The 72089-nt window shown below is 38.3% G+C and overlaps 3 protein-coding genes across 4 annotated transcripts; 1 reads left to right on the top strand and 2 right to left on the bottom strand.

Moving 5' to 3' along the window:
* Nucleotides 1-968: 968 nt before the first annotated feature.
* Alkbh1 (alkB homolog 1, histone H2A dioxygenase) lies at nt 969-24487 on the bottom strand. Of its 2 annotated transcripts, none has more exons than XM_004837116.4 (6): nt 24291-24487; nt 21602-21710; nt 16372-16534; nt 6010-6100; nt 2985-3178; nt 969-2091 (listed from the first exon to the last, which is right to left on the bottom strand). In XM_004837116.4, the coding sequence occupies exons 1-6, from the start codon at nt 24471-24473 to the stop codon at nt 1662-1664; spliced, it is 1170 nt and encodes a 389-aa protein (XP_004837173.2). In that variant the 5' UTR covers nt 24474-24487; the 3' UTR covers nt 969-1661. The 2 variants fall into 2 exon arrangements, with proteins under 2 accessions (XP_004837173.2, XP_004837174.2); XM_004837117.4 differs by having other exon boundaries at nt 1461-2091; nt 2985-3175.
* Nucleotides 24468-29497, top strand: Slirp (SRA stem-loop interacting RNA binding protein). Its single transcript, XM_004837118.4, has 4 exons — nt 24468-24675; nt 26998-27056; nt 28576-28683; nt 29386-29497. The coding sequence occupies exons 1-4, from the start codon at nt 24579-24581 to the stop codon at nt 29455-29457; spliced, it is 336 nt and encodes a 111-aa protein (XP_004837175.1). The 5' UTR covers nt 24468-24578; the 3' UTR covers nt 29458-29497.
* Snw1 (SNW domain containing 1) lies at nt 29493-59422 on the bottom strand. Its single transcript, XM_013067039.3, has 14 exons — nt 59316-59422; nt 54309-54462; nt 47228-47389; nt 41755-41850; nt 41559-41665; nt 40655-40759; nt 39773-39842; nt 39056-39121; nt 38352-38468; nt 37248-37389; nt 34585-34681; nt 32738-32855; nt 30235-30398; nt 29493-30156 (listed from the first exon to the last, which is right to left on the bottom strand). Exons 1-14 carry the CDS (start codon nt 59327-59329, stop codon nt 29961-29963), a joined length of 1608 nt encoding a protein of 535 aa, XP_012922493.1. The 5' UTR covers nt 59330-59422; the 3' UTR covers nt 29493-29960.
* Between the last annotated feature and the right edge of the window lie 12667 nt (nt 59423-72089).

Raw genomic sequence — 72089 nt, forward strand, 5'->3', positions numbered from 1 at the left:
TGAACTCTCTGCAAGTCATTTGTTACATTTGCTTCTCCCAATGTATTGAATAAATGGTGTGGTAAGCTCCAGGGCTCTCCTCTTTGCCGCCCAGAGCAGCACTGATCAGGCCCAAAGCTCAGCTTCTTCTCAAAGTCTAATTTTTTCTACCTTTTGTGTATAATAAGTCAATCCGCCTTGTGCTGTCATGGTTCGCAGGAGACTAGGTCTTACTGCAGAGGTTCTAGTATGTCCCCTTTCCCTGTTCCCTACAGTGGAACATGGCTGTAATCCCAGCATTTGGGAGGGTGAGGCAAGAGGATTGCTCTGAGTTCGAGGCCAGGCTAGGCTACATAGTGAGTTCAAGACCAGCCTGGAATACACAATAAGGCCCTGTCTCAAAACAAACAAAAACCTTCACCATGTGAACTCAGCACTGAATTCTGGCAATTAAACAAACAAGAGGTGGGACAGATGAGACATGCAATATCAGCCAGACCTAGCTTCTAGCCAGTGTTCCACATAGACAAGTTAAGTAGGACACCTCTAGAGAGCCCTTAAGACTAATAAAACAATTGGCATATCATGTTTCTAAAAAGGAGCACCAAATTCCCTTTTAAATACCAAAATTCCTCTAGGAAGATGGCAGTACACATTCATTTTTTTATTTTTCACTTTATGAATGAGCAATCTATAGTCCAGAGAAATGTAAAGTAGCTTGGTGCGGGGTGTAGTGGCTCACATTGGTGGAGGTCCAAAGAGTAAAAGCTCTTCATAAATTTTCCAGGCTATCATCAGACAAGACAGTAGTGACTGGACTATCAAGGCATGTTCTCTCCTGTGAGATAGCCACAAAGAATATTTAGGGCAGAGCAGGGTGGTGTTGGGCAGAAACAGCTAGAGGGCTTCAACAGCATGAACAATACAGCAAATACAAAAAGGAAAAAACTAATCCCAGATACACTAACCCTCAAAGACAGATATAGATCTTTAATTTAAAACCAAGTAAGTTTATTCATGGAGAAAACAGTAACAGAACACCCTTGGGACATTTTTAGTCCAAAAATGAAAACTGCTTTGAAAAACCAACTGGGAGAGTTTGGAGACTTAAATAGTTGAGAAAGTACTACTGTTCACTTTCTTCATATATTTATCTTTAGGGCAAAAATAATGTCTTTGATTAGGCAACAAGATTTCCAGTCCCGTTGTCTTCATGTGCATAAAATTCATCTGCACAACCAGAGAAGATGCAAGAAAAGATGAAAGAATTTGATGATGACAGAGAGTTGATTCTAATGGCTGCTTCATGGAATCACAATTTTTCCACAAATTGCCAGCTGTAGTGGGGTGGCCAGAGTGGATAACATATTGCCATTAATAAAACCTGAGGTATTTAGACTCCACAGACATGTAAAATGCCTGGCTACCTTCCTCAGCTATGATGGCAGAGGCTGAGAGGAATGTGTCCTTCCTCTTTGATATGATTACATACTATTGCCAGTAATCTAAATAGCATGTGACCATGTCAAATGCTTTGCTGATCAGTCTGGTCTCTAGGATGGGTTTCAAGGCAACAGTGTGACCATCATGAGCTCTTCCCTGTCTGGTTTGGGCTCATGTTGGTATGAGAGTCCATGGTGCTTAAAAGACCTGACTGAGCAACAGAAAGGGACCTTCAAGTCTCAGCTGTCAAGGTTTAACCTGGCCCGTTTTACTTGGCTATTCTGGTCATCAGGATGGCAAAAATCTTCTGTGGTGACGTCTCTTTTTTGCTCCTCCATGGGTTCCAAAGGAAAGTCCTGGTCTGTGGCCAGTACCTGCCGGACAGTCATGTTAACACGAGCAGTCCTCAAGTAGCTGGCACACACCTGCCAATCCTCCACAGAACAGGGCTGTACCACTGCATCTTTGGGGAGGACAGCTGGGAGGGGCGTCTCCAGGCAGTGAGGCAGACCTTCTCCCTCAGGATTTGGAAGGATTCGAGGAACAGCATGGTTCAATAGGCGGCTGAAACCCGACATTACCATAATGTCACCACTGTGCATAAACATGGCTGTGGGGGCCTCATCTCTTTTGATGCCACCCAAGAGGAAGATGGCAGACTGTCCGAAGCTACAAAAAAAAAAAAAAAAAAAAAAAAAAGTAAAAATAGGAGTTTTTCATTACAAACCCGTTAGAAAAGTTGCCATCTGGATTATTTTGTAACTTCAGCTTGACATTTACTGCTTCCAAATCCTCATTTTTAAACTGGGCTAAGCTCTTTCTCTTCTATGTCTCTGAGTGACCAATCTATGACCTGCTAGCTACAAGTATGACAACCCACAGACTGGCTGCAGAGTGAAACTTGATGCAGTAAATAGGCAAATGAAGAACCGAGTTTTAACACTGCCTACAAAAGTTTTATTGATCTTTTTCTTTTTTTGGTACCAGGGATTGAACTCGGGTCCTTGCGCTTGCGCAGCAGGTGGCAAAACCACTGAGCTAAATCCCTGGCCCCTTATTGATGTATCTTTTAAAATTTCAGTCTTCCAATAAAATTGTCTGAATTCTTCACTATGTATATTATTCCTTTAAAGATAAAGGCAATTAATAAGGGGCCCGCACTTTCTTGAGATACTGGTGTAGTACCTTGCACACACTGAAACTGATGTTTAGAGACAAGGAAAGTAATGTTTTCAGGCTTTTGTGTTTTGTTCTGTATTTTGTTCCACTATTCCAAAAGGTTGCTCACTTTATTTCATGGCCTTCCATTTGTCTATTACACAGAGCACTAACAATACCTTTCATTACAAACCACACACTCCATGTGTCTTAAACAGAAACAATAAATGTAATTTGGGCATTACTCTTAAAAGAGCTAACGGGGTTAAAAGGCTAATTTTACTTTATGATATACTGTTAAAGTTCCCAGAATTGAAAGATTACAGAGCCATTAAAAAAATTAATGCATTGGAAAAAAGAATTAAATAATAAAAAGCAATCCAGAATCCCTGGAACTAACTTACCTGAATGATAACAGGGGTCTGGAGTGATCTAGTTCAGATCTGTCTACATGGATGCCCAGTGTGGAGTCTAAGTAGTAGTAATTCAGGATGCCTGCTTCGGCTCGGAAGCCCTGAAACCCACAGGCAGCAGCAACTTGCTCTGAGAGGAAAGCCAGGTCAGAAGGGAAAGGTGTATAATGATCTGCTGAGTACTTCTTTGATAAAAGTAGGAAAAATAAAGAAAAATAAACAATGATCTCAGGAACATAGGAAACTGTGGCGTATGAATAATTACCACGTTAAAATCCCCCAACTTACAAAATAATATGAACATACAGGGTATCTACCCACCATCAATTTTTTTTCTCAATGTTGATAATCAAACACAGGGCCTCATGTATACCAAGCAAGCATTCTACCCTTGGTCTACACCTGGAGCCCCATCCATCCATTCTTAAGGCATTCAGTAATCTAATAATAAACCATTCAAAATACTGAGCACCTACTAAAGGACAGGCACCATGCTATGCACAAATTCATAAAGTAATTGCATGAAGCAATTACTACACCATTTTCTAGTATACTCAAATCCTAAGCAGGACAGTTCTTTTAGGGTAAAAAGGCAACTGAAAGCTGTTGCTGTCGCGATACCTAAGTAAATATGATGACTAAATGTAATGTAGTATCCTGGATGAGATTCTGGAACAGAAGTATATGAGGTAAAAACTAAGGAGATCTGATGAGGTATGGACTTTACTGTTATAATGTTGTATTACTATTGGTTCATTATTGAGACAAAGGTACCATAGTAATCAAAGATGTTATTAAGTAGGGGGAACTGGGTATGGTATCTTGCTGTACTATCTTCTCAACTTTTCTATAAATTTAAAACTATCCTAAAATAAAAAGCTTGTTAAAATAGCAACTCAAATACTATAACCAGCCTGCATCATGGCTTACTGCCAATTTCACAGGTCAAACTGATAAAATGACGTGCTCAACTCATCTGAATTAAGTCTGACTTATATCATGGCCAAGGCAGGACTCTAAAAGGGAAATATTTTCAGCACTTATTTCCCCAAAATGCTTCTGTTTTTAGCATCTAAGGATTGTAAGTGCCCCCCCACCAAATAAACAAAGGTTAAAATACTCTCTAAAAGATTTTGCGGTACACAACTTTTAAGAACAAGGCTGCAGTTATGTTTCTGATGTTCATTTACAGCTTCCTATACAGATGACTCTGAGGGATGTTTGGCTGTGTGGCTGTAGTAGCCCTACACACTCTCCCTTGTCTTGATGCTCCTCTGCTCTCATCTCTTTCTTTGCTATATCAACCTTTAATGTGGTGTCAGAAAATGTACTTTTTCTGACATTTTTACTAGTATCCTGATGTATTCTAGCTGGAACAACAAAGCCACAGCTCTGGAAAGAAGGGCCTTACTCTGGCAGAAGTGAGCTTTAATTTCAGGTGCAAGGAACAGTTTTGTAAAGTTCTCCTTTTACTGAACTGTAAACAAGAAGAGATCCTATGTAATTCTCAAAACTAAAGATATAGCTAGAGATTACAAAGGTTTCCTCTATCATTTTAAGCTTTAGTCCCTTAGAAGACTGACCTGTCTGGGTAGCCATTCTAGAGCTACACAGCTTCTGCTATGATGGAATAATTAAAGCTTTTTGGCCTTTCAACCCTATCTATCTATGTATTATTTTTTATAGTATACTATGTTTTGTCGAACTCCTCCCTCAATTTTTAGTTTTCTCTGATTATTCAGAAGTTTTGTTTGTTTGGTTTTTTTTGGTACCGGGGATCAAACTCGGGACCTTGCGGTTGCGAGGCAGGCGCCAGAACCACTGAGCTAAATCCTGGCTATTCAGAAGTTTTGATAATTTTCACTTTCCATTTTCCTAGCAAACAAGGCTAACTCTGAGGTTCTTAAAAATAACAGTATCAGGGCCGGGGATGTAACTCACTGAAACCACGCCTGCCTAGCAAGCGCAAGGTCCTGAGTTCAATCCCCGGTACCAAAAAAACCCCCAAAACACAAAAAACAAAAAATCCCCCAAAACCCAGTATCAAATAAAATATTAAAAACAATAGCTAACTTTTTTATCTACTAATGCAGCTAACTGCTTAGAACAGCCAGGCACTGGTATAATCACTTAATTCTTACACACAATTTATGAGGCATATATTATCACTGGAGGCAGGAATCAAACCTAGACTGTAACTCAAATAAAATCACCTGGCCACTTCCCTAAATACAAACACCTTGTTTAATTTGTATGAGCGAAATTAAGAATTATATTGGAATTCTTTTTTCTTTTTTTTGCAGTACCAGAGATCGAACTCATGACCTTGAGCTTTCAAGGTAGGTGTGGTGCCACTGAGCTAAATCCCCAGCCTATATTGTAAATATTTTTTAAGCAACATTTGTCATTACTTGGAACAGTTAATATATTTGTTATTAAGTTGGTTGCTAAAAAACCGAACCTTTCGGCAGAGAAAACGGTCTCCACCAGTATGTTTTACTCAGATTATTCTTAGAATTAGTCCTCCCACTTGGTGGCAAACAACTCACTGAGATGAGAACACTATGCTGCTAGTGACAAAGGACGCATTTTTTTGAAGCACAGAAGACATAAGGAAAACATTGTAGCTCAAGAAAACTTAGAACTTTCTTAATTGTAGGAAATTAATTCCCACCCTTCCCCTGGCTAGACATTTATCTGGCATCTCCTGGCAGGTAAAGTTATCTGGATCTTGAAAATTCGTTTTTTTTTGTTTTTGATTTTTTTTTGGTACTGAGGATTGAACTTGGGTCCTTACACTTGCAAGGCAGGCGGCAGAACCACTGAGCTAAATCCCCGGCCCAAGAGAGCTTTTTAAAGCAGAATAGGTGAAAGAGATCCTTTCACTTAAGATAGTCTTTGCTATGGTTATGATACTTTAAGCTTGAACACACACACACACACACACACACACATGCACACACACAGGCACACGATGTGGGCCCTGGAAAACAAATGAATTAAGAAAATGAAATACCTTACTGTCCCAGTCATAATGGTAGCCTAAGGTCACCCAGCGCAGTTTCTCTAGTAAACTTCGGGGTCTCCGTTTATTCACTTCTTTACACCTGCAAAGATTGGCAACAAAAGAGGATTTATTAATCTTAAATGGCAGCTACAGCCCTTTGGATGTCCCTGGAGTCTAAATTTAGTATTCCACAGTATAAGCTCTTAGCCAAGGCTTGGTAGGCAAACAAGAACAGAAAATTGAGTTGATCAAGAATATAGTAACAGTAAAAAAAAATCTTAGTGTTTCTAATTTTCAGTCTTTAGTTCCCAATTTCTGCTGAATGGGGTCAACCTTAGTGCTAAGTCTCTAGCATCTCAATAATGATAAAACAAGAATAACAGGGAAAAATGTGACAACAGGAATGTCTTTACCTGTCAATGGGAGATGAGACCAAGAGCACTATGGTCAATGAAAAATATGGCTAATAATACTTTCATGTGCTGAAAGGGGAGCATGATCTATCACAGTTATTACTACATCTATAATGATGGTAGTTTCCCAGAACTGCAGGTTGGGGAAAAACATTTGGCAAAATATACTATATAATAGACAATAACTGGTTTAATATGACTTCCTCAACTGTGTATAACGTAACTCAGATAATTGAGGCTCAGCTGACAATTAAGGCACCACTCAAACGATTTGGTTTCTGCCATTCCATTGTTCAAATCACAGGAGGTTTCTGCAAAAAGAGAGATGGCCTTTCTGCAATTTTATTATTACTGATTTAATCTATGGGATTAACTAGTATTCTTCTATAGAGGAAGACTCTTTGGTTCATCTCTAAAATCTTCGAGTATTAATTTCATTTAGTTAATTTTTCTTTATATAATTTACACCATTAATCAAATTTATGTATATATGTATGTATTTGTTTGAGACAGGGTCTCTCTCTATAGTCCAAGCTGGCTGGTCTTGAACTCACTATGTAGCCCAGACCCAGGTAAAAATTATTTTGTGGTACTGGGGATTGAACCCAGGACCTTGTGCACATTGGGTAAGCACTCCAGGGTAGTACTATATCCTTAACCCTGTTCATTTGATTTTGAGATGGGGTCTAGCTAAATTGCTCAGACTGGTTTTAAACTTGTGATCCTCCTGCCTCAGCCTCCCAAGTGCTAAGAGGGTGTGTGCTACCATGCCTGGCCTCAAAGCAGTATTTTAGTACTGGAGTAAAGCTTAGTACTAAAGTGAAGAGCACAGACTTTCAGTGTTACTAGAATTAAGAAAAAGGAGAGCTCCAAGTCAGCTGTCTAATCAGTTAAGGCTTCATGGTAAAGCTGGGTGTTGCACATGACATGAGAATGGCCAGCATTTAAATAAGCAGTGATGCAGTAGGCAACACGGGCACACTCAAGAGCAAAAGTGAAGGATTTATTGGAGGCCCAGACTGTATGCACTCACCTTGATGCCTGACAAAGAATTTACAGAGTAGATGCTATCTGTTCTCACTGAGTTACACTCTAAGTACATCATGACAGAAATACATCAAGACCAGTAGATACAAGGAATGGAAAAAACAAAACACTGATTTATTTAGGACAGGTGTGCAAACAAGAGATAAAGCAGATCTGACTGCTAGCCTTACAAGGATGATCCTTGAACAGCATCTGGAACCTGGATTCGGGTAGGTTCTGCTAAGAGTGGCTCCCTGTGCCTCAACTGCCTGTACAAATACTATGGCTTGTGTTGAGTTCTTGCCTTCCTTCTAGTGTCTGGATTTATGTGTCAGAAAATGTTGCCTCCATGAACAGACCCTGGGCACTGAAATTCTCTGGCAGACACTTCACAGATTTGGTTACAACTCACTTCTGGGAGGATTAAGCACATCCTGTGTGACTTCTCAGAAGTCTGCACCTGATTTTCCCTGTACTTTTGCTTCATGTGCCTTTTCCCTTTACTGATTTTGCTGTATATGCTTTCAGTGTAATAAATCTTATCTGTGAGCACAACTATATGCTGAAGTCCATGAGTCTTACTGGAGAATCACTGAATTTGGGGGCAGTATTAGGGACCTGCAACATAACAGGAGACAGACAGTTGACTAACAATTTAGAGAACAAGATATGTAAGGCCTGGCCAGTGACTGCCACTACCTAATCCAAACAACTGCAACATTAACAATATGGATAACATCCATATATTATTTAATATTTCTGTGTGTAACAACCAAGAAAAGAAAAGCTATGCAATGTGGTTATCAATACAACCTAAGTTCTACCAATTGTTTTTTTGTTTGGGTTTTTATTTTGGGGGTACCGGGAACCGAACTCAGGACTTAATGCACTTGCAAGGCAGGTGCTGTGCCACTGAGCTAAATCCCCGGCCCTCTACCAATGTTTATTCAGCTAAAGGTACAAGTTCCTTGATGTTCTCTTCCACAGCACATTTTTCTTCAGCAGCCTAAGACAAAAATAACCTCTTATTTCTGACTTGTGGATTTTGTGGTTAGTGGAAAATTTCTGTACCCAATTCCTTTATTTAAAGGTAATCAACCTCAGGTGGAAATGCTGCTGCTGATTTTATGGATACTGGAGGGTTTCCAAAGGGAAGGCTGAAGTCAGTAGTGAGAACACTGGAATCCAGGACTCAGTACAGATCACATCCTGAGTTCTATATGGTCAAGAGGAGCCGTATAAAAGCGTCTACAGAACCCTCTGCACCCTAGTTTTTGCCTAGTGCAGAGGTGGCGAATGTATGACACCCTAACCACAGCTGGCTGTTTGTTATCAGTGAACCTCTATGAAGTTGGCCATCATTGGCTTAGTGGTTCTAAAACTTTAATGTGCACTGGAAGCATCTATACAGTTTATTAAAACTCTGATGGGTGGGTCCACATCTACAAATTCTGATTGAACAGGTTTGATGTGGGGCCTAACAATCTATATTGTTAACAAGTTCCAAATGATATTGATGCCACTGGTCCAGGTAACACCCTGAGGCCCACTATTCTAGCCAAAATGAAAATAGAAGAAAGAACCTTCTGTCTCTTTCTAGCTCAATAATAGATAATTTTTTTTTCCTTTGTGGTAATGGGGATTGAACCTAGGGACTTGGACTCCCAGCCCTAGAACATTTTATTCTTTTTTTTGGTACCGGGAATCGAACTTGGGTCCTTGCGCTTGCACAGCAGGCGGCAAAACCACTGAGCTAAATCCCCGGCCCAGAGCATTTTATTCTTGACAAAGAATCCATACTATTATGTCAAAACTAGACAATCTCAATCATAAAGATAATGAAGATTTGAAATAATTCAAAAGGTGCCTATATTTTAGAAATTTGACATGGCACCAAGAAACAGCTTTTCCATCAAAAAATTCAGTCTCATATTCTTCAAGAACAAGGCATATCTTATAAACACAGCTTTATGATCTTTAAAAAAAATTTTTTTAAAGAAAAGGTATCATATAGTCCATCATGGCCTGGAACTTGGTATGTATCCCAGGCTGGCCTCAAACTTATTTGTTTTTCTCGTACCAGGGATTGAACTCGGGACCTTGCGCTTGCAAGGTAGGTGGTGGAACCACTGACCTAAATCCCCGGCCCTGACCTCAAACTTGTGATCCTTTTGCCTCAGCCTCCTGAGTGTTAGGATTACAAGCATGCACAATCATATGTGGCAGTTTATGACATTATTAACAAAAAATCACCAAAACTACACAAAAACATCAGCAGAACCATTATGTAATTTTTCCAGTCTAGTTCCCTTTCCAAGAAACCAAAAGAACATTTCTCTTTTACTTTAACTATATCAAGTGTTGCTTTTTTTCCCCCTAGTACTAGGGATCAAACTCAGGACCTTGTGCTTGCCAGGCAGGGGAAGTGCTGCTGAGCTACATCCCGGCCCTTCTACCTGAACTATATCAAAGTGAGAAAGGCTTTGAGTTGTGTCTTATGTTATAGAGGTAGAATGGTGCAAGGATATAAAAGAAGTTAGTCTTACTTTCAAATGCATTAAGCTCAATCCTCATAATGAAATGTATTAAAAACTTGCTTTGTGCAAGAAAAGCTGTGATCTTTGAGTGACTGTGTCATTCTGAGGGGAAAAACAAATATTTTGTGTAAGGTGTTAAGAGTCACGTAGGTGTAGGATTCCACTATTCATTTCATATTCTCTTCTGAGAACATGATTTTAATTCTATGGGGTTCTTGGATAACAAAATGCCAGAAATGCCACCTTGAATTTGCACATTGTAAGACCAAACTTAACATGCTCCTCGATAAGGATAAAACAATGAGGAATCACTGAATGGGGTGTGCTGTTCTCTTTTTAAGAGAACTTGTCCAGAAGAAGCCAAAAAAGGACCAGTGTTAATGAAGCTCCCATATCCACCTGGTGGGAAGTATGGTGGCACCTAACCTAACTAAAATCTTCACCCAGTTATCCAAAAGAATGTTTCCAAGAATGCATGAGTCTCATTATTGGTTCTCCAAGAAAACACAAATACGCTATGCTTCCTGCCCTCGCTGCCTCTCCCAGGCATCAGCAGGATAATGGATGGATGGGCTGGCTACCTTCTCCCCTGGTGAATGTGCTTATGCAGCAGTTTGCTCACTTTCTCTCATGGCAAAGTGCTTCATGTAATATGGCATTTTTCTCAGCAATCATGTTTTATAGCACTGATTTCTAACTGGGTGGAAAAGAACTGGTCCGCTCACCCACTCTATGTACAGCGGGCAATCTGGGTGCCATAACCAAGCACTGGTATTTTTTCTTTCTTGCAAGGAACATTAGTGATTCATTGGGAGGCAAAATTACTCAGGACAGAACAGTCTGATGAGTTATGATAAAAACCTTCAAAGTCTTACTATAGGTATTTATTTTTTTCAATTATTTTTAAAGGAGGCCTGGGAATTGTCTTTTACAGCTGTTACGGTCTAGGTCTAAAATGTCCCTCAAGTCTCATGTGTTTGGAGGTAGGACCTGGTTGGAAGAGGTGAGTCAGAGGGGTGTGACCTAGCAGGATGTATTCCTGTCCCTGGCTCTTCTCTGCTCTCTACTTTCTGGCTGTCAAGAGGTAAACAGCTTTTGCCCACTATTCCTTTCCACCATGCCATTTTCTGCCTTGGAGCCAACTGACCATGGACTGAGCATCCCAAAACTGTGAGCCAATTAAACTTCTCATTTAACTTGAGTGAGTTGGGTATTTTGTTCCAGCAATGGGAGAATGACTAATACAAAAACAGCTCTGAATATTTCCCTCCAAGACCAAAGCTTTGTTTCTTCCTTCTTTTCCTATTTTCTTATTTCCACTGAATCTAAACTTCAATTTCCTGTCCCTAGAACCCTATTCTTTCAGTTGAGGATTTGAGGATTTTCAGTTTTCTTTTTCAACCTAAATCTCCCAATCATGTCAAATGGATGTCCAGTGCTACCTCTACCCTAGTTGCTGACATTCTTTTGCTACCTTAAAAACACTCAATATAATCAAGCCTTCCAGTTTTTCTGTTGTAAACTTTTGCCACGCATCTTAAGCCCTCAGTTTTGTTCTTATTCCTGTAAGTCAATGAGAAAACAAGAGGCCCAATCTAATGATCCAGCATCTTTGTTTACTGTGCCCTACAGAATCCTGCAACATCATCCACTCAAGTACATATGCTTTGGTATTATAAAGTGATTAAGTTCCTTCCTTAAAGGCAGGGACTAGGTTCTATTCCTCTTCATAGCTGTCTTAGTACCAAATGTTTTCTGAAACACAAATATATGTTATTTAGTAATTAAAAACAAGAATGAAAGCTAGTATATGGTCTTCAACTGAACCCTCTGAAATTTAGCACTATATTTTTATTGGACTACTAAGGGATATCACCTTAATTGAGGCAGTATTTAACTGAGGATGTTCTAGAAAGAACTATGCTAACATCAAGGCTACAAAATTTTCAGGATGATAAAAGCAGGGTGGGTGTGGGATGCATGAAATGGAAGAAGGAAGCGTCAAATGACTTGATTCACTAAAATACTACACTAACATTACAAATAACATTACAGGGCTGGAGAAGTGGCTCAGTGGCAGAGCACTTGCCAAGCATGTATGTAGCCTTGGGTCCAATTCTCAAGACTGCAAAACAAAAACAAAACCCAACCAGGCTTAAAGGAACAGAAAAGATTACTTCTGCTCCACATGGAGGATATCAGTGGAAAAAATGGATATAAAAAATGGATACCAAGCATATCACATGTTAATAAAGCTAAGGTGCTTTCCTTATATATTTTCCCTTGTCCTATTCTTTTAAGAATTTTTGAATAGGTAATATATACACAAACTTCAAAAGGTACATAAGTATCAATTAACTAATGAATTCTACAAATATCTATTTGACAAAGTTCTTGCACTCAAGAATAAAAAAACTAAAATCCAAAGATAAGGAGTGTGGGATGTCAGGGACTATTTTTGATTGAATATTAAGGGAAGGCCTCTCTTATTGGATGATATTAGAATAAAGGAATAAAGGAAGCAGCCACTGGCTACCTAAGGGAAGTTTCCCAGGTCTAAAGAAGAGCTTCCCAGCTACAAGAAGGAATAGCTTGTACAAAGAATCTTTACAGGCCCGATGTATTTACTAAATACCCCTTGAGGCTGGTGTGCTCAAAGAACAAATGAAAGGAAACGAGGTTAGTGAGGTGGCCAGGGGTTGGTACTACCTAAGTTTTGTAGGCTATGGAAAAGATTTTAGATTTTTAAAAAATGTGACAGTGCTGTACAACAAAGAATTTGACTGAACTTTGTCTCTGGTTCTTGGGAGGGAACTTCTAAACCCTTGGGGTTTCCTGAATGATAGGAGTGTCACTGTTCATCATGTAGATCCTTAGCACATACTCCTGAGTTTATGCTAATCAGATTCAGGATGTAGGCTGGTCATGCTGGAAAGACCAATCATGTGAGGAGAGGACTGGGGTTTTAAGATAAGTATATTAACAGTACCTCCAAAATGGGTGGGGGACTGGAGACTGAAATCAATTATGTGGCTAATAATTCAATTGATTGTGCCTAAATAATGAAACTCCAATAAAAATTCTGGATGCTAAGGCCTAGGAAAGATTACTGGTTAGTGAACACACCAACGTGCTGGAAGAGTGACATGCCATGGTTATATAGGAAAGAGGACCTTGGCCTCATGTTTCTTCATTTGGCTGCTCCTAATTTGTATCCTTTACAGTAAAACTGTATCATAAGTATATGCTTTCCTGAGTTCTGGGAGTTGTTCCAGTGAATTATTGAACATAAAGAGGTCATTAGTCTGCTCTGAACTTATAACCGCTGGTCATTATGTGTGGTTATCCTGGAGAATGGTATCTGAAATGAGGGTAGTCCTGTTAGGGACTATGCCTTGAACTTGTAAAGTCTTGATAACTCTAGGTAGTCTGCATCAGAATTGAACAGCAGATAGTAAGCAGTAAGAAAAGTGACAAAAAATTTGTATCCTCCATGTAGAGAAGTGACTGAAGAGAATAAGAGCAGACTCTAGGAGATGGGATAGGAAGCCATTACAGTGTTCTGTAGAAAAGACACTATGTTAGCTTAGACTAATTGGCTGGGATAATGTTGAGATATGACTGAATTTGTTCTAACTCTAGAGCTTACTGTATTTGCAAGAGGTCTGGATTTAAGCCTTTTTTTGAGACAAGGTCTTGCTATGTAGCTCTGGCTGGCCTTGAACTTGCAGCAACCCTCCTGCCTCTGCCTTCTGAGTGCTGGGATTACAGGAGTATACTACCATGCCTGGCTCATCTATAAGGTTTTTTAATGGCTGCACAGTGGCTACATTCTACTGCAGGGATATGCCATGGTTGAACAATCAGGTCTCCCGTGGACAAACACTTAAAATGTTTCCTATTATTCTTTCTGTTCTAGACAAGGCTGCAAGGAGGATGCTCGCAACCGAACTGTATACTCTTTGCAAGACTCTGGCTACACAACTCACTTTGAACTCTGAACAAAACACAGATCTTAAATGACCTAATTTATAAACTGTCCTATTTTTCTTTTAAGTTCAAAAATTTCATCTTTATTTTCTATTTAAAATAACCACAGAGTTCTTAAAATTAAAAGTGAGAAGATTCTGAGAGGTTCTTTTGTTCCTGGTTCTTAAATGTGGGAGGATGTTATAGTGGATATTTAGAATCTCCACAGGCACCTTTTGGTATTTTTCATTTTTCAATGTGAATAGCTTATTTTAGTACCTTCACTTCCCATTTGAGGAAACTGAAACACGTAACACAGTGACAAAACAAGAACTAGGGACGTAATAGACTTTCAATGCCTCTAGCACAATGTCTAAGCATATCAATTTCTCCCAGCCTTTGACAACATAAGGTATGACCATCACATTTTTTACTTTTGCTAATGTTAGATAAAAAATAAAGTATCTCACCATTGTCTACAGCATAATTTATTGCAGAGATTCATCTGAGCTATCTTAGAAGACAGCTGGGATTATTGCAGTCATATACCAGAAGGGGAAAAATAAATTACCTGAAAACACAGTCTGGTTTAATAACCATTTGCTCTTTTTAACTAATTTAATCATGATTTTACTTTGCTTTCAGTTCTAGAGAAGGTATTACAAAAAGCTGAAGAATATAGTTTTCCTTGTTGCTCCTGCCTATACTGTACCTATAGGCATAAGAAAGCGTTAAAGGAAAATCACTAAATCTTAGTTCTCTCTTTCAACTTAATAAAATCTACTTTTTTTGTCTGAATCAACATGACAAATTCTAAAAACTGCACAATTAGAGCCACTTAAGACTACATAGGACAAAAAGCTGGTAAAATAATTTTACCTGGCACTCTTCTAAGGACTTCTCATATGTTACCTTGTTTAATCTCCACACTGTTAATAAGGAAAGGACAGGAGGGACAGAAAGGTTAAGAAAATTGCTCACATCTAAACAGCCAGTAAGTGGCAGAGCCAGGCAACATGACTCCAGAACTGGTGTTCTATATCACTAACTGCTCTTATATGTATGGCCTCTAATCCATCTTTCCTGATTCACATTTCCCCTACCATACCCATTACTTCCAGGAGGCATTTCCCAAAATCTAAACCCAACCCAGTCACATAAGTAACAATTCCAATTATATCCTATCAACTCTAAACCTATATCTGCCAAGTTATATTTAGTTATCTGTTTATATGTCTCTGTCCTTGATTAAGCAACAAATTTCTTGAGGATAGTAACTGTTTATCTGTCTTTGAGTCTCTTTCAAGCATAGTGTCTGACACGTATCAGAAGCCCAGGAGGTATCTGCTGCATAAACATATGAATGCATACATCCTGAGCTCTCATCCCAGAGAACTTATTCTATCTTAAATATCCTATCTCTGCTTAGGCTGCTTTCTCTACAGGTATATTTTTCCCCTTTCTCCTCTCTCTTCTTTTTTGCAATGCTGGGGACTAAACCAAGGGACTGATGAGTGCTAGGCAAGTGCTCTACTACCGAACTATACCCAGGCAGCCTTTTTGCTTTTCTGATTGGTAAAACTATAGTGATTTTTGAAGATCAGCTCAAATGTACAAAGAAAAAGAGGTTAACAGACTCAAAAAAAAAACAACCCCACTTTTTCTCCTTTGACATCTCCACCCTGTCTGGAAGAATTATTTCTTTCTTTGTGCTCTCAGAGTATTTTTCTAAGCTCCATCATAACAGTGTCTGAGCTCCACGGTAATTATTCTTGTACATAATGAATGTCATAAACTATTCATTCTTGAGTCCAGGGAGAATGTCCTATTAAGCTTTTTGTTTCTAAAGTCTAGCATCATGTCTGATCTACACCTGATCGCCAATAAGTATCAGAAGAGAAAAAAATAAATAACTTGAAAATATAGTCTAGTTCAAGAACAATACGGTATACAGTATTATTGTGAAATAAATGAATGAATGCTGAAACAATATGAAGATATTGTACAAATATTTGTTGTTCTCCCATGAGGAACAACTGACCAATCATAAAACAGCTGGTAGCATCAACTCCATCTAAGAGAGAAGTAAAGAGCAATGATATTTTTTTCCTAGGATACCACAAGCGTTCAAAAAGAGCTCACTTTAAGTAGAAAAAGTGCTGAAGCTGACTAAAAATGGATCTAATGATTAATGTGAATGAACTCAATATCTTAGCTATGATAAGCAGTATCTTTAAAATGGATCTCAGTTTAATATAACTGTCAAAGCATCTGTCCAAACATTCCCAGGGAAAGAAAACAACTGTACTGTGTGGAAATGAGGGAAAACCCCCAGATAGTCACTTTCACTTCACTGCATAAAAGTTTCTTCAAAGATCAGTAATGATGTGAGCTATTAATACTTCATTCAGACTGCTAAGACTTACCGTAGGAACTCTTTGCTCTGTTCCCACAGGTCTTGAGGCTCTTCTTTAGTCATGTGCTTGTCCAGGTTACATACATTGGGTTTCTGGGAGTATAACTTAAGGCACTGCTTCACCCAGTGCCACTGATATCCTGGGAGGAAGGGGTTGGGGATAAAAATAAATCCTATACGAAAGAAGAGTGGGACAAAAAGGAGAGGAGAAAATTCTCCATCAGTTATTCATATAATTTCTTTTTGTTAACAATCTTGTATTCTCATCCTGTTATTTATTTCCCATATCCTTCTGGTTATGATTCAAGTTAATGAAAAGCTAGTAAGGTTGTCTTTTTGCCCCCCACACTGGTGACTGAACCCAGGGCCTTCTCAATGAGTTATATCCCAGCTCTTTTTCATTCTGAGATGGAGTACAGCTAAGTTGTCCAGGCTGGGCTAGAACTCTGCTTTCAGTCTCCCAGAATGCTGGGATTACAGGCATGTACCACTGTACCTGGATGAAAAGACAGTAAGTTTTGATGAACATCAGACACCTATACTTATGGAATTATCTTTGGATTTTTGAGTTATTCTAAAGGGAAACAAACATTCTCCAAGGTTAACTGTCAATTGTGTTATCCTAAAGCAAGCCTTTAGAACTTAATGTCAAAAGTCTACTCATTTTCACAAGTGTAACCATTTAGAGTCATCCAAAGAGCCAGGTGTGGCCGGGGATTTAGCTCAGTGGCACCACGCCTGCCTTGTAAGCGCAAAGTCCTGAGTTCGATCCCTGGTATAAAAAACAAAACAAAAACCAAAGAGCCATGTTTAGTGGCACACACTGGTAATCCCAGCACTCAGGAGGCCAAGACAGGAGGATTTTGGGCTACCTAGTGAGTTCAAGGTCAGCCTAAACTACAAAGCAAGAACCTGTCACAACAAAACAAAACAAGGTCACCCAAGACCTCTCTAACTTATTTCATTTACCACAGGAACAGTAAGCTGAACTCTTATATTGAATTAAAACTAAAATATACATTTAAAATTCTTCATCTAATGAATGGAGCACTGGTTATTAATCTATCTTGTCTCTCTGTATCAAATTGCTCCTTCTATATTTGGCTTCACAAGGACCTTCAAACTAATTTGTCTCTTTGCCAGCTGGCTCCCTGTTAACCTATCCCCATACAGGACACTAATGGATGACTAGAGGGTAAAAGGTGGTTCTTTTTTTTTTGGTACCAGGGATCGAACACGGGTCCTTGAGCTTGCGCAGCAGGGGGCGAACCCACTGAGCTAAATCCCCAGCCCTAAAAGGTGGTTCTTATGCAGTTTGCCATACCACTAGAACCAGTCTCACTAACGTCCCTTCCTCAGATTTCTAAGTCTTGGGAGTTGGCAATGTAGTTCATTGGCACTATGCTTTGCCTACTATGTGCGAGGCCCTGGGTTCAATCCCCAGCACTGCCAAAAAAGAAAAAAAAAAAACAACAACTAAGTTCTACATCTATGTGGCTCCTCTTCAAAGCTTCTAAATTTAATAATCTCAAACTCTTCTGTTTTTACTCTCAGTTCCTGGGATGGTGGCCTTCTCCTACAGCTGCTACCTCTGTGATACTTCAGTATTCCCTTTTTCTTTTGAGTTTCTAATACCAGACTAATAATTCTTTATATTGTTATTTGTTAAATAATTGGTGACGTCTACTTCCTGGACTGAACCCTGACTAACAAGGAAAATGATATACTCATCTTTTCAGTATGATATAATGTAAATAACTATATAGCATGTGTATTGTCAGATCTCCGTGACTTTGACAGTTAAGACACTCTCATTTTTCTCCTCTAAAAAAGATGAATAAAATATTTAAATGGAATCCTGTTCATGGTAGAGTCATTTATTCATCCAACATTCATTAAACATATACTATGTACCAGACACTTTATTAAGAATTAAACAGAAGAATAACTTTGAAGAAAGTGAAGTTCCTGGAGATAGGACAGTAGAGGGTTACACAAGTCCTCTTTATAGAAGCCTGGCTACAATGGGAAACAAAGGCCGAGGAGTCATACACGAATACGGAATTAAGAGGGGAGTTTAAGATTTTCAGGGATTTTCAAGACCTAAGCATGTTTATAGGCTGTGAAAAGAGAAAGTAATGAAGAATTGACTGAAAATAGAGGAAAGGAATAGAGCAAAGTCTTGAAAGAGATAAAACGTGATCAAGATGATGAAGGGTCTGGCTCTGAAATAAAAGAACTTCTCTCCTGCTATGATTAGAGGATGAGAAGGAGAACATTTGCTTGTTGAGGGTACCACTGAAAGCTGAAAGGGTTTTTGCCTCATAGACTCAGTTTTCCTAGTCAAGTAAAGAGCAAGGTCATCTCAGCAAAACAAAGCATGGCTGGGAAAGGATCCTGAAGAACAAACAGAAATCAATGAAATTATATAAATGGTAATCATTATCTATTAGCGAAATGTCCCCCTTGCAAAGAACTAAGAACAGATGAAAACTTTAATGCTTATGGTTATCTGAGTTAAATGCAGGCAGTAACGTATAGATCTAGATGAGGCCAGCAAACTTTTTTTTGGTACCAGGAATCGAACTTGGGACCTTGCACTTTGGAGGCAGGCAGCAGCACCACTGAGCTAAATCCCCGGCCCCCAGCAAACTTTTTCTGTCAAGAGCAAGAAAGTAAGTATTTCAGGCTTTGGGGGCTATTTAGTCTCTTTAGCACTCAACTCTTCCAGTGTAGCAGGGAAGTAGCCATAGATAATAAGTAAACAAATAGGCATGGCTGTATTCCAATAAAATCGTGTTTACCAGAATTTCAAAGAGATTTTTAAATCACATGAAGTTTGGCAGAAAGGAACTTCTGCTGACATAACAGAAAACATGTAGCAAATAACCTGAAGATTTCTCCACCATATTAAATCTTACTGCAAGCACTTAAAATTCTCGTCTAGAATTTTACAGATATGGGCAAAAACAGACAGAGCTTACAGATGTTGACTGAGGACAAGGTGGTCACTATAGTTATTAATCCTGTTCTACCATTTAATATTATCTACAGCATATACTCCAAACTAAGCCTAATGATCAAAGTTAGTTACATGTTGGTTCCAAGGAAGTCTCATAGAGAAAAAATTTTTATCAACTAAGAAAAAACTAAAAGCTATTGGTAGATTTCATTACCTAGGCAGACTGTGCACTGATGCAATAAAAGAAAGAGAAAACCATTAACAGCCTGAGCAATAAACACGTTTACTGGATCAACCAGAGAAATTCATTTCAATAGCCAGCTAGTTTAACTACTTATCTGATTCCTCGTATGTCTTTAAGAAATAGTACCTAGTAGGGGTTCCTATTTTTGCATTTCCTTTAGCAGTTAATCTTGAAATAATTTGTAAGAGTGATAAGAAAGTCAGTATTGGGAGACAAAAAGATATCAAAAAATAAAGAGATGGCACTTGCCTGTAATCCCTGGGATGCTATGGATAAAATTTTTTTTTTTTTTGGTACCAGGGATCGAACTCGGGACCTTGCACTTGCAAGGCAGGCAGTGGAACCACTGAGCTAAATCCCTGGTCCAGAATAACAATTTTAAACCTAGCCTGGGCATTTTAATGGCTTAGCAAGACCGGTCTCAAAACACTTTTAAAGGGCTGGAGATGTAGTGCAAAAGGCCTGGGTTCAATCCCTAGTATCACAAAACAAATACCTCCACAACCTACCATCTGCTAGCATCATTATCTCACAAAATAAATAATATTGTAATATCTCTCAAAGCATCAAATCAAAGGAAGAATACTTCTGATCTAGTTCAAGCTTGAACAGACACCAAATTCCTCTTTAGGAATTTTAGACAACTGCAGTGCTATTTTCCTTTCACTGGATTAAAAATCTGCCTCCCTTTGTCATGCACTGGTATTGGGTTCTGACACCTACAGCAACCCCAAATCAGTGGTTAGTTATTAAATATTTTATATAGTTAATATTTATTGAGTGCTTACTATGTGCCAGTCATTGATCTAACCACTCTACATGTACATTCAAATTGAAACTTCACAATAACCTTATGAAGTGAGCACTATTTTATACATACTTTATACACGATCCCAGATACATGGGAGGCTGAGGCAGGAGAATCTTGAGTTTAAGGTCAGACAGGGAAATAACAAATAGAAATAACAGAATAATAAAAAATAGTAAGGGATGGAGATGTAGATGTAGCTCAGTGGTAGAGAATACTCCTGGGTTCAATCCCGAGCATCACCAAAAAAGTTTTTAAAAAAAGAGAAGAAAAATTTGCTCCAGGTCAGTTACTAGTTGGTAGTACCAGTCTGAGTCCAAGCAGCCTGGCACCAGAACCTATCCCTTAACCACTACTCTTTACTCTTTCCCATTCCATTTTGTGTCAGATCACTTTTGAAGTGTTTGGTATTGTCATGTTTCCCACCAAATCCTCTTTTCTCTAGAATAAGTTTCTGGTTTTCAGACCCATTATACTTCGGCTCCTTCAGTGTAAGTGGGTCCTGGAAGTAAACACAATTCTCTGATCAACTGTAAAAGGAGACTGCTATCACACCTGCTTTGGATATTACATTTTTGTCTGTTTTGCTTTTCTGAGTCAGGGTCTCACTATGTAGTCCAGGCTGGCCTTGAACTCAGTGATCTTTCTGCCTCCTCAGCCTCTGGAGTGCTGAGATTACAGGTGTGTGCCACCATGCTTAGCTAGCAGGACATTATACTTCTACTAAAATGCAATTTATAATGGGAAGGAAGATGGGAGAATTCCTTAAAGACACAAGGAGGCACCAACCCAAATGACGTGGCTTTAAGTAAGAAATCCTACAACACCTCACAAAAAAAGGCACACCACTTTGGAAAGTACAAAACCGAAGTGGGGTTAATAACAATGTAGTTTGAATAAACTGTTAAGGGAAGAAGGCCTACATCAACAGAAAATAATAGCCTTGCTATTATTGGTGGTGCATGCCCGTAATCCCAGCTCTCAGGAGGCTGAGGCAAAAGGATTAGTTTGAGTTCAAGGCCAGCCTGGGCTACACAGTGAGCTGATTTCTTGCTGTAACATTTGGAGCTAAATAAACGGACATCTTAGATAAGGTATAATTTACGCAGTGCTTGACTGGAACATTTACATATGTTTACTCCTTTGTCTACTTGCTCACAGCTCCTTCTATTAAATCAGAGAAATGACTGAGTGGTTTCACCTTGTCTGAGGTCAAATGTACGCACCAGGATAGTCTTTGAGTCCATAGGCTTGCCACTTGCTGACTGGCTTAAGCCCTGCTCGATGTGCATCATGCTCACTGACGGAGGACACATTTAACTGAGATCTGACCACCTGAAAGGAAGGAAACAAAAATCAGAGGGATAAAGCTATTTTATAAGTCAGCCTGGGGAACCTCAATCTCAGAAGACATTTTTGGTAGGGAGTGAAGCTGTCTTATATTGGGGTTTTTAATCTTAACTCTACCACTTACTTGGCCTGGGACTTTAAGAGGACTAATTTAACTTCCTCGAAGTTTAGTTTCTTCATTTATATATTAACAAATACTAGAAAGTTATACAAAGTAAGTCATAAGAGGAAAGTTAACAAAAAGGTGGTTTGGCCTTCAATACTACTGTTTTCTATGAGACCATACCTTGGTAATAAATTCACGAAAGGTATTTGGTATACTGGAATATCCCAAGTAACACTACTACTCTGATTAGTGTACTGCTTCTGAGGCATCTGTGAGTGGTTGATGTTTATACAGAGCTATGAGGAACAGCAGGCTGGGTAGGAAGAGAGTATGGAAAAAGTGCTCTAACCAAAAAGTTTCAATACAACACTTGGAACTCCAATTGCTCAAAGTACAATAGTTTTACTTTTTTAGATGAAATGTTGATACTAGCATTTTGCTTTGCGTAGTTACTTAGAAATAAAGTATTAGAGCTGATGAGGTTTTCTTTGCACATCAAAGCATCTTATGGATGGTTTCTTTCATTGGTGTAGAGGCATTAAAGAAAAAAACCTATTTTTCCATGAATAATAAACCTAGATTTTGGCTTTTCTTAAATACATCAAGCGTCAAAGAGATGATCTTTTATCCTACAAACTTTTCTAATTATGGAGATTTCCATATAAAATACCAACCAGTGACTGGTATATAACCAATGTATATAATAGAATGACCGTTAGGGATTTAGCTCAGTGGTTCCACCACCTGCCTCGCAAGCGCAAGGACCCCCAGTTCGATCCCTGGTATCAAAAAAAAAAAGGGAATGACTACTGAAATATTCTGAGAGTCCTGATCAGGTGAGTTTTCCAGGTATCCTGGGGTTGACAAAACACTTTTTCATGATTTCTTAAACAGGCCATAATTAATACTGATTACAATTTAGCAATGCCTATGAGCTGGTGTGTTTGTGAATCTATTCTATCATACGGTAAACTGAACCAAATCACTCAACTTCTAAGAATTTTTCTGTTTTCTCCCTTGCCAGACTGGTAGCCATCATTTCCTCACTGCTTTAATCAACTGTGTTGTGATATGAATTTCTCTAATTTACTACTTTTAACCTGCTTTGAGCTGGGGAACTAAACACCAAAGTTTTCATACTCAACGCTCCGTAGTATTTTTTGAGTGCTGAGTTTTGGGTACTGTGCTGGACACAATGTCCCATTCTCAGGTGGCTTGCATTCTAAAATGTATGCATGCATAGTGGTAAAATATACATAAATGCAGCTCGGTGAGGTTCTGAAGAATTTTCAGTCAAGGGTGCAGTCTTACAAGGTGTGCTCTTTATCTTCAAATGAAGTTGCAGCTGGGTGTGGAGGCGCATGCCTGTAATTCCAGCACTATGGTGAGGTTAAGGCAGGAGGACGTCTTGAGTTTGAGGCCAGCCTGGGCTACACTGTTGAGTTCAAGGCCTGTCCGAACTACATAGCAAGATCCTGTCTCAAAAAAACCCCAAAACCCAAAACAAAAAACCCCCATGGAATGAAGTTGCAGACAAGCTGAGTTCTAGACAGAGATACTACAGCATTACAATGTTACTGAGAGATACACCTATTGCTTGGGAAGAATACCTCATCTAGACATCTGTGGACAACATGTAAGGCCTATTAAAGAACTGTATGTCCTCACTGTCGAAAGCAACTGTAAAGAAATGTAGCTGCACTCCAGTTGTGGTGTGCCCTGTGCCACCTTTCCCTCATTGTGTTCCCTTTCTTTTTTTTTTGGTACTGGGGATCGAACTCGTTTCTTCCGCTTTCAAGGCAGGCGGCGGAACCACTGAGCTAAATCCCCGGCCCTGTGTTCCCTTTCTTAATTTTCAGGGGAAAACGTAGAAATAATTTTTTGTGTTGGATTTTATATATACTCATTTGACATTTATTTTCACCTTGGGGAGATTATCTCAGACTCTTTTAATGACCTCTTGAAATAGGTACAGAGAAGTCTGGGACTAGTTTTATGCACAAATGGGACTAAGAATATCGGATCTCTTTCAGTTCTGGGATTACAGGTCTTCTTTTGGGGGGGGGGATGGGGGATCTAACTCAGGACCTTGCACTTGCCAGGCAGGCAACGGAACCACTGAGCTAAATCCCTGGCCCCACAGGTCTTCTTTTTGAAACTGCAGTGTTCTAATTTAACGTCTACAAAGACGTTGGGCAGGGTTTTGCACAAAACAAAATAGAACTGTACGTGGATAGCTAAAGAGAGGAATAAACCACCAAATTCCCAGGCTTTTTGGACTGTGGGGAATGGCAGAGTGAAGAAACCTGTAGCACAGCGCTTTATCACCGAAGTGTGATGATTCATGAGCAGTTCGACTCCGCGCCCAAGTAGGACCGGGATCTTTCGGAAGAGAGGAAGCCTCTCCAACAGAGGTAGTCTAGAAGATCGGGAGGCGCGCGCCCATCCTCTTTCCGTACCTTTTGGGACCCAGGAGCCGTGCTGCAGCCTGCGTGAGCCGCCGAGAAGTCGACGACTCCTCCTAGGTCTGCAGTCCCAAGCCGGCTCTGCCGGTAGAAACGGAAAAGTTTCCGAAAGGCGTCCTCCCCAGGCTCAGTAGCCAGCGTCGCCACAGAACTCACAGCTGCAGCCATCTTCCCCATCTCGCTGGCTGGATCTTCTGGCCCGGAAGCAGATTCCTCTGCGTGGGATCTGGCAAGTTCTTCCGGGGTCATGACTCCAGGTCGCGGAGGATTTTCAGTCTAAAGATGGCAGCCTCGGTATCGAGGGGTACCGTGGCACTGCGTACGAATTTTACTCGGCGGGTTGCTTTTGTCTGGAAAATTCCTTGGACTGCAACAGTCAGTGAGTGACGGAGATATAGAGGGGCGGAATTCTTAGGCCCAAGCCATAGGCGAAACCTCTGACTTCTGCAGAGCGTTTATCAGCGTGGTGGCAGGATTGGAAGGCCGAATTTGCTCTTTAGCAAGCCAGTGCAGAGAAATTTTGTTTGTAATGAACTGTTTAGGAATGTCCCTGAGCTTTTAGGACACGAATTCACGGTCTCCTATAATTTAGAGTGATTTGGTGGAAAGGTTTATTACTTGCGAATTTTGAGATTTACGATTTATAAGGGACTGCAGTGTGGAGCTTAGGGTCAGAGCGGAAAGATTGTAGACATGGAGACTAGATAAAAGGTAATTTCATTTAGTTCAAGGCTAAGGACCTGCTAGGGATGTAGCTTAGTGGTAGAGCGCTTGCCTATCATGTGTCAGCCCCGGGATTCGAGCTTCTCTTCCCCTGCCCTAGATGAAGATGTGAACTAGGGAAGTGGTAAAAATAGGGGAGTCCGATCTGCTGACCCGCGGCTTTTCGTGATGGCTTGAGGAGCGAATGATAAAGTATGAGAGAAAACCGAGAATGAGTTCCAGATATTTTAGAATTGGTGAATTTGTGTTTAGAATTGAGGCGGAGCTGGATGAGAGAAAGCGAGGGTTAGTCGAAATGTGTTGAATTTGAAAAGCTTGTGAGGTCCTGTCAGGCAACTGCATGGAGATGGTACGTGGTGAGAAGTGGACTCTAAAGCCAGATTTCCTGGGTTAGACTATCACCTCAGCTATTTAATAGTTGTATAACCCTAGTAACTGAAGCTAATATGGGAAAAGGGCTCACAACTGTGCTTCAGTTTACTTATCTAAAAAATGGAGTCAATAATCCTTACCTACCTTGTAAGACTAAGAAGAGTATTAGATGAGTTTATATATACATTTTTTAGATTTGTACTAGAGTGTGAGCACTCAATGAATGATAATTATTTTCATGGTCACTAAAATGGAAGCTCATGGGAGAGGCCTAGTTTGGAGATAGTGTTGGAGTAATTCTGTAATCTTTTACCAACTTTGATTTTTGTCATTTGGGGATTTGAGTTAAGGTTTTATTTACTTACTACAATTTAAAAATCCACGGTCATTTTTTGGTGATATTCAGGTAAAGATCATTTCCTATTTTAACTCAAGGTTTCAGAGGTTTCAATCCATAGTTGCTTAGCCTTGTTGCTTTGGACTTGTTGTAGTACCATCATGGTGGGGCTGCATGGGAAGTAGAGAGAGAGAGAGAGAGAGACAGACAGACAGACTAGGCCCACCTCTTAAGGGTTCTACCACCTGCCAATAACGCCAGACTTTTACTTATTCACTCATCCAATATTGAAATCTTATTGTGTAACACACACTGTAAATGTAGTAGTTTCTATATATACAGTTTATAGTATAGTGGTGGGTGGGACTAAGGAGACTTACAAACATATATAGGCAGTTTAGAATGAAGTTTAGATGAACTAGGAGACACAGGTAATATAAAATTAAACCAACAAACTACAGTTTGTAGTTCAGAATAAAAGAGATCATGTAATTTTCTTTTTATCTTTAACATTATATACTATAGTCTCTTATGGTATATAATTGTAAAGAGATCTCACAGGGATAGTACATTGTCTTGTAGTAGAAGCCCAATAAAAGGATACTCAATGGCTTGGCTTGAGTGTGGAAGGATAGTGATAATTTAGGTAGAAGGAGACAGGGGTACTGACACCTCAAAGGAAGAGAACAACATATGCAAGGATGGGATTCCACAGGATAGGATACAGAAAATTCAATTTGCTATCCTGGAGATGAACTGTGGGCTGGCAGTGAAATAAGGATGGAAGGGTAGGTGGGATTAACTCAACACATTTTAGAGCATCAACTGTTCAACTCAGTGTAAACTTAGGAAAGACTAGAAAGTTGAGGTTTTATTTGGAAATCTATTATTGGCTGACAACAAACTAGGTTGTCCTATCAAACTTCTGTATGATCTCCTTACAAAGATTTTAATGTACACACCTAGAGCACAGTACCTAGTATAATGAAAACACTCCGCAATTGCTGAGTATGGAGACTGTAGCCAGAGCAGCAGTTCCTTTGCCTGTGTCTTCATCCCTACCAAGTGTGGGGTATTACAGCAATATAGTCACTCCTGTCGCTACTTGCTGAATCTTAAGGGAATGTAAAGTAGTTTCTGTCTATAAGAAATTTGGGGACTCTAGGACCCTTTTTAGTTGCTATCTGTTATATAGGGTAGAGAAAACAAAATATATTTATATAATAATATTAATATATTACCTTTAATATGTTGTCTTCCCTCCTACAGATGAGCTGAGAAAACACTTTACTCAGTTTGGCCATATACAAAAGTGCATTCTTCCTTTTGTGAGTATTCTTTTTAAAAAACTATTGAGGACTGCTGGTGTAGCTCAGTGGTAGAGCACTTGCCTGGCATGTGTGAGGCTCTAAGTTTGATTCCCCACTACAAAAAATTGTTACCCTCTAATTCTTGATTTTTTGAAAAATCAAAGCATATCAGCATGTTACTATCTAATGAAGCTGTTCAAGTCTTTATTGATAAAATTATCAACAATACTAATTATAACATAAAAAACCTTTTTTTTTTGATAGAAGGTCTCACTTTGTAGTTACAGCTGGCCTTGAACTCAAGGTGGTCATCTTGCCTCAGCCTTCCAAGTGCTGGGATTATGGGGATACACACCACAGCCAGCGAAAACTAAATTTTTTGGAGAGTATTTTTTAAAAGTTCTTCTGAAAACAAGATTTTTCTTGGTTGCCATCTAAAAGTAAAAATGAGATAATTTAGGACCTGAAAGGATCTTAAAGAAAGCTTTGATGTTAAAACTAAAAATGTAATAGAAAAAAGCATTAATTTCAAGTTAATTTACTCAAGTTGGAAATTGTGACTCCAGTCTTAGGAATATATTATGTAAATTCTTTTTTTTTTTGAGACAGTGTCTTACTATGTAGTTCAGGCTACCCTTGAAGTCACAACAATTCTTCTGCTTGCCTCCTGACTGCTGGGATTACAGGCATGCACCATCACACGTGGCTGTATTTATTATGTAAATAATAACACACTTTTAAAAATAGCTTTATTTGCAGAACGGTTACATGGAGGTATTTATCGGGTAGGGTTGTGGATCATTGGTACAACATCAGAAACTTCCTATGTTCTAGGTTAATACTCAAAGTAACCTTTGAAGTCTGAACTGTGAGCAGTATCTAAAATATGGTGTTTTTGATAAAGTATGACTTTGTAATGAGACTTATGAGGACCAAGTGGTCATCTTCATTGAATAGGCATCTCAGAATGTTTTTTATTGGAGGGCTGTAGGGGTAGGGCAGTGTCTTCAAGCACACTGGAATCTCTTGTGTGTCATAAACTGAATGATAAACACTTTGTACAAGTTCCAAGTGTTTAAATTAACCAGATGTTTGGAATTATGTAATTTCTTCCCCACTTTTCATTGGGAACATGCAACGATAAAAAGGTAGGAGTGGTGAGGACATTGATGGGTCTCAGAAATGACAGATATAACTAGGTTTTGGGGCTTACTTTTCTAGTTCCCAGGAATTAGGTTAGAAATGAGTACATCAGTGATAATTTATTCCTTATTACTGTTAGTGTGGTTTGCATCTAGAATGATAGCCCACTACCTGTTGTCTTGTCCAATGGCAGTGGAAAGGGTATGTTAACACTGGGATTTAGCCTTGCTAAATTAGAAGGGTAAATACATACTTTAAGCAAAGGTTACTGACATTTATTAATGTCTGCAGTATGATTTTAGCAAATGAAAAAGTCAGTAGTTTGATCTGGAGCTTATGGAAACTTTCTGAAGTTCATGATTAATCTTTCCCTTATTACATTTTTTATTTTTAGGATAAAGAGACTGGCTTTCATAAAGGTATGTGTTGGATTTACTTTTCTTCTTCAGAAGCACTTCAGAATGCAGTGCAACATGAAAATCACGTAATTGATGGAGTAAAGGTAAATCTGTTTCCACATTTTATCATGAGCTTTCCATGTACCAAACAGAATTAATGGAATGACAGGAACTTTGGGAAATTTATGCCTGACAAACTTCTTTAATGCTTATTAAAGATTGGTGGTGGTAGAAACCAGGCATCACATGCCCGTAATCCCCACTCTGTAGGCTGAGGCAGGAGAATCACTGTGAGTTTGAGGCTAGGCTGGGGTACATAGTAAGTTCAAGGCCAGCCTCAACTAAAATGAGACTCTTGTCTCCAAAGAGAAAAAAAAAATTGGTGGTGGTAGAGTGCCAGGTTCTAAAAGGTCTGAGGAGAGAAGTACAGGAAGACCCTCTATTTTGGTGCTGTGGATTGAACTCTGGGTTCATGCATGCTTAAGTATGTGCTTTACCACTGACCTACACTTCCAACTGGAAGGCCCTTTTGATGGTTAGCGATGAATATGTATACAAAACAGGGGAAATAGTGTCCTTTCAAGTCAGGCAAATGGGTCGAAATCTTGGCTTTCCCACTTACATGATCTTGTTCTAAACTGACTTAGAACTTTTAAAGTTCAGAGATTCTTAACAAGGAACTACTAATAACTGCTTGAGTCACTGGTGCTGAATATCAAAAGAAAAAGAACCATTCTTATAAAGTGTTTTGTTTTAATATTTTTGCAAACATTGCCTTTCCTTATAGTGCTTTTTTTTTTTTTAAGGTCCACATTCAAGTTCAAAAACCAAAAATTTTGCAAGGGGATCAAACATCTGATGAAGAGAAAGATTTCTGAGATGATTAAACCCATTAAATAAACACAAAACAGAATTTTGTCTAAATGTTTTTATTTGAAACAAATAGCTGCAGTAAGCAAGACCTTACTTTCCCCACTCCAAAGAAAAACAGAACGGGCAAAATTCATTTGATAGCACAGTTCCAATATGTGAATATTCTCCTACTCATTGTGGTTGGTATAACTTTATAAGCAGTTGTTCTTACACAAAATATTACCCCTATTTGTGTCACACAAAAAGAAGTGGTCTCAATTCTGTGTGTGGGGCAGTATGTTCTCTAGGTGCCAAAAAGGTGGGAGAAGCACAAACACAACCCACTCTTTTAAAAAAACTAAATAATTCAAAGTAGAATATTCAACCCCCCTGTCTCCTGTAATAAAAAGTAGTGCTGGGATCTAGCACCCAGATTTGGTTTTTTCCTGACCATTTACAAAGAGTTCCCCCATGACTTGCATCATTAGGGTTATGGATAATAGTTCATTCACTTTGAAGAGAGTTGGATTTACTCTTTCCTCCTCTTCTTGCCTTCATGCTCATGTTCCTTGGGGCGACTGCTATCTGAGGGTCTTTTAGAGCCACCATGCTGTTTGGCTTCTTCCAAAAATTTGTCCAAACCAAAAGGATCTTCTTCAAACTGAACAGGTCCTTCTCGGCCTCTCTTACGGTCAGAACCAGAAAATTCCTTGTCAGGAACAAATCTAGAACAGGAGAAAAGACTATGAAATAGTTCTATTTTATTGTTGTAAACACTGAAACTGAACAGTCTGCCTTGGTACCTGTTGGTCTTTATTCTGGCTTCTAAGTCATCACCATACATGTCTTTGTCCAGATTTTTACTGGGCCTGTAAATACTCTGGGCCATATCTTTACCACCTCTCCAGGCTTGATCATAAACATTGTAAATTTCATCTTCTCCACCTGCAAATCCACTGTCCATACCCTGTGGAAAAATGACATGAAATTTAAAAAAAGATTATTAAAAGGTGAAGCTGATTTTCTCATGAAGAATATGCACTTGCTCATAATATCCTTTCAAAAATCTGAACTGCGAATTATAAGAACATTCATCAAGTATACATTAGGTTCATGTTTTGCTGCTAAGATTCAGATGAATAAGGTATTCATTAATAAGTGAGTACTTTAACAAAGTAATCATTAAAACTGAAGGCTCTCTTACAAGCAGGTACTTGACAATTTCAATTTTTTTTTTTTTTGTACCGGGGATGGAACCCAGGACCTTCTGCTTGCCAGGCAGATGCAGTGCCACTGAGCTAAATCCTCGGCTCGACAATTTCAATTTTTCAATTTTTATGGACAGAGTAGCAAGAAGATCCAAGAATGGTAAAACATTTCTGATTCCATTTACACTAAAATAAAGTTATACCCCTTAACTGTCTGAGAATATCCCTATTACAGCATAAGGCAATAAGGCTCATGATGAAAATCTTAAGAAATAAATTTTCATTTATCGTTTGGGTCTAAAATGTTCTGCAAAAGCCTCCTGTAATAGTTTATATCTAGATGTCCCCTCAAAGCCTCATGTGCTCATAGGTGAAGCTTCTGGGAGTTGACTGGATCATGGGGGTCAGATACTAAGAGGAAGTGGGTTACTGGGGGCATGGCCTGGAAGGGTGTATCTTTCTCCTTTTAATTGCTCTACTTCCTACCTGCCACACCACGAGCAATTCTCCTCTGCCATGCCCCTCTGCTATGCCATCTTGCCTTGGAGCCAGTTTACTACGGACTGAAACCTCTACAAACTTGAGTAGAAATAAACTTTTCCTCCTTATAGTTGTGGGTGTCAGGTATTGAGTCTCAGCGACAAGGAAGTAACTAAGACATCTCATATGTGAAAGATGATTGGATCATGGAGGCACTACACTCATTAGTGGATTAGTCTACTAATGAATTCTTAGCTGTCTTGCTATTATGGAGATAAGGCCTGGTTACAAGCCAGTCAGTGGGGGAGTGGACCTAGAAGGGTTTTATCTCCCTTCCTGGCTCCTCTCTTCTCTCTCTACTTCCTGGCTGCCATAGGTTGAGCACCTTTTCTTCCACCATGTCCCTCTGCCATCCTGTTTCTTCTGTCTTGGAGCCAGCTGACTGTGGACTAAAACCATGAGCCAAAATAAACCTTTCTTGTAAGTTTTGGGTGTTGGGTAGTTTGTCTCAGCAACAGGAAAGTGACGAAGACATCATAACTTTTAAATGCTTTAATCTTATTACAGTTGAAAATATTTACTTACATGGAATTTTCATCCCTAACTTGATTTCTTCAGGCTGATAAACTGCCATTGGAATCAAGATATTCAAATTTGAATCTTAATTCCATCAGTTACTAAATAACTGTGACTCAATTTCCTTATCTATACAATAGAGATAATAAATTATGACTATATAGATTTTAAGAGTTGAGATAATACAAGATTTAGAATAACACTAGGAATATGAAAAGCACTCAATAAATTTCTTAGAAGAGCATATTAAAATACTTCGAAATCTTCCCATAACCTCCAAGTTATAATTAACTTTCCCTTTCTATCCCAGTAGAATTGACACTTCTATATTCCTTACCCTGTCTTTATATATGTATGGTTTCTTAAAGGCAAAAGTGGATCCATCGTTGATCTAATGCCTTATACACAGTAATCAACACTAGGTTTATTAAAATGTGTCCTAGGTGGTTACTGACAATTAGTACTAGAAATCAGATTTTTCTGACAATCAGGCTGATATTTTACTTTTAAAGCTTCATTTTTTAAGGATTTCAAGTTGATATGTGTCTATGACATTAAAAAAATATCCAGCAAGGTATGGTGGTACATGCCTTTAATCTTAGCACCCTGGGAGGGTGAGGCAGGAGGATCTCAAGTTCCAGCCTAGCCTGGAAAATTTAGCAAGACCCTGTCTCAAAGTGAAAAAAAAAAAAAAAAGAGATGGGGATGTAACAGCACAAAGACTCTGGATTCAATCCCAGAGTAGTTATTTTTTTGGTAGGCTCTACTTTAGAAACAAAAGATAGACATACCAGAACCAAGTTTTATCACCTGCCTTCTTTCATTTTTTACTAGTACTTCTAACTGTAGCCAATTATAAGAGGTTATAATTAGAAGTGTTTCACCTTATCTTTTAAGTAACAACACAGAACTTCCATTTTTTCCCTATCATCATACTAGCATACTCTTAAATGACCCAAATCTAAGTTACATAAATTTTCTTTTATCTGAGGCTAGATATTCACATCAAGACACAAGCTAGGCTGTTTCTAGACTCCTTTACCTTAGATTGGTTGAAGAGCCTTTGGTCATATTGAACTTCATTTGAAGTCCGAGGATTGGGCACACCAAGAGCAATTACTTCACTGATATCTCGATTTTCATTTCTCTGAAGTTTTGACCTATTTAAAATATGTTATCATTAACTGAACACTCTTTGCAGACAAGCTGAATATATTTAATTTAAATACAACCAATCTTAGAAGCAAAGGAAATGGATATGTCATGTTTGTCTTGTGAACATGTATTAGATAATGCATAATCAGGTTGACAACCCTTACAGCATTTCAGATACATGTTTAGGAGAGGGAGGGGAGGCAAGGGGAAGTAAAAAGAGGTATGTCCACATACCAACTCCCCATGATGAATGTAATCATTATGTACTTCAACATGTACTAATAAAAATTTAAAACATTAAAAAAAGATACATGATTGGAAGAGATAGGGTTCCACATCGAGGACTTCACTAGCTCAAAAGAACAGCCAAAAGACTGGTCCTGGACACAAAATTCTTTAATGTAAGCAATTACCTTACAACTATGCTAAGATACAAAATTGCTATAGTCTTTATTTGCTGTTATTATGAGAGAATTCAGTAGGTTGGGGGAGGGGATGCAAACTGATGCATTATACAAATAATTTTCAATTAACTACACTTAATTTTGAAGAAAACATGTCAATGACTGGATTATTCTATGAGAATTCTGACACTCAGATTAATTTTGCTCTTTTGGTATGTATGTATTTCAGATCCCAATGAAACCATGGTAACTGTCATCACTTATTTTACTAGAAATTCAGGTTTGAAAATGATTTCTATAGACAGTCTGATTTCATCCAATCACAAGTTTAAAACTTTTCTATGTTACCAATTCTCACAGCCACTTTACTGGTTTTTAAGGACCCAATATATCTGTGCAGCCATTTTGATTTTTATAATTTAGGAAGTTCCAATCAAGAGTACCATTAACTGAAAATTTCACGCTTCATTCCTCTTTTTTCTACATTGTTGACTTACCCACAACTCTGAATTCAGATTCTCTGCTTCTCTAGTAAAATGAAATACGCCACTTAAGATATGACTTGAAAAATAGATTGTGTTAGCTCCTAACATAATCAGAGCATGGGAAAACTCTGTATTTGGAAAGAAAATATTTTACATTTGCATTTAACATTCACTGAGAATTCCAACTTGTATTTAGCATTTCCTCAACTTTTTAGCAATGGTAGACTTCAGACTTGAGTAAACCACACACGTCTCCAATTTCTACTTTATGTCACCATACATGTTTTTAGTTTATCTTACACCATTTTGTACTTATTAAGAGTGCCTTGTAAATTTTTCCAATATATTTTATATGATAGCTCTGTCTTTCTAAATTATAAGTTGCTATTGTAAAGGAACTGAAACCTGTTCTTTTCCTTCATTGTACTGAGCAAAGTACTCTGGGGATACACAAACGTGAAAGCATGTCGATAAAGGCAACATGACAGCTTATTTCCTGTCTAGTGGCATAGGCACAAATTCAATTTGTCTCACTATTTGAAGTACAGAAAGATCAAGAGTCTCATTCATTACTTCCTTTTCACAAATATGATCTGAATGACCTATTCTATAGCTCCATCTTTCTCAATTCTATCTGACCCTACACTGAGTGAAGAAAAGATTACTTCTAGGGATAGTCAATTCTGCTAAGACAAAGTAGTTAAGTGCAAGAAAATGAAGAGTAATTTAAGTTATCATACTAAAAAGGAAAGACAGAAAAAGCAAAACTGATCTTAGTGGACTAAAACTTTGCTCTAAAAGATACAAAAAGGGCACTCTTCATGATTTGTATTTATAGCATTTACCTCTTATCAGGAGCTGCCCTGGAAAGATTCCGGTCATGCTGTCTCTCTTTTCGCCTATCGTGCCGAATTTCATCTCTCTCACGTGCCTCCCCATCCTCTGTGTGGACACAGTTGAAAATTGGGAATGCATCACTATATTATCCATTAATATTTTGAACAAGAGAATATTTTTCAACTTTAGACAGAAGATTTCACATACTTCTATACAGTCATATTCAGCCTTTTAAACCTTATTTGCAATCAATTTAAATCCAATAAATAGTATTGGTTTAATTTTTTAATGTGACTTCCAGAATCATGCATGCAGCTGAGTAGTACAACTATCTTCAATTTAACTTTGAAATGCATCAAAGTATTAAGTTGGAATGACAGATGGATACAAAGTGGATAGATATGTGAGGAACAAATTTAGTGATGTTAACTGTTTCAAAAAATTAACTAAAATCTAAATGGGGAATAATGGGTATTCATTATAAAATGCTTTCCATTTTTCTGTGTGTTTGAAAATTTTCGTAACATGTCAAGAAAAAAGAATTATGCACAAGTTTCTCCTTGCATTTCAAGAGATTTCTACTGAATAAAGAATCTTTTGCTTTTGGTCTACAAGGGCTGGGTGCATCTTGATCTCAACTGTATTTATGTCTATCTTCATTTTTTGCACCCTTACCAGTCTGTGGGGATACAGTGTAGTTAATGAACTTTACAGCTGGCCTGTCTGGATTCAAATCCTGCTCTTCCATGACAAATTAACAGTGTGACTTTGTGCAGGGTACCTAACCATTCTAAAGTTTCTTCCTCTGTAAAGCAGTGACAATAATAATGCCACTGAATAGTTAATGTAGTGATAATACTGAGTTGTGCCTACCATAATAAGTATTCAGTAAACAATAGCTTTTACTAATATCAGGCAATAAATTTTTCAAAATTTTAATTTCTCAAGAACCATTCTCTTGCTTTTTTCTTATCAAGTTTAGAGAACTTAGACATAGCACTTTTTATTTTATTTTACTTTTTGGTACCAGGGATTGAACTCGGGATCTCAACTCAGGAACTCTGTACTTATCTTTCAATCTGCAATGCACTTCTGCCAGACTCTCATGTGGCTTACTTTCAAGCTTTTGGACTCAGTAAACTCAGAAGTGAGGCCTATTCTAACTACCCTCTCCTTCTGACACTTTTTATGCCTCTTTTCACCGTTTTATTTTTCTCTATAGTAATTATTACCTTCTACAATACTATGTAACACCATTTTGTCTGTCTGTACTCATTGGAAGTTGACTGCTGTATCTCAACCCACTCCTACTCCTAATCTAGCAGAAAATTTTGTCTAGAAAAGAACCTTAAGCTTGGTGCAATGGAGTGGGCCTTTAATCCCAACTACTAGGGAGGCTGAGTCAGAAGGATTGTGAGTTCAAGACCAGCCCAAAGTTTAGCAAGATCTGCTTCAAAACCATCCAACTAATCAACCAATCTGCACACAGAAGGTACTTCATATGAGCTGAATGGACAAAAGAATGGATAATTTTACCAGCCTAGGTTTTATGAAACAAAAAACATCCTCTTAAATTTTCTTGAATGAAAACTATGACTCAAGGGGCCCGGGATTTAGCTCAGTGGTGCTGCACCTGCCTGGCAAATGTAAGGTCCTGGGTTTGATTCTTGGTACTGGGAGAAAAAAAAAAAGAAAAAGAAAAAAAGGATGAAAACTACAACTCATCATTCCACTCTAAGTAAATTCACCAACATATACCACTAAGTAAAGCCAGAGGAAAAAAATATTGGCAGTTTTAATGATGAGAAAATACATTAGCCTGTAAGACTGAAAAACACTGAATTATTCTACCATAAGGGGAAGTTTACTTACTTAATTGAAGATTTCATTTCTCTTTCTAAATTTCTAGACAACTAAACAAACAAACAAACAAAAAAGAAACAGCTAGGTGTGGTGGCACAAGCCTATAATCCCAGCACTCACGAGACTGAAGCTGGAGGATCATTCCAACTTTAACGCCAGACTGGGCTATATAGTGAGTTTAAGGCCAGCAAAATCAAGCCTATCATTTTAATGATAAAATTTTAAAAGTGTAATTACCTTTTGTTATTCAGTGGGGACTGGCTCTAGGAACCTCTAAACATGGATATCTGAATCCATGCATGCTCAAGTCCTTTATATAAAATGGAGTAATATTTGCATATAACTTACAAGCATGCTGTATACGTACTTTTAATCCCTAGATTATTTATAATACCCAATACAACGTAAATGCTATTAAACAGTCGAAATACTATATTGGTTATAGAATAATGATGGGGAAAAAAATCTGTATGTTTTAGATATAGACACATTTTTTTCCAAATATTTTCAATCTGGGGTCGGTTGTTTATGGATATGGGTCCTGGGGATACACAGGACCAACTACGTATGGTATTGCTCAGAAGTTTAAAAAATTTATAGTATAGTCCCGTATTAAGAGGTCTACCTTTTATTTTCTGTTTCAGCTTAGTAGAGGTTACTTTCCATTTCTACACTATTTCTGAAATATTTAAGTTTTTTGTATATGTACTTAACTAGTTTTGTGTGCAGTTAGCAAACAAAATACAAAACAAAAGATTTTCTAAAAGGAGATACATATTGTTCAAATTCCACGATGACAATGCCATACCTTTTTCCACATGGGTTTTGATCCCAGCTCTCCTCTCCCTGGCTTTTTGGGCCATTTCTCTGAGTTTCTCTTCATGTTTTTCCTTTTCTTTTTGAGCCATCTTCCTCTCCACCTGGGCACGCATTTCCACAGCTTCACGAGCCTGTTAGTCAAGTCAGATGTTAGTGGGATACTATCACGGGATAAATATTTACACCTATCATCGAAATTCCTGACTGAAGTCTGGCTTGTAAGAGCAACTAATGAGAATCTGTATTTGTTATTATTGATTAAAACGATAAAGTACCCTGCTGAGAAGACTTCGCAAGGTTAGCTTTTTCACTCTGGAGAATTGTTTTAATAGTTGAAACTACAGGGACCCCAATCAAACTTCCAAGTCAGTATTACTAATGCTTTCTTTGAAGCAATCTAAAAATAAAAAATTAGATGAGTGCAGTACTGTGTGCCTAATAGTCCCAGCATTTGAAAAGCTAAGGCAGGAAACCTTGAGCCCAGGAATTCTGAGACCAGTAGAACATAGTAGGTCCCTGTCTAAAGGAAAAAAATAATTACACAAGACTCCAATTCAAGATAAAACCTTAGCTTGCACCTGAGAGATAATTCTTATAAGGGTACTCACTGTGATACATGAGATATACCTTTCTATGTTCTAAACATGTCATGCCATGCAAACTTGAAGGTCATATACTAATACCATAATATTTAATACAGTCAGTATCACTGATGCCATTTTATGTAGGATTTGATTAATCAGGACCTTTACTTACCCTTTCCTGCAACTGCCTTATAGGGGACATCTACACCTATAGGGGTGAGCCATTACAAAATGCAGAAAAGCACCTACCAATCTTCACAAAATTGGATCAGCTTAGGGAACTATTATTCTGTCAGGTTACGAGGGAAATGGATCACCATGGTGGGTGAGGGGGTGTGTATAAGTTATGCAAAGGTTGGGATCATATACACGGTGGCAATTAACACCTACTATCTTTGACAAATATTACAAGTTAGAGTCTAAATACTCAGTACTATAGCTAAATTAACAGTACATTAGGTAAATAAGGATGAGTTTATGGAACATTAAACAAATTATAACACACCAACCTTCCGATCAGCAATGTAGAGAGCTTCAGCCAGTTTGGCAAAATTTTCATTTATGTGTACCGTCTGAAGTCCTCTTCCATCAGCAGCCAGACGTTTGTCTAATGGAATTGTATAACCCTAAGGTGATAGCAAGGAGAAAATAGCAACAAGAAAAATTATTTGAAATTAAATCAAAATATGTACATTTTGACAAGCTCTTATAGTTAGTTCTCTTACATCTTGCTTCAAAATTATGCAAACCAGCAGCAAATAACAATGAGTATTTTGTATGGCAGATTATTTCCCACCTATGGTCTCACTTAATAGTAACAAGAACTCTATATAACTGGTAACAATATTTTCCATCTCACAGATGAAGACAATGAGGTAGAGTTTGGATAATGTCCCTAAGGTTAAATAGTTAATAAGTGCATGAATTAGGATTTAAACTCAAGACAGTATGACACATAAATTATTATTATTATTACCATTTATTATTATTATTTTCGGTAGTGGTGCTAAGGATCAAACCTAGGGTCAGGGCCTCATGCATACCAGACATGTGCTCTATGTAAACATTGAGCTACACCCTCAGCCCCTGGCACTCCATTTTGAAGAGATTCAGCTAAGGTTTCAACTAAAGTTATTCAGTCTTTTAACTCCTTCCTCAGTGTTTTCCAGTATACTATAATACGAAAAGACTACTTTTATGACAACGTAATTACCTTTGCATTTTTCCAGTTGGAAATACAAGGAGGAATCTTCCATTCTTGTTGTTCCTTTACAGTCATCTGAATTGAGAAAAGAGTAGAAGAGACATTTTTAGATTTATATAGCCTAGCTAAAAGACCAAGCACAATCTTTCCAACTCAAAGATGGCTCTGTGCACACACACTGACATGTGGACATACTTTCTCAAAGTCTAAAATTTCATTTGTTTCTGTAGCACTGTATATTATGTTCCCATACTATGGATTCTAGGAATAACAGTGTAAAAAATGGAAAAGAATCTAGAAGTTATATTTGAAATTTTTATAAATGTTAGCTAATATTTTTCTAGACTTCTTTCAGATGAAAATTTTTCTTTTGAGAATTAAAAAATACCTTAAAAAACTACTCAGAATACCAATCAGAGACCTAATAAACCCATGTTTGAATTTTCTATACCTATGGTATCCTTCATGTGAAACAGATCCTGCTCATTCTGATAAAAGCAGAGTCTAAGTTACTAATAAAACTAATAGCTAATATTTTACACACATTCCCATAAGTACTATAGAAACTATCCTTTGTAGTCTTGATGAGGTTCCTATTTGGTATTGAGAAACAATTAGAACAAGAAAACTGCAATCAGTGTGGTGATATGTACCTGTAAGCATAGAAAGGTTATTTATAAAAATAATCAAATTTTAAAAAAGATTTTGGGCTACAGCAAAGAATACCTTCCGACTAGGAGAATGCATGACAGGTGCAGGAGGAGAAGGTGGTCCCCGTGGAATTTTCTTATTAATCCTGAATGAAAAATGAAAGTATAATCAGGGAATGATATACATTCCCCCTTTGATTTATTATATCTCAAGTCTCTCCTTGTATTTTTTTTTGTTTTGTAAAGCTTCAAACAGACAAAAATAGAGATTGTGCAATGAACACCCATCATACACCTATCATTTGGGTTCAACAATAAATACACAAATCCTGTCTTCATTATCCCATTGCCATGATATCATTGCACAGAGCAATACACCTGCAGTTTATTGAGATACTCAACATACAATTAACTATACTTAATGCATACTTTTAAATTTTGACACAAATAGATATCCATTAAAGGATCATCACAAAGTAGTGAACACACCTATCACCCACAAGAGTTTTTGTATGTCCCTTGCCTATTCCTTTTGTCCCTTCCTTCTCTCTCTGTCCCCACTTTCTTTCACACAGACAACCACTGATCTACCTTTTAGTACTTTACATTAGTTTTCATTTTATAGAATTTTACATAAATGGAATTGAACCATATGTATTTGTTTTTGCCCGGCTTCTTTCATGCAGCATAATTATTCTGAGATTCATCCATGTTATTAGTAGTTAATTCCTTTCTGCTGCTTTTTTTTTTTTTGGTACCAGGGATCAAACCTTGTGCTTGCAAGGTGGGTGGCAGCACCAACCTAAATCCCCAGCCCCCTGCTGCTCACTATCATTCCAAGTACCAATGTACTAAAGTTTGTTTATCCATTCACATGGTGATGGACATCTGGGGTACTTTTCCCCTTTAATATCTTGTTTTTAAAAAGGAGTTCATTCTCATGAAGCTATCTACTTACTTGAACCTTGGAGGCTCCATTGGATCTTTCTGCATTTCTACCATTCGAATAACCCTCTGTTTGGCTCCAGAGTTGAAAGCCACTCCTTGTTGGGATGGTGTGTATCTGAAGAAAGCAGATAAAAACTAAAGCTGTAGGTAGTTCAAGCTGTCAGCAGGTATTTTCCTCTTGAAAACTACATTTTCAATTCTTTTCACAAAATATTAATAGAAAATTACAAAATATTTAGACAGAGCAATCAGCACAGAGGCAAGAAAACTAACAGAAATTATGAGATACAAGTAAAATGCAAACTAGAGTGGTTAGCCTGCAAATAATCCATCTTCATCCATTTACCAGCATGGAAGGGGGAACTGTTCAGTTTCACAGGGAAGAGGTCTAGGAAAGAGTACTTATTTTGTAAGTCTGCATTTCAGGAAAAAATATGCACAATAATAGCATCAGTCAACTTACAATTAGCAGTTTTGGATTAATCATAGGTTGTGAAACACAGAAAGAATACTGGCAGGAGCCCTACCAGCTTTTGAGTTTTCCTTTAGTATCTATATGTAAATCATGCCCACCCAAAGATTTAATTGAGTGAAACTCTTCAAAATTTCTAAGCATTATAAGGATGCCTATTAAATATAAATAGAAAACTATAAATACTAATTATGGTTTGAATCATACTGTGTTAACTTTTAAAAACAAAAGTACTTTGGAAATAGCATAAAGCTAACATCTTAAAGTGGTATCTTAAAATACTATGCTTTCAACTGTCTTCAAAGATTGTCAACAGGCTTTAAGTCATTATTCACGACAATGCATTTATAATTGTGACTATCTAGGACCATTAAAAAATACCAGAACCCTCAACCCAAGTCAAGTCTGAAATGAAACTAAGACTTTCAGGAACGATTCATACCGGATATACTGAGCAGGAGCCAGTTTATCAGCTGCTCGAACTGGCATGGCTGCAGCAACCTTCTGTGATACAGATTTTTCCAAGGCTACCCTTGTCTTTTCTGTTATCTGAAATAAGACATATTGCATCAAGTGACTTGGAAGTTAATAAGAACATAAAAAATTGTCTAAAATAATACATGTCAATTTCCGGTTACCTCTTTAATAGCTTCTTCATCAGGTCTCTGCAGATCTGGATCATCTGCATTCATAACCTCTTTTGGAACCAGGTCGGTGTATTTACTATAAATGACCTAAAATGTTCAAACACAAGCAGGCTTAAGAAAAGCAGAGAATGAAAAGAAGCAACCTCATTAAGTCATTTTAGATGTCAACATGTACTCTCAGGATACATATAAATTTAGGGCACTCAGTTTTGTCTTTTAGCTTTTAAAACCAAAGAAGCTTAAAATATATACACAAATTGCTTCCCTGGCTATAAGTTAGTAATTTTTCCTTACCCTCCCTGCATTTAAATTATTTGAGATCTTTTAATCAAGTCAGTATCCAAATAAATTCTGCCAACAAAATCTTATGCATCAGTGATCTCTATTTTGGAGGCACACTAGGACTTGAAATTAACGATGATACAAAACTGCCTTTAGCACTATTATTTTGGATTAAAATCTCATCAGAATTTAAGTCAGGTTATCAAATAATTTTCAAATTCACTGGGCCTAGAAAATTTCATTGACCTCATCCTTATTTAAAATGTTTTTCTGTTTTGGCATCAATTCTACTCAGAGACTATGAAAATGAACATGTGCCACAGTGAAAAAAAATCTTGAACATTTTCTTCATGAGAAGGCAAAAGTGAAAAGAGAAAAACCAAAACACATTCTCTCTATATTAACTTATTTTATGCCCAAATTTAGGAATGCTATATGAGTTCTATAGGCTCAACAGATTCTCGTAGGTTGACACTGAAGTGACAGGATCCTGACAAACAGAATACTACTTTCATGTCATTCTATATTTCTCAAATAGTTTCATAAAAACCTACATAGTAGATTTTACAGAAAAAAAAGATACCAGAACCTTAACAAATAATAAGCTTTCTAGATTTTAATGCTCTAATTAGGAATTCTTTGACACAAAGAAAGGACAACTTATGAATATGGAAGTAAACAAAATTTCTAGTCATTTGAGTTTCAAAAATTTTCTATAGAAGAAAACTGTTTTCTAACATAAATAAAACCCCTATATTAATAATTACGTCCTACCATATGACATTCCTTAAAACAGTTTTTAAAGAAATGACAATATGCCTAATTTCCTACTCCAATGAATGGAGCAAAAGGTATTTTATGGCCTCCTTGACCTGACTTGGACTTGCCCACACAGCTACAATGTGCTCTTTCTTTCCCTCCCCCCACACTCCCTTGGTACCAGGAATCAAACTCAAGACCTTGTGCTTGCTGAGCTACAACCCTGGCCCTGTGTCCTTTAATTCTCATTCCATGATTCATGCAGTTCCAGAAGCTCTTCTTCTGTTCCTTGGAATATATCATGCTTTCCCCTAACTCTGGACCTTTATAGAGTGTTGTTCCCAGCCCGTCAAATGAGTTTTTAAATCTTTGTGTATCAGATCTAAGGGCCGCACTGGTGAGGTCTCCTGACTACCCTGACTAAAGTAGAACCCCTCCTCATCCAATCATTGAGTCATAGCACTATTTTACACTCTTCAGAGTACTATTCACAGTACAAAATTTATTTGCTTAGTGTCTCCCTTATTAAAATAATACCTAATATTTATTGAACTCTTGTTGTACCTCCCCCACTTTTGCTTTATACATACATTAACTACATAATTTAACCTTTCAGAATGCAATTATACCCATATTACTAATGAGAATATTCACTAAAGTATCACCAGTTAATGTAACAATTCCTGGTCCACTGGAGGTATTCAGTCAATGTTTTTTGCACAAATGAATGAATAAATGAATTTTAGAGATGCTCTATTACATGCCAAAGGTTATTATATTTTAGGCTCTACAGAACTTTCTTCATCATTTTCTTTTAAAAAGATGGGACCTCACTAATGATGTTAAACTTTGCTCCAAACTCTTGAACTCAAGGGATCCATTTGGTTCAGCCCCCCCTGTAGCTGAGACTATAGGTGCATACCATCACGCCTGGTCAGAACTTTCTATATAAGCCATTGATTTTCCAGAAAATAACTACCCATAAATATAAACTGAAATCTTGAGCCTGTTTAGCTAAGGAATGAGAAGAGGGGCCAGGTAAAGTGTAACCTTAGCCCAAGATGTACTATTGATACAAGAGCTATTACTGTCACTGTCCTTAAGAGTGTTCATTTTAGAAGGGAATCTAAAGCTTAATGAGAAAAGCGAGGCTCTCAGATAACTACTAAAATAATAACTCAGATAACTACTAAATAATAATAACTCTCAGATAACTACTAAATAATCACATAACTACTAAAAGACCTCAGAGTTTTACTTCTTTTCAGGATGGAGAAATCTGTATTACCACAGACTAAAAATTATATAACAAAACTGTAGAATACCCAGACTATGAAGTTAATCACTTTTACACAGCAATCATTATAGGAAGAAGTTCTAAAGTAAATGGCTCCCTAGTAGTCATATATGTTCAACATAGTCTCAATACTAATTTAGCATACAAGAGCCATTTGCTGGTTATTTTGGGTATTCCAAACTTAATAACCCTTTAAATGAGCATCAATAAGATTCTAGCATCTCACAAGGCTGACTGAAGGACATCTGAAGAGCAAGATTACTCCATGGTAATTAACTATAAAACCCCAAATTTTTATAGCCTAAGAACCAAATGTACTGAAGAAAGTCAGTATATCCCAAGAGGCACTGGGGCTGGGGAGACTATCTGAAAATTACAATATCCCCTTGAAGGCAGAGGAATAAATAAGGTTTGTGCACAAGATAAAGCAGTACCTCAATCACAAAACAGGTAATTTTTTTTTTTGGAAACAGGGTTTTTCTGTGTAGTTCAGGGCAGCCTTAAACTCACTATGTAGCCCAGGCTGGCCTCAACCTCTCAGGTTTTTAGCACAGGTTTTAGGAAGGTATCACACCTATTCACTGAGTTAGAGGATATAACAGGTAAATTAAGTGACAAATAATACATTTATGTTTGGATTTGATTAAGCAATATTTCAGGGAAATCTAGGTAGTCCTGTCCTTACAATTTAAGGACCTAAGGTTAGCGAAAAAGCAAAAAATAACCCCCCCCCCAAACCAAACAAACCCCCCAAAATCAACAAGCAACTGGACTAAAGATGCAGTTTCAACAGTTATCTCAAGTGACAAATGAAGCCAGGGAAGTAAATTACATTAGTCAAAGAAAGTGTCCTTTGGAAAAACAAAAGGATCAAAAACCTTTGCCAGAGAGCCACCTCAGCAAGCTGGCTGAGGTGAAGCCATACTGCAATGAACTAAAGAGCGAGAGGGAGGTGAAGTAGAAACAGTGTATAGCAGCTCTTATAAGAAGTTTGAAGAGGGCTGGGGATTTAGCTCAGTGGTGCACACTGCCTGCCTCGGAAGCGCAAGGTCCTGAGTTTGACCCCCAGTACAAAAAAAAAAAGCTTGAAGAAAGTGAAGAAACTCAAGTAGAAATTAGGAGGTGGATAGAGGAAACTTTGAGGATAGGCAAGTTTTTCTTTTCAACAGAAAAACAAACACACTGTAAAGCTAACAAGAAGGGACCATTAAAAAAAAGAAAGGTGATGGGCTGGGGATTTAGCTCAGTGGCACCACACCTGCCTCGCAAGCACAAAGCCTTGCGTTTGATCCCTGGGGTACAGCAAAAAAAAACACAAACAAAAGCAAACAGAAAAAACAAAGGTGAAAGCTGAGAAGATTGAGGTTTCAAGAGAAAAAGCGAAGATTGTGAACCGTACACTTGGCAAGATGAGGCTTACAGAAGAGATGTTAAGGAAAAAAAAAGGAAAAAGTACATGATAAAAGAGAGTAGACAGGTGTCTATACAGTACTGAAAGTCACTTGTTCAGGATGAGACAGGATGGAGAAGAGCTGGAGTTATGGTAGACAAGACTATGAAGATAACAGAGGTCAAAGAGGAGATATAATTTGAATGACTGCATTTTTACAAAAGCTCAGCAGCCATGATGTAGTAGCAACAGATGGGCTGCCAGGCCTATTTTAGAGGGTAAAATGAAAAAGTCTGGGAGTTTCTGCCACCTGCCTCCAAAGTGCAAGGTCCCGAGTTCGATCCCTGGTACCAAAAAAAGAAAAAAGCCTGGGAGTGAGAGAGGCAAAGAATAGGTAATGAAAGCTCTCAAGATTTTTCCAGTATTAACCATTCTAAAGAAATCTTTTACTTTTATCCTATTTATTTATGAAAAGAGGAAGAGGAGGAAGCAGCAGCAGCAGCAGCAACAACTAGCCCTTCTTGTAAACAGTTCCTTGGGTTTGAGTATAACTATTCTGTGATGAACTATTTTAAGCAAATTTTATATTTGGTCCTTTGGTTACTTTGTAAGGAGGGCCATCGTAAATCTGAATGGAAAATGCTAGCTGTGTGCTCAATCTAGGGCAAAAAAACTTTGTATAATTTATTATATCCAAATGATCTATTAAAATAAAGGCTGGGATGGAGCTCAGTGGTAGAGCTTGAGCTCAGCATGTACAAGGTCCTGGGTTCAATCCCCAGCATCACAAAATATTTTTAAATAAATAAAGTAAATTGTGTTTGTGTAAATATTCTGTAAGTACATGGAGGGAATAGGAAGTGATTACAAAGTTGTTTTTTTTAAAGTTGACTTTGACCAAGTGTGGTGGTGCATGCTTGTAATTTCAGCACTTGAGAGGCTGAGACAAGAGGATTGCCACAATTTCAAGGTAAATTTGGGCTTTACATTGAATTCAAGGTCAGCCTGAACGTCATAAGACGACCCTGTCTCAAAAGAAAAAAAAAGTTGATTTCGTTAAGTTCTGGCAATTATAGACTTTTATAAGCAATTTATGTATTTATTTATTTATTCATTGGTACTGGGGATCAAACTCAGGACCTTGCGCTTGTGAGGCAGGCAGCAGAACCACTGAGCTAAATCTGTGGCCCTATAAGCAATTTTAGAATGCTAGTACTATGATTGTTTTTGAAATGTAAAACCTATAAGCATAAGTTATCAAATGGAGAATTTCAAAAGACAAAGTCATTATTGCTGGATACTAAAGTTAACCAAAGTGTACTTTATTGCTCCTCTCCCTTTCCTTTTGTGTCTGAGAATGAACCTCTCATGCATGTTAATCAGTTGCATTACAACTCACCAATATACCTAACTTCACTGTTACTTTTGAAGTGAGGAGAGTATTTTTTTTTGGTACCAGGGATCAAACTTGGGACCTTGTGCTTGCAAGGCAGGTGCCAGAATCACTGAGCTAAATCCCCAGCCCACTTCACTGTTACTTTTGTTTTGGTACCAGGGATTGAACTCTGGTCCTTGCGCTTACACAGCAGGCGGCAAAACCTGAGCTAAATCCCCGGCCCTTCACTGTTACTTTTGACATAAACTAAATGGCAAGAGATTTATCATTTCTACAAAACTAAAAAAAAAAAATCAAAAAAATTATTTAACAATGAAGAAAAAACTCTGAGGGGGATTACCTTGTCTTTTGACTGTCCTTGTCGAGCAATCGCATCATATTTAATTTTTCCTTCAGGATCCACCTGAATGGCCAAAGCATTCGACATTTTCTTCTTTCGTCCCATATCCAGGGGATACTGGGCCACATGGATCTCTGGAAAAGCACCCCCATCTCCAAAATCCTGTATGTTAGAAGAAAATAAAAGAAATAAAAAGCATATTTAATAGTAATTAGGGATTCAAGAAAAATCTATTCATTCACTCATGATAATTACTGAGCTGTTGATATGGTAGATGCTGGTAATACAACAGTAAACAAAACAGAGCCCCTTGATCTTAGAATCTTACATAGCCAGCAAAAATATAACAAACATACTCTGGGAGAGAGGGTGGTAAGGGAGAAGAAAGGGGATTGAAAATGATCAAAATATGATTTATACGTGGACCAATTTCCAAAAATGAACTTAAATATTATAAATCACAAACAACTAAAAAAATCTCTTTGGTTCACGTAAGTGCCATGAAGGTAAACAACAAGTTCTGCAAAGAGATGCAAAGAAAGTCCCTTGGGCTGACTTTGTGAAGAAATAATGTGTGAGCTAAAGCCTGAATGAGAAGGCAGTCATAAAAAATCCGACAGAAGCATTTTTTTCTTTTTGTGATACTAGGGATAGAACCTAGGGCCTTACACATGCTTGGCATACTGCTGGGCTATATCCTCAACTCTTTATTTGAGATAGGATCTCACAATGTTGGCCAGGCTGGACTTGAACTTGTGATCCTCCTGCTTCAGCATCTCAAGTATGTGGGATCACAGGTGTGTATAACCATCCCCAGTAAGGGAAGTGGTTTCTAGGCAGAGCAAATAGCAAATGTAAAGATCCTGCTGCAAAAGTCTAGGCAACAAAAGTTCAGTGGGGCTAATAGCCTACTGAGAAGAGAGGAGCTGACATATAGGTTACACAGGTAGACAAACACCAAATCACAAAGGAGCCTCTAGACCATGGCAAAAAAAATCCAGGTTTTATGTAGGTGGTAGAAAAAAACTAAGAAAATATTTAGGAGAAAGCAAAGATTTTAGATTTTAACATACATACATATATACACACAGTTTTAACAAATGAAGCTATACTTATGTACAAAATTTTTTTCTTGGGATCAGATTTTATTAACATGATATATTTACTCATTGTTATGTGAGAAGAAAAAAAAAAGAAAGAGGCTATCTTCTCCCCTCCCCTCACTAAAATTGAATCCAGGGCCTCATACATGCTCTACACAAGTACTCTACCACTGAACTATATTCTCAGAGCAAAATTTACATTTGTGTATAATTTTGGGGGGGGGGGCTACTGGGGATTGAACTCAGGACTTTGTGCTTGCGAGGCAGGCGTGGTACCACTGAGCTAAATCCCCGGCTGTGTGCACGTTCTTTGATGGAGTCTCACTATATTGCCCAGGCTGGGCTCAAGTGAGCCTCCTGTCTTAGCCTCCCCAGCAGCTGGGACTACAGATGCACACCACCACGCTGGGCTCACATTGCTAACAGATTGTGATAGTTAATCTTGATCTTCAACTTTATAGGCTTGGGGATTAGTAAAAAACACTTCTAGATGTGTCTGGGTGAGCTTGGCAATTGTATCTGGTCCCTAAACCATTCCTCTCTGCAGCTCTTTCCCTGTGCTCTGCTTACTGGTCACCACGAAATGAGCATCTCTGCTCTACCATGCTCTTCTACCATCATGTTCCTGCCTTAAAGCCAGATGATCACTGACTAAAACCTCTGAAACTGCGAGCCAAAATAAACTTCTTATTCTTTAAGTTGCAGGTGTCAGATATTTTGTCCCGGCAATAAGAAAGCAGACTAATACGGAAAATTCGTGCCAGGAATAGGGCTGTTGAGGTGACTATACCTGACTATGTGGTTTAGAAGTGGTTTGGGGAGTTTGGAAAGGTTTGGAGATGTGGGCTAGAGAAGCCCTAAAATGCTGTAACCAGAACTAGATGAGTGATTCTAGTGGACCTCAGATCAGAATACTGATAGAAAAGCAAACAGTAAAGGTCAGACTCAGGTTTCAGGGGACTCTGTTGAGAATTGGACTAAAGACTCTGCATACTACATCCTGGCAAAGAACTTGTCTCCATTTTGCCTTCTGTGTGAAGGCTGAATTTAAAGGTGGTAAAGTAACTCATCTGGTGGAGGATTTTCAAGACAGCCTAACATTCAGGCTGTTTCATGGGTACTTCTAGCTGCTTTTAGCCAGATTATAGTGACAATCAGGAGCAAAACGCAGAGAAGAAAGATATGAAAAACTTTCAGTGTGGCCAGAAAAGCAGCACAGGTAAAGCAGGGGCCAAAGGAGGTATGGTTGAAGAAATTAGTGCCATTACAAAGAAACCAAATGTGTTGGTATAAGATGCCTTCAGGGGTGTTTTAGTTACTTCTTATCACTGAGACACAATACACAACACCTGTAACTTAACTTAGAGGAAAGGTTTATTTTGGCTCACAGTTTGTAGAGGTTTCAGTCTATAGTAGGCATGCTCCAGGACTTCAGAATGGCATGGTCAAAGGGCCTGGGTGGAAGAAAGCTGTTCTCAGCCTGGTGAAGAGGGAGCAGAGAGTGAAGGGAGGGGGCAGGAAGGGAGACAAACCATTCCAGGCCCTGTCCTCAGTGACCTGACTCTTCCGGTCAGACTCTACCTCCTAACAGCACATTTAGCTATAAACTCATCAGTGGACTAATCTCTTGATGAGTAAGTAGCACATGATTCAATTACCTCCCAAAAGCCCCACTTATGGGCACAGGGGGCTTTGGGAAGTCATCTAGATATAAACCGTAACAACAGCATCTCAGGAGTCAAGCAAGACCCCACTTGTTGCAGGCTCAGGGGTGCAAAAATGCAAACCTTTCATTTGGGAAGACCCCCTGCTCAAGAAGGATCACCTAGGGAATTGATTCCCCAATACTCATTATAGCATGCTCATCCATCCAGGCACACAGAGGCACTGCAGCTGTGATACAAAGAGGTAAGAATACTGATTACGCAGTAGACACTGGTGTTCACATAATGCTGGTTTTTTTGAACATGCAGAATGCAAGAGTTATAGGGTCATGAAGATTTTCACCCAGATTTCAAAAGAAGCCCTGAGAGGCCATGCAATGTGTCACAAGATTTGGAGTCCCTGCTGGGAACTCCCCTGGAAGGGTAATGCTTGAAATTCTGAGGGTGAAGCCAGAGTTACAATGAAGACATCAAGAAGCTGGAAAAGCCAAGAAAGTGGAAGCTGAGGAAAAGCCAAGAAAGTGGAAGCTGAGGAAAAGCCTCCGGCATTAAGTAGAGCCAGCCTAAGACAGAGGTCTTATGGATTGCAACTGGCAAGGCAATAGGTGTGGGGAGCACACCCTTTGGAACTCATACTTCACCACTATGTGCCCTCGATGGTTTACATGGATCCACAGGTCTTAAAAGTTTACCCTGTTCCTGCCCTTAATGTTTCAATCTTGCTTTGTTCTTATTGTTTCCTATTCTCCTACATCTCCCCTTTGTAATGGTAATGTTTACCCTGTGCTGTTTTTATCTGGGGAGCATGTAACTTGCTTTCTGAATCTTATAGGGGTTCACAGCTAAGAGTTTGCCTTGAGTCTCAGAACAAACTTAGGATTTGGATTTTTGAGCAATGTTGGGACTGCTGAGACTTGGGGAGGGAATTAATGTGTCAGACATTGGATAGTGACATCATATTAGGTGAAATTATGAGCTATTGTCTTTATTGGAGTTTTTATTGATCTATCATGAGCTATTGTCTTTATTTGGAGTTAAGTTCAGTTTAAGGAGGTGTCTGGATGTCAAGTTGACAAGGGGTGGAATGTGATAGTTATCTTGACTGTCACCTTGACTGGCTTGGTAGATGGGTGTGTCCAGGTGGGGCATGGAGATATGACCTTGGGGACTATTATCTGGTCTGTGGCCTGTTCCTGTGGCACCCTTCCCCAAGTTGCTTCCTGGCCACCCTGAAGTGAACAGCTTTGCTTCATCATGCCATTTTGCCAAGATATTCCTGTCTTGGAGCAAGACAACCATAGACTGGAGCCTCTGAAACTGTGAGCCAAAATAAACTTCTTCACTAAGTTGTGGGTGTCAGGTATTTTATCCCAGCAACTAGAAAGCTGATCAATACAGTGACTACAGACAATTACAGTTGTACCTCAGTTTATGAATGCTTCTGTTTGTAAACAATCTGATTTGCAGACAGAAGTGTTCGGCAAAATTTTGTTTTTGTTTGCAAACTCTGTATCAGGTGACAAACACAACTGTGGTCATCTTTCCCACACAAACATGGTTATCTTTTCCAAAATCCTGGAACAAATTAAGTTCCTGAACTGAGATATCATTGTATTTAGGAGAGAACTAAGACTTCTAAAGTAAAACAAACTAGCCTGTCAATGATGTTTAATATTAAAAAACAGTTTATCAAATAAACATACAAAGTTCAAGTATAATTCCAAATAATTTTATAAAAAGTCCATTCAAGGCTAGGCATATATGGCCCATGCCTGTAATCTCAGCACTCAGGAAACTGAGGCAGGAGGAGTGACATGAGTTCAAGGCCAGCCTAGGCTATTATAACGCCTCAAAAAATAAACAAAAACCCACAAAAAGTCCAATTAATATGGATTTAGCATAGGCCTAATTTGAAAATCTGAAATCCAAATTTTCTTGTTCAACATTATGCTCCAAAAGTACCAGAGTTTGAATTTTTGAATTTCAGGTTAGTGATGCTTAACCAGTAAAGTCTATTCAAATATTCAAATACCTGAAAAACTCCAAAATTTGAAACACTTTTGTCCCCAAGTAGTTAGATAAGAGATACTCAATGGGGCTGGGGATTTAGCTCAGTGTTTCCCCGCCTGGCCCCCACCAAGCGCAAGGACTGGAGTTTGATCCCCGGTACCAAAAAAAAAAAAAAAAGAGAGCGATACTCAACCTGTATTATTAAGAATGACAGGAAAAATATTAAAAGTAATATTTAGAGGAGCTGGATGAAAAAAATTTCTATAAATATCCACTCTCACAAAATTTCTTCAAGCAATAGTCCATTAGATTTAGGATGAGTTCCTAAGTACAATACACTCATTTGCTAAAGAAAGACTTGAAAAATTTGAAATCCAATAGAATAAAGCAAAAAGAAATAATTTCTCATAAATTAGGCAAACAGTAAAGCATTCCTAAGAAAAAATGCTTCCTATACCCAGGCCATCAATCTGACACATCCTCAGATTTGCTGGAGTTGTTCAACTATAATAAGCACTTCAGCACTGTAGATGTAGCATTATGTGGTCATTAAGCCTGCCAGAAAATCATAGCTTTTCCTTTGAAAACTACAACAAAATGCCTTCTTCTGCAGAACATTCACTCCCCTCAAAGCATATATGGCATTTCCAGATTAGCTGGCTATTTCAGTTTGATTTTCAAGTAAACTATTCTGTTCTATCAGGATATATGAAACCTTTGATAATCATTTCGAATTTTAGGAAGGTAACAGCAATCAAATGTGATAAAGCTAAAATGCAAGGATGACATTGTTCTGTGTGTAAAATGGGGCCTGCTACCCCCTAAAAAAGGATACCTATACTTTATCAAAAGAGATACCAAACTCAATTAGATAATGACAATCACTATCTTTTTGCTTCAGATATGAGGGCATTACAGTATCCCTGAGGACCTTTTATTTTGCTCTGCTTTTCACAAATTATGCTCTTGGAAAAAACTAAAGTAACAACAAAAATCCCTTAATCATCACAGTAAAATTGGCCTTCACACATTGGAATTCAAAAGAACTGAGAAATAAATGGAGTATATTAGGGCAAGACACAATTCACTTGGATGTTTGTCTCCTAGCTCTATGTCTGGTAGGCAAGGAAACAAAAAAGCATGATAGAGACTGAGAACAAACATGGTCACTTAGAGCAACAAGTTTCAATTCAAAGAATACTATGGTCACTACTTGGACGCATATGAGAAAAAGCAAATCTCCCTTTTCATTTGTGAAGTGAAAGTTACAACCACACAAGGTCAGAATATGAGAAAGTGATACAATACAAAATGGTACAAAAATGAATGCTAATAGGCATTTCAGATTTTTAGTAGGGAACATATTCCTTGGGACATGAAGGAATATTTGTTGCAGGAATCAGAATGCATATTGGGAAAGGGAGAAGATTAAAGGCTTGAAAGAAACAAAGACTGTAAGTAAGCAAAATATTTAAGCCTCAAATGTTTGCTTTTTTCCTTAGATAAGGAAGATGGTCCAGCATGAGAAGTCATCCCTTGAATGAGAGAAAGGAATGTTTTGAACTGATGTCTATGATCTTGAGTAATTACAACAGGTGCTGTGAAGGAAGTCTGTTAAGAAACAAGCTACAGGCATTAAAAAAAAATTCCATGGAGCCGGGGATTTAGCTCAGTGGTTCCTGCGCCTGCCTCGCAAGCGCAAGGTCCCGAGTTCAATCCTCGGTACCCCCCCCCCAAAATTCCAGATTTGTCTTCTTCTAATCAATCATCAAATTTTATTTATTGTATTTCCTAAAATTATACCTTATATGTTTATCAGTCATGTATTAACATTCTCAAATTGAAGATAATAAAACACATGAAGAGAAAGAAACTAGTAAAGCAAACGCTATTGGGGTTTTCCCTGGAGAAAGGCTGTTTCTTCAGGGTTATGGAATATGGGGGAGTATGGACACTACAACATGAAAATCACTTTGATCATGCTTTCATTTTCATCTCTTACTTTTTTATTATTGTTCACATGCTGTATACCCTAAATGTATAAAGGGTATGTGAATTCCTTTGTACAGGTCTTAATAGTTTGTCGTAAGAGACAAAATAGTACAGTTCTCTAGCGATCACAAACCAGTGATAATAAGCATGAAGAAAAACAAATCTTCGAAGGAAGTATGTCTTGAGAACTCATCAGAATTTCTATCACACAAACATTAACAATCAGAGACTCTAGAGTTAAATTTATTTTATAAGTGTGCTATAATAAATTTCAGCATAATTAATAAGTCCAAACAGAACATCCATATTTACCTCTAACAACCGAGGTATCCAACCTTTCCTGTACCCGTATGGGGGCGGTTCTCTTCGGGAGGAAACCAGTGATGTCTGTCGTGATCTCTGAGATCTTGCTTTTTCCTCAGCCTCAAGTTGGTCCTGAGATAGCTGAGTAGGTGCAGGTAAAAAGCTGTAGAAAATAAAAGAAGTTTTAAAAACTCTTACAATTAATTTGATTAACCTAATTTGGCCATCAGATGATTTTTTTCCTTTTAGCACTCAAGAATGAACTTACAAGTCACGGCAGTATTCAATATCGATCATTATGTATGGAAAGAAAGAAGTTCTCAGAGACACAAAAACATCTAACTATGACAAAGACAAATGATACCCAGGATCAAATTTTTCTTTTTTGGTACCGGAGATCGAACTCGGGTCCTTGCACTTGTGCAGCAGGCGGCGAAACCACTGAGCTAAATCCCCAGCCCCCCAGAATCAATTAACAGATATTTCACATAAAAGACAAACCACTGGGCTTTTCCGCTTCCGTATTTATTTTCTTGTAACAGATATTTTCAATTATCAATTGCCCAGGGGCCAACCATCCAGTATATAGTTTTCTAAATACCCTTTTATTCTTTTATTTATTTATTTATTTATTCTTTCTTTCTTTCTTTTTTAAACAAGGTCTCGCTGTGTAGTCCAGAGGACTCCCGGTGGTCCTCCTGCCCCAGCCTCCCAAGTGCTGGGATTACAGGTGTGTGTCACCATGCCCAACTCCTTTTATTCTTATACTCTATTTAAAAAAAAACTATTTTATGCTTATGCTCCTTACTTATAACTATTTTAGTGTCAATACAAGAGAACAAGTATTAAAAATGAATGCAACAAGAAGGCAGATAAAAAGAAAACAAGCTACATATTTAAAGTACATTTTCCAAAAGGTATCTAGTTTGGAATGAAATTTAAAACTTAAGAGGCCAAAGAATGGAAGCATAAGTCTTAAAGATTCAACTTATTATTTAATTCAAGCAATTTTCTACTTAATCAGTCTTAACAACTTTTAAGTTATTATAACTGTTATTACAATGATACCCAAAGTATCAAAAAAAGATTGCACCAGATGAATAATACATTTAAGGGAAAAATATCAAGTTCCTCTGTAATTTTATGCTAGGAAGCACAAATGAATAAATAAGTACAGCTTAATCATTTATTCAAAAATATTGATCACTTGGGTGAAGGAACTATGTCGACAGGCAATGAGACTATCAACTGAGAAAGTTTACAATCTTAAAGGGAGAAACCCCTAATTACAAATACATTAAGCTGGGCATGGTGGTACACTACCACAATCCCAGCACTCTGGGAGGCTGGGGTAACATTCAGGAGGATCACAAGTTCAAATCCAGCCTGGGTATAGAGTGAGACCCTAACTCAAAAAGATCTAGAGATGCATTCAGTGCAAAGGCCTTGGGTTCAATCCCTGGAACCACAAAAAACAAAAACATTAGGTGATTAGGGAAAAGTACAGGGTGCTAAAACACCATGTTATCAGAGGATGAGAAGATCAGTTATTGTGATGGCTAAGAGTTCAGAGTTCAAACTTTATCCATGCCATTTAAAAAATCTAGATCTGGCCGGGTGTGGTGGCGCACTCCTGTATTTCCAGCACTTGGGAGGCTGAGGCGGGAAGATTGCTGTGAGTTTGAGGCCAGCTTGGGCTACATAGTGAGTTCAAGGCCAGCCTGAACTAATAGCGGGACCCTATCTCAAAACACCAAAAACAAAAAACCGAAAAAACAAAACCTCCCCAAAACCCTAGATCTACATTACTTACCACTCTGAACTTGTTTTCTCATGTGTAATAACAGAGCATAGAATAGTACCTCATAAGGTTCTCTTTTAATACTTATTAAATGAGAAAGGTCATAAACCAGTTGTCAATATGTTTTCCATGTTTAACTATTTGGAGCTGTTCCATGATTCCCCAAGTTTGGATTGGCTGCCCCCACGTATGCTCCCTCTATATCCTCTGTATACCACTAAAACATCTTTTAATGCATCACAATCATCTATTCATTTACTTGTCCTCCTCTCACTAAACTGTGAGCCACTGGAGGACAGGAATCATGCCTTCTGCTCCTTTCATTCCTAACGGTTCTGGCATTGATAACTGACAGAAGGTCCTTAAATGTTGGCCAAAAGAAATAGTGACACCTTGGTTGTAGAACTCAATTCCTTCCAAATTCATGTTCAAACACTGAAAAGTTCAAGAACTGAACGTATTTTTCCCATAAGAAATAATGGAAAACCAAATAACTGCTTCTGAGGCCCAAAAATTACTTATAAATTCATTTTTCCAGGGCTTTAACAAATTTGGGAATGATTTATTTCTTTTTTTTTCTTTTGGTACCAGGGATCGAACTCGGGTCCTTGCATTTGCGAGGCAGGTGGCGGAACCACTGAGCTAAATCCCCGGCCCAATGATTTATTTCTTTAACTCTATTGTTAAATAGAGTTAACGGTTTTCCTCTTAGCTTTACTGCTGGTATCACTAACTTTCTTTGAAGCCATGGTTATGATATTTTGTGCAAATAAAGTATTTAAAAAAGCACAGTGATGCATGCACAAGCACTACATGTCTTTTAAATGAGAGCAGTGCTTAGACTGAAGCATCACCCCTTTGTGTCTGCTGTAAGACATGACTTACTCTCAGCCAGTAGACATTTTTTCACGTTGGATTTTTAGTTAGACTATGAACACTGAGTAGATTTTTTTTTCCCCTAATTTTGCTGTTCGAGTAGTGGAAAGTTTGAGCATGGAGCCCTTTGACAACCGAGATATCAGTGTAAATTCACTCTGCTCCTTGTACTCACCTGTCCCTACAGATTTCTCGCCTTTACTTAAGCAAGCCATCTCAGGATCTTTACATTTGCTATTCCCTTTGCCATGAAATATTCTATTTATTAAGAACAATTTTTTCCTACACTTTTATAGAAAATTCCTCCCCAGTTCTTTTAGTTACTTGCACCTTAGCATTCACATCCCTGAGCAATTATAACTCCCTAGAGTTGTTTTCTGACTACTTGGTAAAAATAGCCACTCCATTCAAACTTTAGTCGCTCTAACCTTTTGTCCCTAGCATGTTAACTGAATGCATTTTAAATTTTTAAAATTTATTTTATTTTTTGGTACCAGGGATCGAACTCTGGTCCTTGCGCTTGCGCAGCAGGTGGCAAAAACACTGAGCTAAATCCCCGGCCCCTGAATGCATTTTTTAAAAACTCATATATAGGCTGCTTGTTCTACTACACTCTGTGAAGATACAGAATGTAAAGAAACAGCAAAATTTTTTTCAATCCTCAACAAGACAACACAACACTTATGACACCAGATACTTGGGGTGTTGTCCTTACACATCAAACAAGGAATTAATTCTCCTGTGCATTCTCTAGTGCACAACAGTAGAGTGTCTTCTATTCTGACACTATTTACTTGGAGATAGTGTCAGATCCCACAGGTTGAAAGCTCAGTCCCACAAGAGTGATTGCCAATTACAAGTCTGGCCAAGCAGTACTTCTGACCTACTAGCTACAAACTAGTATCCCCATCACCTCCTCCTTGGGTTGGAGTCATTTGTTAGGATAGCTCACAGAACAGAAAAATGAAAGAATCACTTATGTTTTTAAATAAAAGATATTACAACGGATACCAATGAACACCAGATGAAAGCCACAGAAAGCTATGTAGTGCCCAAGACTAGCCATTTAGAGATAACTGCCATTGCAATTTTAAGCACACACTACCAACCACATCTCTGGTATTGTTCCTGAGTGTCCATTTCACATTCCACCTTTCCCACAAAATCTTCCCTCATAACCCCATTAATTTATAGCACAGTGCCTTGGACCTGGAGGACACTCAAAGGTTTGCTGTAATATTTACCAACAAACAAACAAACAAACAAACACCTCCCTGCAAAAAAACCCTCCAAAATACTTTTTAATCCAAACAGCTCATTTCATCTAGTTCTTTTCGCACTAAGGCTAGTACTATACAAATTAAGTATTCTGTGTTGTGTACATCTAATACCCCATTCTCCTTGCAGTTTCAGACTTTCCTCTGCGTACACATAGCTGATGGTTCCCTGCGACTAAACCTTTTTTAGGGTAACTGCTATCAGCCAGGAAAAATACCTGCGAGGAGAATGTAGTGTGTTAAGGGAGATCCAACTTAGGTCTTAAAATGATGACTTTTTTTTCACATTCTCTTTCAATACCAAACTTTTCCTGCTGAGTTTGCATGGAAAGTTTTTCAACTTGGAGCAACAAGGTCGCCGGCTATAAAGACTTATGTAACTTCTTGGAATCTCCCACTTGAGTATCTTTTTCTTAAAGTCAGGAAGCGCTTTACAGACGGTAACCAAGGCAACTGGCAACAGCAAACATCTGGGGTGGTTCTATCCATGGAAGAAATTCTAAGGTCTAAAGTTAGAAGTGCAAAGCAGCGGTGCATGCATATTAGCGGACATGTCAACTACTTCGGCCAATTTAAAACCCCTGGTTAGCATCTCCCTCTTCCGAAAACCTAGCTTAGGGAAAGAGTGGCAAGAGAAAGGAGACCACCGCAGATAAACAGCCGGAAAGCAGCGCAGTCGCCTCCCGCGCGCTTCCCTCAGCCCACGGGCGCAACACGCTGCCCACGACTCCATCGCGTTCAACGAGCCAAGAGCCAGCCGGGAGCGCTCTCCAATCAGCCACTCGGCCTAAGCGAAAAACTCGTGAGACTCCTCAGCGCGAGGCCACGCTACGGCTTTCGGGCCCTCAGGAGAGGCGAACTCAAGCGGGGAAGCCGCTCGGGAAGGATGCCGGATTCAATGCGGCCTAGTTGCTGCGGTGGCTTACGGGAAGGCCTACCCACGGTCTCGGCCCATGTCACTTTGTGCCCCAGAGCAGGCCACAACCGGAGAGTGTGGGCAAAGAAAAGAAAAAGGGAGTCTCCCAGACCCTACCGTATAGAGGACCCGAATCAACAACCCACCTGACGAGCGCCATCTTCTTCCGCTTCTTCCAACGCGAGCGATAGCGCCGCGGGGCGGGCCTTTCCTGAAGAGCGGAAAGGAAAAGAGCTCTCGGTGCGCAGGCGCCTTGGCCGAATGGCCTTGTGGGATTTGTAGTTCTGTGAACTTGAGAACGCCTTGATGGTGTTCGGTCCAGAGCGAGAGGGTATCAGGAAGTAATCATTTCAGTCAAGAGCAAGTGCATACGCACACTTTGTGACTGGGCAGAGCGTTTCCTTAGCAAAATACCGAAGTTGGAGGGAGATGCCTTTTAAACTGCTTTATTTTATTCCCCACTCAAACCTATTCTTAGTAAGGTATCAAATACAAAAGCTTTCCGAGGACCAGCAGCATTGTTAAAATGTGACAATGTTTTTTAAAATGATAGGAAATGGCAAGTTTTATATATGTATGCATATAATTTTATATAGTTATATATTATTTATTTTATATATCAGAGTATGCGACTTAAATGTAATATTGGTGGATGTCTTTATTCAACTCTAAAGTTCTATATAATTATATTCCTTCTTACAATTAATATTTTGGTGATAATGTTATGCTTTAACCTCTACTCCAGGAATGTATTATTTATTTTATTTATTTAAAAAAAATTTTCGCCTGTCCTCTCTTTAACCCCTCCATCCTTCCCTATTTACAAAGACTTTGTTTCCATTTTTTTCATTTTCTCATATTAATTCCATTCCCTTCTTTCCTTTGCCCTACCCCTCCCACTTCCCCTTCCCCTTTGCTCCTTTTCTTACTGTTTCACATTATCTATTATACCTTTTAGTCCTTATTTACACTTTCAGTTTCTCACACTAGAGAAACTATTCGGTATTTACACATGTGTGTCCTGTTTATTTCACTTAAGAGTATGGCTTCAATGTGCATCCATTTAGCTATAAATGTTTCTAATTTCTCATTTTTTATGGCTGAATACTACTCCATTTTATAAAAAAACCCCACACATTTGATTTCATGATAGCAGCCATTCTTTCTGGGGTGAGGTGGAATCACAGTGTTTTTTACATTTGCATCTCTCGAATGACCAGTGATGTTGAACATTTTTTTCATATGTTTATTTGCCATTTCTACTTCTTTGTCTGAGAAATATCTGTTCATTTCAGATGCCCATTTTTGGATTGGGTCTTTAAATTTGGGAGGTCTGATTTTTTTAAAGTTCTTTATAGCTTCTAGATAGTAGACCTTTGTCTGAGGAACAGCAGGTGAACATTTTTTCCCACATTGTGGGTTGTCTCTTCACACTGTTGATGGTTTCCCTTGCTGTGCAGAAGCTTTTTAATAAGAAGAGATCCCACTTGTTGATTGCTTGTGCTAGTTCATGGGCAACTGAGGTTTTGTTCATAAAATCTTTTCCTACACCAATGTCTTTAAGAATTTTACCTAAACACTCTTCCAGCTGGTTCAGCATTTCTGTTTTAATATTTAGATCTTTAATACATTTCGAATTCAGTTTAGTGCATGGTGAGAGATATAGGTCTAGTTTTAATCCTTGGCAAGTTGAAACCCAATTTTTCCAGCACCATTTATTAATGAGGCTATTTTTTCCTCCAGTAAGGATGTTTGGCTCCTTTGTCGAAGATGAGGTGACTGAGTGTGCCTGGAATTGTTTCTTGATCTTCTGATTTGTTCCACTGGTCTGCTTCTTTGCCAGTACCATGCTGTTTTTATCAGAGTAGCTTTGTAGTATAGTTTCAAGTTGGGGGTTGTGATATGCCCTGCTATGTCTCTGTTGCCTAGAATTGCTTTTGCTATTCTGGATCTCTTCTTGTTCCAAAAGAATTTTCAAATTGTTTTCTCAAGGTCCATGAAGTATGCTTCTGGAATTTCAATTGGGATTGCATTGAATCTATATATCAGTTTTTGAAGTATGGCCATTTTTCACTATGTTGATTCTTCCTACCCAAGAGCAAAGGATGTCTTTCCATTTTCTGATATCGTCTTCAGTCTCTCTTTTCAGAGTGCTATAGTTTTCAGACAAGAGGTCTTTGATTTCTTTTGTTAGGTTGATTCCTAGGCATTTCACTTTTTTGTATGCTATTGTGAAAGGAATTGTTTGCCCTATTTCTCTCTCAGTGAGTCTGTTGTTCATGTAGAGGAAAGCTATTGAGTTTTGTGTATTGATCTTGTATCCAGCTACTTTACTGAATTTGTTTATAAAGTCTAGAAGACTTTTGGTGGAGCTCTTGGGGTCTTCTACAGAGTATCATATCATTGGCTAATAATGACAGTTTGACTTCATTTCCTATCTTTATTGCTTTCTCTTGTCTAATTCGTGTGGCTAATGTTTCCAAGACTTTATTGAACAAGAGTGGTGATAGTGGACATCCTTGTCTTGTTCCTGATTTTAATGTGAAGGATTTCAGGTTTTGACCCTTTTGCATGATATTGGCTCTTGGTTTTTCATAGATGGGTTTTGTCAGATTGAGGTAGAGACCGGCTATTCCAATTTTTTGTAGGGTTTTTATCATAAATGCGTGTTGGATTTTGTCAAATGCTTTTTCTGCATCTATTGAGCTGATCATATGGTTTTTGTCCTTGGCTCTATTGATACAGTGTATTACATTTATGCATTTGTGAATGTTGAACCATCCCTGCATCCTTGGGATGAATCCCACTTGGTTGGATTGTATGTTATTCTTGATGATCTTCTGCATTCTATTTGGCAGTTTCTTATGCAGGAGTTTTGCATCTATGTTCATTATGAGATTGGCCTATAGTTCTCTTTTTTGGTTGGGTGTTTCTCTCCTTTAGGGATCAAGGTGATGCTTGCTTCCAGGAATGAATTCAGGAGTATTGCTTCCCTTTCAATTGCATTGAAGAGTTTAAACAGTAGTGGCAGCACTTCCTCTCTAAATGTCTTGTAGAATTCAGCAGTGAAGCCATCAGGACCTGGGCTTTTCTTAGTTGGTAAGTTTTTAATTACATTTTCAATTTCATTGACTGATATTGAGTCATTTAGAATTTTTAGGTCTTCTTTGTTCAACTTTGGTAATTCATACGTGTCTAGGAATTTTTCCATTTCTTCTGTGTTTTCCATCTTATTGGCGTATAGGTTCTAGAAGTAGGTATTGATGATCCTCTGGATTTCTGCTGAGTCTGTTGTAATTTCACCCTTTTCATTCCCAATTATATGGATTTGGGCCTTTTCTTTCCATTTTCTGATAAGGTTGGCTAAGGGTTTGTCAATTTTGTTGATTCTTTCGAAGAACCAACTCTTGCCTTCATTGATTTTTTGTATCATTCTCTTAGTGTCCATTGCATTGATTTCTGGATTGATCTTTATAATTTCCTCCCTTGTATGAGCTTTGGGTTTATACTGCTCATGTTTTTTCTAGAAGCTTGAGGTTTAGCATCAGGTTGTTTAATTAGGCTCGCTCTGGTTTCCTAGTGTGGGTATTCACTGCTGTGAATTTCCCTCTTATGACTGCTTTCATTGTGTCCCATAGATTCCGATACATTGTATTGTCATTGTCATTTAATTGTAGGAACTGTCTGATTTCTTCTTTCATTTCCTCTGTGACACATTGGTTATTCAGAAGTGTGCTGTTCCATTTCCATGTGTTTATGAAATTCTTGTGGTTTCTTTTGCTATTGATCTCCAATTTCATTGCACTATGGTCTGATAATATACAGGGGATAACTTCAATTCCTTTGCACTTATTAAACATGTTCTATTAGCAGGTATGTGGTCTGTTTTGGAGAACAAACCATGTGCAGTTGAAAAGAATGTGTATTCTGATTTTCTGGGGTGGAACACTCTGTGAATATCTGTTAAGTTCATTTGTTCAAGAGTTTGATTGAGTTCTAGTATTTCATTACTTATTTTTTGTCTAGTTGATCTATTTGTGACAGTGGGGTATGGAGGTCCCCCATTACTATTATATTAGTGCTTATTTGATTTTTCATGTCGTTAGTATTTGTTTTATATAGATGGGCGCACTAGTGTTTGGTGTATATATGTTTATGATTGTCATCTCTTCCTGTTGGATTTTTCCCTTTACAAGGATGTAGTGTCCTTCTTTGTCTCTCTTAATCAGTGTTGGTTTGAAATCCACTTGATCTGCAAAGAGGATAGCTACTCCTGCTTTTTTTTGGGTTCCCTTCACATGGAGTATTGTTTTCCATCCTTTAACTTTCAGTCTATGAGTATCTTTTTGATTTAAGTGTGTTTCTTGTATGTAGCATATTGTTGGATCTTGCTTCTTGACCCATTCTGCTAGTCTATTTCTTTTGATTGGTGAATTGAGACCATTAACATTGATGGTTATTAATTATACATATTGAGTTATCCTTGTCATGGCTTTTTCTTTTTTTTTTAATTTTTTTTTGTACCAGGGATTGAACTTGGGTCCTTGTGCTTGTGAGGCAGGCGGCAGAACCACTGAGCTAAATCCCTGGCCCCCTGGCTTTTTTTGTTGGATTGTCCCCCTTTGCATTTAATTTCTTTGCTTTTTTTTTAGGTTCTTTTATGGGTACATTTTAGGTATACAATTAGTTTACATTTACGATTGGATGTTTGTATTGTACATGATGTATCTTGGTTCTTATTTTTTCCCTATTACCTGTGCGCCCTTCAACCCCTCCACCCTTCCCTATTTACATAGAAATCATTTCCAATTTTTTCTTTTCTCATGGTTTTTCCATTCCCTCCTTTCCTTGCCCCTTCCTCTCCCTTCACCCCTTCATCTTTGGACCTTTTTTCCTATTTCAAATTATCAACTATTCCTTTTAATGATTTTAACCCTTGTTTATACTATCAGTTTATCACACTAGAGAAACTATTTGGTATTTACACATGTATGTCCAATTTATTTCAGTTAAGAGTATGGCCTCAATATGCATCCATTTAGCTATAAATTACTCTAGTTTTTCATTCTTTATGGCTGAGTAGTACTCCATTTTATAAAAAAAACCACATGTTCTTTATCCAGTTTCCAGTTGATGGGCACCTGAGGTGCTTCCAAGCTTTAGCTATTACAAACTGTGCCGCTGTGAACATGGGTGCACATATATCACTGTAGTATGATTCTTTTAATTCTTTTGGGAAGATATCCAGCAGGGGAATAGCTGGGTCAAATGGGACCTCTACCCCTAGTTCTTTGAGGTATCTCCATACTGATTTCTACAGTGGTTGAACCAGTCTGCACTCCCACCAACAATGGAGAAGGGTTCCTTTCTCTCCACACCCCTGCTAGCATTTGTTATTGGTTGATTTCTTGATAGCAGCCACTCTTTCTGGGGTGAGGTGGAATCTGGGTATTGTTTTCATCTGCATCTCTTGAATGACCAGTGATGTTGAACATTTTTTCATATATTTATTTGCTGCTTTTACTTCTTTGTCTGAGAAATGTCTGTTCATTTCAGATGCTCATTTTTGAATTGGGTCTTTGAATTTGGGGGGGTCTGATTTTTTCAGTTCTTTATATATTCTAGATAGTAGTCCTTTGTCTGAGGTACAGCTGCTAAAATTTTTTTCCCACATTGTAGGTTGTCTCTTAGGTCTGTTGGTGGTTTCTCTTGCAGTGCAGAAGCTTTTTAATAAGATGAGATCCCAGTTGTTGATTCTTTCTGCTAGTTCCCGTGCTATTGAGGTTTTGTTCATAAAGTTTTTTCCTATGCCAATATCTTCAAGAGTTCTACCTAACTTATATTCCAGCAAGGTTAGTGTTTCTGTTTTAATATTTAGATTTTTAATCCACTTTGATCTTAGTTTAGTGCATGGTGATAGGTAAGGGACTAGTTTTAATCTTTGACAGGTTGTAATCCAATTTTTCCAACACCATTTATTAAATAGGCTATCTTTCCTCCAATGAGGGTGGTTGGCACCTTTGTGAAAGATGAGGTGGCTGAGAATGTCTCAAGCTGTTTCTGCATCTTCTAATCTATTCCACTGATCCTCGGGTCTGTTTCTTTGCCAGTACCATGCTGTTTATATCACAGTAGCTTTGTAGTATAGTTTCACATTAGTGATTGTGATACTCCCAGCCATATCTCTGTTGCCTAGAATTGCTTTTGCTATTCTAGGTCTCTTCTGGTTCCAAGTGAATTTTTGGATTGTTTTCACTAGTTCTGTGAAGTGTATTGTTGGAATTTCAATTGGCATTGCATTGAATCTATATAGTAATTTTGGAAGTATGGCCATTTTTACTATATTGGTTCTTCCTACCCAGGAACAAGGGATGGCTTTCTATTTTCTTTTTTTAAATTAAATTCTTTTATTGGTACATTGTAGGTATACAACACAATTACATTTCTCATTGGGAATTGTACCTTTATATAATGCATCTTGGTTCTTATTTTTTCCCCATTCCTAGCCCTCCCTTCACGCCCTCCACCCTTCCCTATTTACAAAGACTTTATTTCCATTTTTTCCATTTCTCAGCATTTTTCCTTTCCCTTCTTTCCTTTCCCCTGCCCCTACCCACTACCCCTACCCCTTTGGACCTTTTCTTCCTATTTTGCATTATCAATTATTCATTCTAATCATTGGTACATTTTAGGGATACAATATAATGACATTCATCATTGGAAATTTGCAGCTTTACATAGTCTCTCTTAGTTCTTATTTTTCACCCTTGCCCAGCCCTCCCTTCAACCCTTCCAGTCCTCCCTATTTACAAAGATTTTGTTCCTATTTTTCCATTTTCTCATATTAATCCCATTCCCTTCTATCCTTTCCCCTAGCCCTCCCACTTTCTTCCCCTTTGCCCCTTTTCTTCCTATTTCACATTACCTATTATACATTTAGTCCTTATTTACACTTTCAGTTTCTCACACCAGAGAAACTATTCAGTATTTATACATATGTGTCCTATTTATTTCACTTAAGAGTATCCCCTCAATGTGCATCCACTTAGCTATAAATGTCTCTAATTTCTCATTTTTTATGGCTGAGTAGTACTCCATTTTATAAAAAAAACCACATTTTCTTTATCCATACTCCAGTTGATGGGGATTTGGGCTGTTTCCAAGTTTTAGCTATTACAAACTGTGCTGCTATGAACATGGGTGCACATATATCACTGTGGTATGCTTCTTTTAATTCTTTGGGGAAGATCCCCAGCAGTGGAATAGCTGGGGCCCAAGGTCGCACAGAAGACTCCGAATCACCCCGCTGCAGACAGGCAGGTCTGCACACGCCCTACCATGGTCCCAAGTCACGCAGACCACACCAATTCAGCCCGCTGCAGACAGGCAGGTCTATACACACCCTACCGAGGTCCTGAGTCGTGCAGAAGACACTGAATCACCCCACTGCAGACAGGCAGCCACCTGGTTCCACACTACAAAGACACAGAGGACACCAGACCACTAGACCATGGTACTGAGTCCTGCTGCTCCCGGCCCAGATGTAGGGGCTTCTGAGCCACCATCCCACTGCTCCTGGTCCAGAGGAAGGGGCTTCCCAGTCACCATCCCTCCCACTGCTCCTAGCCCAGAGGAAAGGGCTTTTGGGCCACCTTCTGTCCTGCCACTCCTGGCCCAGAGGAAGGGGCTTCCGGGCCACTATCCCTCCCACCACTCCCGGTCCAGAGGTAGGGGCTCCTGAGTCACCATCCCACTGCTCCTGGTCCAGAGGAAGGAGCTTCCTGGACACCATCCCTCCCGCTGCTCTCAGCCCATGGGAAAGGGCTTTTGGGCCACCATCCCTACCGCTGCTCCTGGCCCCTGTCCCACCTCTCCCAGCTCAGAGGAGGTAATCCGTGCAGGTGCTAACAGCCCCCTGCCCCAGTCAAAATGAGAAAACACGTAAATCAGTCTCAAAACCAGCCTTTCCATTTTCTTATATCCTCCTCAATCTACTTTTTCAGGGTGCTGTAGTTTTCAGTGTAGAGGTCTTTTGCTTCCTTTGTTAGATTGATTCCTAGATCTTTCATTTTTTTGGATGCTATCATAAAAGGAATTGTTTCCCTAATTTCTCTCTCAGTGAGTCTGCTATTTGTGTATAAGAACGGTATTGATTTTGAGTGCTGACCTTGTATCTAGCTACTCTACTGAATCTGTCAATTAAGTCTAGAAGTCTTTTGGTAGAGTTTTTTGGGTCTTCTATGTAAAGTATCATATCATCAGCAAATAATGACAGTTTAACTTCTTCCTTTCCTATCTTTATTCCTTTTATTTCTTTCAATTATCTAATTGCTGTGGCTAATGTTTCCAGGACTATATTGAGCAGAAGTAGTGATAATGGGCATCCTAGTCTTATTCATGATTTTAGCATGAAAGTTTTCAGTTTTTGACCATTTAGTATGATGTTGGCTGATGGTTTTTCATAAATAGCCTTAATCAGGTTGAGACAAAGACCTTCTATTCCAATTTTTTGTAGTGTTTTTATCATGAATGGGTGTTGGATTTTGTCAAATGCCTTTTCTGCATCTATTGAGATGATTGTATGGTTTTTGTCCTTGACTCTGTTAATATGGTGTATTACATTTATTGATTTACGAATATTGAACCATCCTTGCATCCTTGGGATTAATACGACTTGGTCAGGGTGTATGATCTTCTTGATGACACTCTGTATTCAGTTTGCCAATAACTTGTAGAGGATTTTTGCATCTATGTTCATTAGGGAGATTGGTCTGTTGTTCTCTTTTTGGGTTGGTTCTTTCCCTGGTTTTGGAATCAAAGTAACACTTGCTTCCAAGAATGAATTTGGAAGCCTTGCTTCCCTTTCAATTTCCTTGATGAGTTTAAAGAGTAATGGTGATAGTTCTTCTTTAAATGTCTTGTAGAATTCAGCAGTGAAGCCATCAGGACCTGGGCTTTTCTTTGTTGGTAAATTTGTAATTACATTTTCAATTTCACTCATTGTAATTGGTGTGTTTAGAATTTCTATATCTTCTTCATTTGACTTTGGCAATTTGTATGTATCTAGGAATCTGCCCATTTCTTCTGTGTTTTCCATTTTATTAGAGTACAGTTTCTTGAAGTAGGTATTGATGATCCTCTGGATTTCTGCTGTGTCTGTTGTGACTTCACCTTTTTTGTTCTTAATTGCATGGATTTGAGCCTTTTCTTTCCTTTTTTTGATAAGACTGGCTAAAGGTTTATCAATTTTATTTATTCTTTAGAAAAACCAACTCTTTGATTCATTAATTTTTTTTGTATCATTCTCTTAATCTCTATTGCATTGATTTCTCCTCGATTGTTGTTTTTTGGTACCAGGGATCGAATTCAGATCCTTGCGTTTGCGCAGCAGGAGGCGAAACCACTGAGCTAAATCCCCGGCCCTCTGCTCTGATCTTTATAATTTCCTTTCTTATACGAGCTTTGGGTTTGTTATGCTCTTCTTTTTCTAGGAGCTTGAGGTTCTGCATTAGGTTATTTATTTGAGTTCTCTCTGTTTTCCTAAATGGGCATTCACTGCTATGAATTTCCATTCATAGAACTGCTTTTATTGTGTCCCATAGATTACTGTATGTTTTCCTGGCATTATCATTTACTTGTAGAAACTGTCCAAGTTCTTCTTTAATTTCCTCTGTGACCCATTGGTTGTTCAGAATGGAGTTATTCAATTTCCATGTGTTCGTGGGAGTTTTGCAGTTTCTTATGTTACTGATTTCCAATTTTATTGCACTATGGTCTGATAATATACAGGGGGTAACTTCAATTCTTTTACACTTACTTAAACATGTCCTATGAGCTAGCATATGGTCTATTTTGGAGAATAACCTGTGTGCAGTTGAAAAGAATGTGTATTCTGATTTTGTGGGGTGGAAAACTCTGTAAACACCTATTAAGTCCATTTGTTCAATAGCTTGGTTCAGTTCTAAAATTTCATTGTTAATTTTTTGTCTAGATGATCTGTCTATTTGTGATAGTGGGGTATTGAATTCCCCTGCTACAATTGTATTAGTGTTTATTTGATTTTTCATGTCCATTAATATTTGTTTTATATAATTGGGGGCATTTGTATTTGGTGCACATATATTTAGGATTGTCATCTCTTCCTCTTGGATTGTTCCCTTCACAAGGATGTAGTGACCATCTTTGTCTCTCTTAATCAGTTTTGGTTTGAAATCTACTTTGTGTGCAAAAATTGCTACCCTGCTATTTTCTGGGTTCCTGAGGTGTGGAGAACTGTTTTCCATCCTTTTACTTTCAGTCTATGAATTTCTTTTTGAGTTAGTGTATTTCTTGTATATAACATATTGCTGGATTTTTCTTCTTAATACATTTTGTCAGTCTATTTCTTTTGATTGGTGAATTGAGGCCATTAACATTGATGCTTATAATTGATAGATATTGATTCATCCTTGTCATGATGTTTTGATGTTGTTGGCTCTTTTATTTCTTATTTTTTCCCCCTTTCCCTTTAGTTTCTTACCTTGCCTCCTGGCTTCCCTCTGTTGGGCCTCATGGAGTTGTGACCTTCATTGTCTTTTTCTAGGATCTTGCTTTGATTTGTTTGGAGTGCTGGTTTGGTGTTCATGAAATTTTTCAGGTGTTCTTTGTCATGGAAATATCTAATTTCCCCATCAATTTTGAAAGATAATTTTGTAGGATACAGCAGTCTAGGTTGGAAGTTATTTTCTTTTTGGGCTTGAAATACTTCACTCCAGGCTCTCCTTGACTTGAGGGTTTGTGTTGAGAAGTCTGCTGTGATTCTGATGGGCTTTCCTTTGTAGGTGATTTGTTTCTTTTCTCTAACTGCCTGTAGGATTTTGTTCTTCTGTTGGGTTTCTGGGATCTTGACTATTATATGTCTATGTGTAGATTTTTTTTTTGATCATGGCTAGTTGGAGTACTATATGCCTCACTTATCTGTATGTCCAATTCTCCACCTCTATCTGGGAAGTTTTCTAGTATTACTTTTGTGAACTTTTTTTTAATGTCAATTGTACTTTCTCCTGTTTTTTTGTGGACTCCTATTAGTCTTATGCTATTCTTCTTTGCATCATCTAGCAGCTGGTGGATTGATTTCTTGTGGTCCCTTACTATTTTGAAGAGATCTCTGTTTTCATGGTCTTTAACCACAATCCTGTATTCTATATCTGATATTCTATCTTCAGATTCCCTTAATCTTTTCTGTATGCTTTCAGTGGAGTTTTTAATCTCCTAGATATCTGTTTGAATCTGTTTCATGGTTTCCATTTCTTTCTTATGCTGTGCATTCATGGCTTCCAGCATGTTTCTGAGCTCGTCTATTTTTTTTTTTTTTACCTGTTTCTGTTCCAGAGACTCTAATCATGTCTTTCACTCTGCTCACCATCTCTGTAGTTATCTGGGAAATTATTTCTGTTTTGAATTTTTCTAGAGCCTCATTCACCTCTTTTGTTACTTCCTGGGCTATCAGTTCAGGGTGTCTGGGTGGTTGAATATTATTATTAAAAAGTTAGAGTTTTCCACCTTGTTTCCCCCAGAATTTGCCTTTTGTGGGGTGGAAGTCTGAGTTTGTGCCTTACTTAAATGTCTTCTCATTTTTGTTTTTGGTACTGTCCTTGGTTTAATACCTGGGTTGATACTTTGAAGTTTCTTATTGTAAATATCTTTGTTGATGTATTTAGAATTCTTATGGAATTATTGCTTCACAGAGGTGTCTTCCAGATATAGCTGGTCTTTAGGTTTTGAGTTTCTAATGGCTATGAGGCTGTCTCATTTTCATTATACCAGGAAGGACAACTGATTAGATCAATCACAACACCTTAGCCCAAGTGATACAATCAGCAACACAATAGCATCAAGTACCTCTTAGAAAATGACAATTTGTGATAGTTATTAATCTATCACCTTTAACTATGTGAATTAAATCAAAATCAAGGACCAACTCAACATATGTTTATAGTGAATAAACTCTTCAATATAGCAACTTTATCCTTTGGGTTGGGGAGTTAGAAGAAGTTGGGGAGGGAGGGGTAGGTAGGTAGAAGGATAGGGGAAGGTTAGCAGTGAGGCCAGAGGGCACAGGCAAGAGAAAGAAAGAGAAGAAAAGAATGATAAAGAAGAAATGCAAATTAGGGGCAGAACAGAAACACAAAGGGAGATGAAGAACAATGTGGGACAGTATGGGAGCAAGCCAGAGAGAGAGAAAGAAAAGAGAAAAGAAAGAAAAAAGGAAAAATAAAAAATTTAAGAGAGTAGCAAAGAATAAAAAAATTAAAAGTAAGAGAAAAAAAAGTGGTAATTTTGAAAATAACAAATAAAAGATAAAAATTAAGGGACTCCTTCACAGTATGTCTCTGCTGTCACAATAGACAACGTGGGCAGCAGTGTGCAGTTATAAGTCAATAAGCCTTAGTAAGCCAGTCACAGACTTGTGAGATTCAGGCAGATTTCTGGTTGCAAGTCCCAAGTTGAGCTCTCTGTCCTCCTGCAGGGTTGAACTCTGCAAGGTTCTACTGCAGGTTCCAGCTGCCTTTCCCCTGAAGATAGTTCAGGTTCCAATGGGAGGTGATGATCCCTCCAACTTACCAAGTACGGTGGTTTGGTATGCCTTTATTGCGGAGATTCTCTTCACTTTTCCACTGGGCTTCAGTTTTCATCAGGGAGCCTGAGAGAGGCCTTCTCTCTGTTGTTCACTTCTTCACCTCAGGACAATGGCCCATATGGTCCCCTGTGCCTCTGTAGTGTGGATCCAGCCAAGAGGCCGGTGGGGGGAGGCGCCTGTTGTTGCAGGCGCCCATTCGGCCAAGCTGGAGGCTGGTGGGCGTGCCTAGGGGGTCCTCACCGGCTAGGTCGACGGCTAGGTCCACGGCTAGGTCGACGGCTAGGTCTCCAGCTAGGTCTCA

This window comes from Heterocephalus glaber, unplaced genomic scaffold (assembly GCF_053883595.1).
Source record: "Heterocephalus glaber isolate CG9 unplaced genomic scaffold, H.glaber_assembly_v1.0 deba00001608, whole genome shotgun sequence".
In the NCBI taxonomy this organism is placed as follows: Eukaryota; Metazoa; Chordata; class Mammalia; order Rodentia; family Bathyergidae; genus Heterocephalus; species Heterocephalus glaber.

Coding starts and splice junctions, on each gene's coding strand:
- Slirp (XM_004837118.4), top strand. CDS start 24,579: ATGGCAGCCTCGGTATCGAGGGGTACCGTGGCACTGCGTACGAATTTT. Junction 27,057..28,575: donor AAAAGTGCATTCTTCCTTTT/GTGAGTATTCTT, acceptor TTTTATTTTTAG/GATAAAGAGACTGGCTTTCA. Junction 28,684..29,385: donor ACGTAATTGATGGAGTAAAG/GTAAATCTGTTT, acceptor TTTTTTTTTAAG/GTCCACATTCAAGTTCAAAA.
- Alkbh1 (XM_004837116.4), bottom strand. CDS start 24,473: ATGGGGAAGATGGCTGCAGCTGTGAGTTCTGTGGCGACGCTGGCTACT. Junction 16,535..21,601: donor TGGACTCAAAGACTATCCTG/GTGCGTACATTT, acceptor TCTTTCGTATAG/GATTTATTTTTATCCCCAAC. Junction 3,179..6,009: donor ATTATGACTGGGACAGTAAG/GTATTTCATTTT, acceptor CTTTTATCAAAG/AAGTACTCAGCAGATCATTA.
- Snw1 (XM_013067039.3), bottom strand. Junction 37,390..38,351: donor TCTACATTGCTGATCGGAAG/GTTGGTGTGTTA, acceptor CTTGACTAACAG/GCTCGTGAAGCTGTGGAAAT. Junction 30,157..30,234: donor GCCAGAATAAAGACCAACAG/GTACCAAGGCAG, acceptor CTCCTGTTCTAG/ATTTGTTCCTGACAAGGAAT.